This window comes from Musa acuminata, chromosome BXJ1-9, assembly GCF_036884655.1.
Source record: "Musa acuminata AAA Group cultivar baxijiao chromosome BXJ1-9, Cavendish_Baxijiao_AAA, whole genome shotgun sequence".
Lineage (NCBI taxonomy): Eukaryota > Viridiplantae > Streptophyta > Magnoliopsida > Zingiberales > Musaceae > Musa > Musa acuminata.
Window position 1 is genome coordinate 13,465,413 of NC_088335.1, and position 69,884 is coordinate 13,535,296.

The 69,884-nt window shown below is 39.8% G+C and overlaps 8 protein-coding genes across 16 annotated transcripts in view; 6 read left to right on the forward strand and 2 right to left on the reverse strand.

Moving 5' to 3' along the window:
- The first annotated feature begins 11,693 nt into the window (after positions 1-11,693).
- LOC103998324 (uncharacterized) lies at positions 11,694-13,125 on the forward strand. The gene is made up of 3 exons (XM_009419768.3): positions 11,694-12,244; positions 12,341-12,421; positions 12,510-13,125. Exons 1-3 carry the CDS (start codon positions 11,696-11,698, stop codon positions 12,570-12,572), a joined length of 693 nt encoding a protein of 230 aa, XP_009418043.2. The 5' UTR covers positions 11,694-11,695; the 3' UTR covers positions 12,573-13,125.
- Positions 13,126-13,854: 729 nt separating this feature from the next.
- LOC103998286 (phosphoinositide phosphatase SAC3) lies at positions 13,855-29,577 on the reverse strand. Of its 2 annotated transcripts, XM_065083296.1 has the most exons (16): positions 28,985-29,577; positions 23,186-23,384; positions 22,928-23,093; positions 22,092-22,314; positions 20,895-20,971; positions 20,521-20,708; positions 20,358-20,452; positions 20,092-20,225; positions 19,889-20,017; positions 18,262-18,682; positions 17,727-17,848; positions 17,500-17,598; positions 16,760-16,870; positions 16,209-16,349; positions 15,443-15,548; positions 13,855-14,330 (listed from the first exon to the last, which is right to left on the reverse strand). In XM_065083296.1, the coding sequence occupies exons 1-16, from the start codon at positions 29,177-29,179 to the stop codon at positions 14,214-14,216; spliced, it is 2,523 nt and encodes an 840-aa protein (XP_064939368.1). In that variant the 5' UTR covers positions 29,180-29,577; the 3' UTR covers positions 13,855-14,213. The 2 variants fall into 2 exon arrangements, with proteins under 2 accessions (XP_064939368.1, XP_009417993.2); XM_009419718.3 differs by lacking the exon at positions 16,760-16,870 and having other exon boundaries at positions 28,985-29,573.
- LOC135593335 (uncharacterized) lies at positions 24,290-29,126 on the forward strand. The gene is made up of 3 exons (XM_065083297.1): positions 24,290-26,279; positions 26,359-26,565; positions 26,656-29,126. Exons 1-3 carry the CDS (start codon positions 26,120-26,122, stop codon positions 27,849-27,851), a joined length of 1,563 nt encoding a protein of 520 aa, XP_064939369.1. The 5' UTR covers positions 24,290-26,119; the 3' UTR covers positions 27,852-29,126.
- Positions 29,578-33,350: 3,773 nt separating the features above from the next.
- Positions 33,351-36,775, forward strand: LOC135584071 (uncharacterized). 5 transcript variants are annotated; one of them, XR_010479535.1, is made up of 4 exons: positions 33,351-34,240; positions 34,661-35,146; positions 35,214-35,326; positions 36,439-36,775. XR_010479535.1 is itself a non-coding variant. In XM_065083298.1 (3 exons), the coding sequence occupies exons 1-2, from the start codon at positions 33,411-33,413 to the stop codon at positions 35,103-35,105; spliced, it is 1,275 nt and encodes a 424-aa protein (XP_064939370.1). In that variant the 5' UTR covers positions 33,351-33,410; the 3' UTR covers positions 35,106-35,146; positions 36,439-36,775. The 5 variants fall into 5 exon arrangements, 1 of the variants encoding a protein (XP_064939370.1); XR_010479534.1 differs by having other exon boundaries at positions 35,272-35,326; XR_010479537.1 differs by lacking the exon at positions 36,439-36,775 and adding an exon at positions 36,255-36,426.
- A 1,252-nt stretch (positions 36,776-38,027) lies between these two features.
- Positions 38,028-40,728, forward strand: LOC103998289 (uncharacterized). Its single transcript, XM_009419723.3, has 6 exons — positions 38,028-38,369; positions 38,710-38,803; positions 39,027-39,100; positions 39,170-39,226; positions 39,325-39,579; positions 40,425-40,728. The coding sequence occupies exons 1-6, from the start codon at positions 38,265-38,267 to the stop codon at positions 40,548-40,550; spliced, it is 711 nt and encodes a 236-aa protein (XP_009417998.2). The 5' UTR covers positions 38,028-38,264; the 3' UTR covers positions 40,551-40,728.
- Positions 40,729-44,417: 3,689 nt separating this feature from the next.
- Positions 44,418-52,129, reverse strand: LOC103998290 (KH domain-containing protein At4g18375). The gene is made up of 8 exons (XM_009419726.3): positions 52,012-52,129; positions 50,126-50,757; positions 46,860-47,354; positions 46,535-46,774; positions 46,170-46,451; positions 45,946-46,001; positions 45,687-45,777; positions 44,418-44,868 (listed from the first exon to the last, which is right to left on the reverse strand). Exons 2-8 carry the CDS (start codon positions 50,687-50,689, stop codon positions 44,737-44,739), a joined length of 1,860 nt encoding a protein of 619 aa, XP_009418001.2. The 5' UTR covers positions 50,690-50,757; positions 52,012-52,129; the 3' UTR covers positions 44,418-44,736.
- A 609-nt stretch (positions 52,130-52,738) lies between these two features.
- Positions 52,739-58,335, forward strand: LOC135593336 (uncharacterized). Of its 2 annotated transcripts, none has more exons than XM_065083300.1 (8): positions 52,739-52,890; positions 53,119-53,184; positions 54,712-54,776; positions 56,333-56,400; positions 57,280-57,386; positions 57,685-57,734; positions 57,821-57,903; positions 57,978-58,335. In XM_065083300.1, exons 2-8 carry the CDS (start codon positions 53,127-53,129, stop codon positions 58,090-58,092), a joined length of 546 nt encoding a protein of 181 aa, XP_064939372.1. In that variant the 5' UTR covers positions 52,739-52,890; positions 53,119-53,126; the 3' UTR covers positions 58,093-58,335. The 2 variants fall into 2 exon arrangements, with proteins under 2 accessions (XP_064939372.1, XP_064939371.1); XM_065083299.1 differs by having other exon boundaries at positions 52,752-52,890; positions 57,685-57,746.
- A 3,284-nt stretch (positions 58,336-61,619) lies between these two features.
- LOC135584087 (auxin response factor 16-like) overlaps positions 61,620-69,884 on the forward strand; it is a 9,080-nt gene continuing 815 nt past the window's right edge. Inside the window, exons 1-12 of one of the 3 annotated variants that reach the window (XM_065083301.1) lie at positions 61,620-62,220; positions 62,744-62,859; positions 62,938-63,033; positions 63,118-63,174; positions 63,303-63,458; positions 63,555-63,639; positions 65,225-65,315; positions 65,404-65,568; positions 65,656-65,851; positions 66,022-66,160; positions 67,414-69,026; positions 69,786-69,884. The exon at positions 69,786-69,884 is cut by the window's right edge and continues 92 nt beyond it. In XM_065083301.1, coding sequence (XP_064939373.1) covers positions 62,175-62,220; positions 62,744-62,859; positions 62,938-63,033; positions 63,118-63,174; positions 63,303-63,458; positions 63,555-63,639; positions 65,225-65,315; positions 65,404-65,568; positions 65,656-65,851; positions 66,022-66,160; positions 67,414-69,026; positions 69,786-69,884 — 2,859 coding nt within the window. In that variant the 5' untranslated portion in view covers positions 61,620-62,174. Of the gene's footprint in view, positions 62,221-62,743; positions 62,860-62,937; positions 63,034-63,117; positions 63,175-63,302; positions 63,459-63,538; positions 63,640-65,224; positions 65,316-65,403; positions 65,569-65,655; positions 65,852-66,021; positions 66,161-67,413; positions 69,027-69,785 lie in introns of those variants that run through there. The other 2 variants (XM_065083302.1, XM_065083303.1) reach the window with 2 other exon arrangements.

Sequence of the window (69,884 nt, forward strand, 5' to 3'; positions counted from 1 at the left end):
CATAGTCGAATGGATCTAGATATCCATCATTTAGTAACTTTTGAATCCTTCTTTCATAGATGTGACCTAGCCTACAATGCCACAGGTATGCACTGTTCAACTCATCTTATTTCCTTTTGGACACATTTACATTCATGATATGTGGAGTAGTGTCTAACATAAATAAACCATTATGCAATGTTCCTTTCGTGATGATCTTATCATCTAATAATATCGAACAACCATTGTTCTCAAAAACAAATTTATATCCACTAACTGTTAAACATGAAATGGAGATAATGTTTTTGATAATAGAAGGAACAAAATAACATGCATCTAATGCAATAAAAGCTCCACTAGGCAGATGTAGGGGGACCTCGCCAACAGCTACTACAGCAACTTTTGCTCCATTACCCATCTTGAGGTCCATCTCGCCTCTCTCTGGTCTCCTAGGCCTTGCCAGAACCTGCAACGAATTGCATATATGATAAGCACTACCGGTATCCAATACCCATGTGTTATCATAAGAGTCTGACAAATGGAGACTGATCATGAATGTACTTGAAGCTTCATCAAGCTTTTGTTTCACCCTTTCTGTAAGGTACTCTTTGCAGTTTCTCTTCTAGTACCCATCTTTACCACAATGGAAGCACTGGCCTTTGTCCTTTACTGGGTCTTTCTTAGCAACCTTTGCTTTACCTGGTTTGCCCTTGCCCTTTCCCTTCTTAAGGGACCTTTTTGCTTTCCTTTTCTTTTTGGTCTCACCAATGTAGAAAACTGGCTTCTCTTTCTTAATAGTACTCTTTGCCTCCCTCAACATATTGAGGAGCTCTGGGAGAGTCACCTCAAGCTTGTTCATATTAAAATTCATTATGAACTGTGAAAATGAATCTGGTAGGGACTGAAGCACAATGTCCACATACAAGTTATCCTCTAGGACCATTCCTAGACTTGTGAGTTTCTCTATCCACTCAATCATCTTTAGGACATGGTTCTGAACCGGTGTCCCCTCAGTCATCATAGCGCGGAAGAGGCTCTTGGATATCTCATATCGTTGAGTCATTCCCTATTCCTCAAACAATTTGCGAACATGTAGGAGAATGGATCTGGCATCCATCTTTTCATGTTGTCTCTGTAACTCAGGAGTCATAGAGCCCAACATATAGCACTGAGCAAGAGTGGAGTCATCAATGTACTTCACGTAGTGAGCGATCTCATCCTCGTTTTCCCCTTCTTCGGGCGTAGGCATCATTGTATCAAGGACATACACGATTTTCTCCGCTGTGAGAACAATTCTCAAGTTACGGAGCCAATCCGTATAATTTGGACCAGTGAGGCGGTTGACATCAAGTATGCCACGTAAGGGATTTGAAAGCGACATTTTCTAAAAATAAAGATGCAACATAAATGAATAACATGCAGATTTTGCAAGAAATAAACTATCAAGATATGGACTTCTATCTTAATATGCTCCCACTATTTTACTAACGAGTCACATGACACCCTCAGCACGTGAAACGGAAGTCTCCGACAGACTTCTAGTGGGGATCAGGATCCAATCAGCGTCTTAGTGTAACCTCGAGGGACTCGACCAATCACACTAAGCCTAAAAGGTAGGCAACTCTTGCCGATCACAACTCCTTGTGATTCCTATCCTGTTCGGCCTCCGAATCACCATGGCCTCGAGGGACTCGACCAACCATGATGCTCGGTTAAGTCAACACCTTCGTTACAAGATGAGTCTGATTTGATGATATACCCTCGAGGGACTCGACCAAGCATACCATGCCCTCAGGTCACCGGTGACATCTCTATGTCGTAAGCAAGATAGCGAATCGCGATATAGGTGAGTCTCGAGGGACTCGACCAACTCAACCTACACCGGGAATCGGTTCCTACTTATAACGATGGAAGGCCACATGGGTCAATCTAATTGCCTCACGTTTACCGACTTAATATTATCGAGAGATGTTTCTATGATTTGGTCTCCTAATATGACATGTCACACATATACATATTTAATATATATCTACATTGCATGCAAATATATATACATATCTAGTATGTGTATAAGTAATCACACCAGATGATCATGGACTACAACCTAATATGATTAGGCCCGAGCCAGTAGGCCTAATCACTCATATCAAGATCTATGTGTGCAACGGTGCATCTCCATGCCCTGTGATCGTCCATCTCGTCCTCGTCGGTTCCGTCGACATCTTGATGCATCTTTATGCATCACGATCGTCCGTCTCGTGGGTCCCGCTATCGCATCCACGCTCCCGTTGTGCCTCCTCATGTGATTACAACTTAATCATAGGCACGCAGGCCCGACAATAAACGAGAAATATAATGGAGGCACGCAGACCTCAATAATAATAATCACAAGTACACACATCACACGGTCCATGATCATCCGTCCACACATCATACATCACATGTATAAATAATCATCATCATGTAGGACTACTAGATAATAATAAAAAAATAATCAACTAAACCTTTTAATTAATTAATATTTTCTGAAATCAGGGACATGTAGGGAATTTCTCAATTCCTAAGAGTATTTTCATAATTTGGATAAAAGACAGAAACTGGAATTTCTCAAATTCACAGGGGCAAAACTATCTTTTTGCCCAAAACCCTAATTCCCTCTTACTACTGCCACCGCCACCACCCTGCTGGCGGCGCTGTCGCTACAGGTGGGGGGGGGGGGGGGGGCGGGTGGTGAGGGTTTCACCCGCGGGAGCAGCGGCGGCAGGCGCCGCTGCCCTGCAGCGTCTCACCCTGCGGGCAGAGGCACCCGAAATGCCCACGGGCTTCCAGCCCCGCCGGACGCAAGCCTACTGCAAGCAGGCCGCCGGTCGACTGCTGCAGACGCAGCCCCTGTGCTGTCCGCCTTCGGCTGCGCTGCATGCACGTAGATCGAGGGCAGCAATTGTTGCTGCCCTTCCTTGTTTTTGCGTCAACGATTTTGACGTCAAAATTCTTCCTAAACACAACACACACAGTTCAAAACCAATCATTCGCACTAACAACCTGGCTCTGATACCACTGTTGGGAAATCTTGGGGGCGACATCATATGCGCAGCGGAAGAACAAGAAAACAAAATCCCCGATTCCCAAAAAGAGGTTCGTCGTCGTGCGAAGATTGGTGGGCAAAGTCCGCGAAACTTAAAACTGCGTATAGAGTAGATTGTGTTACCTAGGGAGATCGTATATCCTTGTTTCCTTGCAGATCCTTAGGAGAGGGTGAAGGAGGTCAAGCGTCCTCCTCTCTAGCGGTGATCCACACAGCAGGGTTATGACGACGCTCCTCAAAACTCTAGGCCTGCTCTGAGGTGGAGAGGGAGAGGAGAATAGGAAAAGCAAGCAAAGGCTCTAGCCTATGAGGCTCTGAATCCCTCCTATTTATAGAGGCCCCCTGTTAAACCCTAATGGGTCCTCCCCTAGTGGGTATTGGATCTGCATCCAATAAGACAAGGGTTCCGTCGGATATCTCATATCCGAACCTCTACTCATCGCAATGCCTACCATATATGTGTGACCCTCTAGGCCCAATATCGAGCTGGCTGTGAGTCATACCTGTTAGAACTCCTTCTAACTCAGTGAATTATTATCTCTGTAATAATTCACTCGACTCATCGACTACGGACGTACTAGGCCACTACGCCATAGTCCCCAGACGATACAGAGGAATCCAATCCATTGGACCTGTCTGTCCATAGTTATCGTGTATCTATAGTCCCTCATCCATCTAATATCCCAGAGACCGTATATCGAGCATGGTGCTGTCAGACCCATACGGTTTCTACTCGAGTCTTGCTCTAATCGGATTCTCCTGGAGAACTCTTTCTCTCTCAACCCGAATGACCCTGGCTAGGGATTTGTCTGAGCAAGAACACATGGGATATTCCTCTCATGATGCCGAGAGGGGATGATCCTCTATCAACACTTAATAGCCCTCGTAAGGTCGACTACCACTCCCAATGACCAGCTGTACTAGATCTGGGACAGCCAAACCTATAAGTCTGGTATCAAAGAGTGGAGCACTCATACAGGACATCCTTGGTGTCTCAAGTCTAAGGACCAGATATACCACTAGGACTACGGAATCGCTGTTTGACAATAAGGCATCATCAACCATCCAGCATTCTGTAAGCGGATCAGTCAGTGAACTCATTCTTCAATGAGCACCTATACTGTATCCCTTGTGTCCCTACACGAGCAGCTATGAGACCAACTGTATCCATCATATGGACGGGTATACATCACACCTGTCTGTCCGGTTATCACGATGTCCCTCTCGAGTAACCTATGACCGGGATTATTTAGGATATGTGTTTAAAGGTGAATCGATCTCATTATCGTGATCTCATCACGATCCGATTCCCATTGCACAAATCCAAGGACATCACTATATATATATATATATATATATATATATATATATATATATATATATATATATATATATATATATATATATATATATATATATATATATATATATATATATATATATATATATATATATATATATATATGCATTTATGCAATAGTTATAAAGTGATATACGCCAAAATATAATAAGCAAAAAGATTCTGTATCAAGTCACACGTGCCATCACTCACGTGATTGGCTTGCTGGGCACCTATGACTAGCAACTACAGGATTCAGCTAAGGTTCAGCTCTGTGGCCCATCCCCAGACAAACGGGTTAGCCGAAGTCACTAACCGATCTATTCTAAACGGACTCAAAAGGAGGGTGTCAGCAGCCCAATCAGCTTGGGTGGACGAGCTCCCCAATATTCTGTGGTCCTTGCGGACCACTCCCAAGGCCGCGACCGGAGAATCCCCCTACAGCCTCTCATTTAGGACCGAGGCTGTCTTGCCTCCCGAGATGGTTTTCCCCACCCTGAGGACGGCAAGCTATGACGAACGAGTTTCGACCCAGGGACTGCGAGCCGATCTCGATCTGCTCGAGGAGCGGCGCGCTAACGCGCACCTAAAAGATCTCTCCTATAAGAGGGCCGTCGCTAGAATTTATAACCGCAAGGTGCGGCCTCGGCCAATTAAGTTGGATGACTTGGTCTTACGCAGGGCCAAGGTTAGCGACCCGACCCGAGCACGTTGGAAGTTAGCTCCCAATTGGGAAGGCCCCTATCGGGTGATCGAAGTCATTAGGGTCGGAGCATACCGACTCGCGACGATGCAAGGCCATGCTTTGCCAAGGACTTGGAATTCACAAAACCTCAAAAGGTTTTTTTCGTAATATAATGAGTTGGAACATAACAAAAGCGGAAGTTACGATTAACATAAGTTAGTACAAACATAACGTGTTAGGCAAACCACAAGACAAACAAGCACGATGAGAACAAAAACAGTCATATCATTTTCAGGAAGCACATTACATTTCATACCCAAACAACAAAAAGCAAAAACATGTACAAACGAGCCTACATTTATTCCTCTGGAGCGTCGGGGCTGTCGTTAAAAGGGATTTCGTCCAGCATGTCGACGTCCATATCCTCGGGGAAGGAGTCGAAAGGATCCTCCGTGACCTCCAGGTCGGGGTGGCGTGCCTTAAAACGAGCGAGGGCAATTCGGTACCCATACTCGTACGAAACCCGCCCGGTCTGAACAAGGCCAAGCTGAAAGCCCGAGGATGCTTTATAGTCCTCGATCAATTTCTTGTCCTTTTCCGGCCTCTGGCGAATCTCAACGGATAGAGCCTCGGCAGCCCCCCGCGCTTCGGCACGCAACTCCTCCAACCGACGAATCAGCTCGACCGACTCCCCCCTTGCCGAACGAGCCTCAGCCACCGACGCCTTCAGATGCATATGAAGCTCCTTATTCTTCTCCTCGGATGCCTTGAGCTCGGACCGGAGGCACGTCGCCTCTGCGTCCAAATCCGAGGCCCGCTGCTCGACCGCCGCGACCACCTCAGGAGCCGCCCCGGCTCGGGCCTCCTCCACCTGCTTCCGGAGGTCGGCATTACAGTCGCTCAAGAGGTTGACGATTCGCCTCGCGTCGTGAACGCGGTCCATCAGCGCCGCGGCATAGTGAGTGCCCTGTAGACAAACGGGTCAGAACAAGAGCTATCTAGACACACGCAACCGAACCAGCGGAACAACACTCACCCATAGCAGCGACTTAGCCGACCTGACAAGAAGAACCTCCGAGGGTAGAGTGTACAGATCCCGAGCTATGTCGGGATGGAGCCCTCCGCGGACAAACCCGGTTGCGGAATCCCCGTCGGCCCACACCCGACTGCCCCGGGAAAGGCCTTCCCAACGGGCCGTCAGTGGGTCGGAGGGCTCGCCCGGAGAAAGATCGCCCATCGCACACGCCTTGTAGGGCTCGTCCTCCCCCCGGGCTTGGAGGCGACAAAGCTCGCGGACAAAGGGCTCTCGAGGGGCTTTCCCCGCCACACCCCTACTTGTGCCGGCTTCGCCCCGCCCGAGGCTTTTCCCGACGCGTCCGGTCGGTATAACGATAGCCCCCGCCAGCTGGGCCGATGACCCCCTAGAGGTTTTTGCCGAGGAGGTCTTCGCCTTCTTCTGAGGGCGACCAGCCTCAACATCCACTGGGGCCTCCCTCGAGCCAACCCTCGCCTCGGCCGACAGACGCGTGGACGGGGCCGTCAAGGTCTTTCCCCCATGAAGGTCTCGGAGAAGCACCATCTCTGCGTGAAAACACCAACATTGGTCAGCTGGCAAATTGATCCCTAAAGTAAACCCTAAAGCTACCCCTCAGGGCATACCTCGAGGCATCAGGCTAAGACCCGCCTCGACCAACCATTGCTCGGACATATTCCGGATGGCTCCTGAGGCTGGGAGGATTTCTTTAAGCCTTTGGAGCTCTCGGTGCTCCCCATCATCCAGACTCGGGGCGGTGTTGTCTATCACGTGCGCCGCCCATCGAAGCCCGAACCCCTAGTCCTCCGAGCGGTTGACGAAAAAGAAACGCCCCTTCCATCCCTTATTACTGGAAGGGGCCCCGCTCACTCGAAAGCCCTCCCGGGCGGACAGATAGTAGCCCCCTGACCCTTTGGAAAGCCGGAAACAAGAAAAGAAGAGGGATCGGGTTGAGGTGATGTTGGCATAGTAACACTCCCCTAGGAACGCCACCAGATAGCTCCAAGAGTTGGGCGCCATCTGAGACGGGGAGATACGCCACCATGATATACATGAAGTTATGATGGGGTGCAAGGGGAGACGTAACTCGGCCTTAAAAGCATCAAGGGTAGGGGCGAAGCCCCTAGGAATCGGATCGTACGCCCGTTGGCCGGGCTCGGGGGCATGGAGGGCGAACTCCTCCGGGATGCCATAGAGGTCCTGGAGATGACTGAACGATGACTCGCTCACGATGGAGTCGAGGTCGTGCGGCAACATCAGGGCCTCAAGGGCCCGGGTCGCTTTTTGGTCAGAAGACAAGTCGGGGCTCGACACAACCGCCGTTCGCTCGTCTTTAGCCAGGGAAGAGGGTGAAGGGGTAGGGGAAGAAGACACCATCTTTACCGACCTTTGGGAAAAGAAGAAGAGCGATCGGCGCAAACGAAAACGGTGGAGTACGGAGCGGTAGAATAGAAACAAGTGAGGAGACATTCGAGGGGCTAGCCGCGCACTATTTATAGACAAAATCCCGTCAAAAACAGTGACCCTTTCTCTTCTCAGGCATGTCGCGTCGGGATGACACAAACGTCATTCCGTCATAAATACAGCTTGACAGAGCGACCGACAGGCGCGTTACACGTGGCACCAGCGAGCTTGAGTCGCCGGTCTTCTCGAAAACTGGCGATTCACAAAAAGGTTCGACCCCTGGACTTCCGAATAGACCGAAGGGTACTCGGCCACCAACACCTCCCACAACATAGCGTAACAGCTCCAATCGAAGCAGCTCCTCGGCAGCAGCCACTTGTGTCTTGCTCTTCGGCCTCGCGACGTCTGAAACAATGCCTGCGCGCCCTGTTCGCCCGAGTTCAGCTCATCGGCAGTAGCTACCTGTGTTGTGCTCTTCGGCCTCATGACGTCCGAAACCACGCCTGCGCGGCCTGTTCGCCCGAGTTCAGCTCCTCGGCAGCAGTTGCTTGTGTCGTGCTCTTCGGCCTCACGATGTCCGAAACCACGCCTGCGCGCCCTGTTCGCCCGAGTTCAGCTCCTCGGCAGTGTTGGGAAATCTTGGGGGCGACATCATATGTGTAGCAGAAGAACAAGAAAACAAAATCCCCGATTCCCAAAGAGATGTTCGTCATCGTGCGAAGATTGGTGTGCAAAATCCGCGAAACTTAAAACTGCGTATAGAGTAGATTGTGTTACCTAGGGAGATCGTATATCCTTGTTTCCTTCCAGATCATTAGGAGAGGGTGAAGGAGGTCAAGCGTCCTCCTCTCTAGCGGTGATCCACACAGCAGGGTTGCGACGACGCTCCTCAAAACTCCAGGCCTGCTCTAAGGTGGAGAGGGAGAGGAGAATAGGAAAGGCAAGCAAAGACTCTAGCCTATGAGGCTCTGAATCCCTCCTATTTATAGAGGTTCCCTATCAAACCCTAATGGGTCCTCCCCTAGTGGGTATTGGATCTGCATCCAATAAAACAAGGGCTCCGTCGGATATCTCATATCCGAACCTCTACTCATTGCAATACCTACCATATGTGTGTGACCCTCTAGGCCCAATATCGAGCTGGCCGTGAGTCATACCCGTCAGAACTCCTTCTAACTTAGTGAATTATTATCTCTGTAATAATTCACTTGACTCATCAACTACTAGGCCACTACGCCGTAGTCCCCAGACGATACAGGGGAATCCAATCCATTGGACCTGTCTGTCCTCAGTTACCGTGTACCTATAGTCCCTCATCCATCTAATATCCCAGAGACTGTATATCGAGCATGGTGTTGTCAGACCCATACAGTTTCTATTCGAGTCTCGCTCTAATCGGATTCTCTCGGAGAACTCTTTCTCTCTCAACCCGAATGACCCTGGCCAGAGATTTGTCTGAGCAAGAACATATGGGATATTCCTCTCATGATGCCGAGAGGGGATGGTCCTCTATTGACACTCAATAGCCCTCGTAAGATCGACTACCACTCCTAATGACCAGCTGTACTAGATCTGGGACAGCCAAACCTATAAGTCTGGTATCAAAGAGTGGAGCACTCATACAGGACATCGTTGGTGTCTCAAGTCTAAGGACCAGATACACCACTAGGACTACGGAATCGCTGTCTCACAATAAGGCATCATCAACCATCCAGCATTCCGTAAGCGGATCAATCAGTGAACTCATTCTCCAATGAGCACCTGTACTGTATCCCTAGTGTCCCTACACGAGCAGCTATGAGACCAACTGCATCCATCATATGGATGGGTATACAGCACACCAGTCTATCCGGTTATCACGATGTCCCTCTCGAGTAACCTATGACCGGGATTATTTAGGATATGTGTTTAAAGGTGAATCGATCTCATTATCGTGATCTCATCACGATCCGATTCCCATTGCACAAATCCAAGGACATCACAATATATATATGTGCATTTATGCAATAGTTATAAAGTGATATACGCCAAAATATAATAAGCAAAAAGATTCTGTATCAAGTCACACGTGCCATCACTCACGTGATTGGCTTGCTGGGCACCTATGACTAGTAGGCAGCAGCCGCCTGTGTCGTATTCTTCGGCCTCACGACGTCCGAAACCACGCCTGCGTGGCCTGTTCGCCCGCGTCCAGCTCCTCGGCAGCGGCCACCTGTGTCGTATTCTTCGGCCTCATGACGTTCGAAATCGCGCCCACATAACCTACTAGCCCGAGGGGGCTACCGCCCCAACGGCCGAGCCCAATCCGACTTGTGAGTCGCTCTTTGAGGTTCCTCGGCCATTCACTACCAAGCGCCATGACGGCTCACCCGACCTTCCTTAATTGCCAAGCACTACGAGTTTCATGCACAGGGCGGCGTACCAGCCTTTGGCCGACGAAGAAAGCTCTTTAAAACTGAAGCCATGCCTCAGACCCCCCCCCATTTCGGCAACTGACGCATAGCTTCCTTTGGGGGGGGAGAATGATGAGGGTAATGATTACGATAAGACTTGCGTGACACCCGCTGACGTCCTGCTCCCCTGTTAGTCCGACACCGCGTGACTGACACGGGTCGAAACGCCAACCGAGGCCCATTAACGACCGCTTAGGTTCGATTCCACACGCTACGCCGATAGCAATGTCAGACGTCATCAGAAGGTACGACCCTATCCCCTGCGGGCAGGCACACCAGGTAACACTGAACTCCCCCATAAATACCCTTGCATTCTAAACGAATGGGGGACACAAAAAAAAATAACCCCGTCACGATTATTTACTGACTTGATCGTCGGAGAGGTCGGGTCGAGTTCTCCCGTCCCGACCTGTGTGCACAGGGACGAAGGCGAGGCGTTTCTCTCCGGGCGCGTTGGCTAGGAATCTCCTCCCAAAGGAATCAACGACCCGTCATCCGGACCCAAACCAAGCCGCGTCGGCCCGTTATCACGGCTAAAAAATTGTTTACACTAACTAACAAGTACTTCTGCATCAATAAGTATTATTAAATAAATGTGGTGGAGTGGACAAAAGCACTAATGCTGCATGTTCAGAAACTTCATTGAATTTCTAAATTTAAACAATCATTACGTGGATCAAAGGATTCAACAAAGAAAAGAGAACTCACCAAAGAAGAAATAGTTTGGTGTTTTATGTTCATGTATACTAAGGCATTGCAATGATCTGCTATGCTTGGTCATTAAGCAGCTTTTGGATTTGCCGAAGGTGAAAACAAGGATGGGATGGGATGGGCTTTTTGGGTAATGAAGTCTTATAGAACAAAACATGCTGCAGTACTTTCATATCCACATCAAAGCTTTCAGACAAAGGTGAGAGTTTATGGACCTTGTTTCATCTTAGAGATGAAACATCTTAGTGTCTTATATTAAATTAAATATGGAATTTGGTTAATTCTTTTTTAAAAGATTATTATATTTTGAGAATCGACTCTTCAAAGATTATCATTTTGAAAACTACATCTCTGCCTTCAAGCTGAATTTATACAAAACTAGTAGCAGAGAGATATGTCTTATGTCTCGAATCACTACAGAGAGATCTAAAATGAGTGTGAGAAAGAAATGTTTCCGATATGGAATTATATCTTAGAGAGAGAGCTAAGGCTTGTATTTATAGAATAATGAGAAGATTATATTTTAATATAAAAAAATATTATGTAGAATATTTTTCTTTCCTCTTATGTAGGTTGATTGAATTCTGTGTTTCTTAGGTAGATAACATACATTTTACACTCAAAGAATAGTTTTGAGCAGCTATCATGGAAACTTTTATGAGGTCTGACCATTCACATTCCACACCTATGACAGCTCCAGAAATATTGCTAAATGTGATGGAGATAACTATGGTTAGTCTATGATGATGCACTTGCTTGATCACAAACACAAGCAGAAAGGTGAAGCAGAAATCTTTGGAAGGAAGTTGTCCACAGCCCAAGCTAACAAGTTCTGAAGAGTTGTAACCGAGGAAGAGTTCCTGAGGCAACTTTGAAGAAAAGAATAAAGGTATTTGCACATGGCTTATCACCAAAGGAAAACACAGTTCCTTCCCCGTCTGAGATGAATCTGGCTATATAAACTGCAGATGTCAAGTGACATTACTGCACTGCTGCTGGAGAAGAGATGTTGAGGTTGGACAAGCAAGGTGGACAACCATTTGAGATCACCGAGGCAGAGTCACCAGCTTCTTCCTCTGGAAGGAGCTACTGCTTCCCTCTTCTGTTCCTGAGCTTAGCACTCGTAGCTGCTGCAGTTTTGATCATTATATTTGTCCTCAAGCCAAAGAAGCCAAGCTTCCAACTCCATGCAATTCAACTTGATTCTTCTGATGCAGCTTTCAGCAAGGGAGCCAATCAGTCTTCGGCCATTGCTTCGTTACTTGTGGTTGCTCACAACCCCAATAAGCTTGGCATCAGATACAGCTCCACTGAGCTCGGCCTGGTTTATGACAGCAGCAACATGGGGTTGATCACGGTTCCTGGTTTCTTTCAACCACCTCACAGCACGAATGTCACAATCTTAGTTCATGTTTTCTTCAAGACGATAAACCTTGGAGAATTGCTTACTGAAAAATCCATGCAAGGCTCATCGATCGGCGATCTGGAGATGAGAATATTCGGAGGAATTCAGGCTCAGCTTCATGCCTTCAACTTCCGATTTCCAAGGATTAAGGTTAATTACTGATTCCGATCTTGTTCTGCATGCAAAAGTCGTTGGCAATGACTAATTTCTTCTGGTCGACTCTTACCTTGAATATTTATTCTGTAGGTTTTCCTTGATTGCAGGATCAGTGCAAAGCTCAGTGCCATGGAACTGAGCAGAGTGCTAAGTACAGCTGACACACACAGGGTATGGCATAATGGATCAATTTATAGATTCCAATTTGAATGATGAAAGACTATGACAAGAATGACTCGCCTTACTCCATGTCATGCAGGCTTTTCTACTTCCCAACTTTCTTCACCTCACACAAAAGTGTTCATTGGATCTCTGCGTATGAACTAACAGCCCCTCCTCAAGTTCCAAGCAAGCATATTTTGGATTCCTTCAAATCTTTATTCTTACTCCCTATTTTGGAGTGTATACTTGCACATCAGCACCCTGAGGAACACAACTGACATGTTAGCTCAGAACAGCAACAAGCAATGCTGAGATACAATAATTATACTGTACAACTAACATACAAGCAATAACAATCAGACTTACTAGCATCTGGATATTTTGGTTAGATGTCATGCTGACATGATATATCCATTTGGTACGTCAGCATTTTCAGCTGATAATTGTCACATCAACAGCGATAGAAGGCAGTGAAGTGTCTCAGTTGTGATTTTTATGGTTGAAGCCTTTGATTTGTGTTTCTTTGATCTTCCAAAGCAGTCATCAGTTGTTCCATTCAATCTGAGGTCCCAGAATCCATGCCTTCCGGACCACAATGTGTAAGCACAACAGGGCAATGCATAATTTTGCCTATAGAATGATCTCTTCAACATTCTTTTGTACATGGAACTTGATATGATCCAAGTTTTCATTTGCTAGCAATCATGTATGCATTGCAACCTATATCTTTGTAACCGATCACGTATACATTGCTAAAAAGACTTTTGCATCTCTCTCTACCCTTTAAAATCTATGATGTCATCCTTTGCAGAACACATTTTTTGAAGATTAACTCTGCTCTCTGCAGGTGCATTTTAAGCTTATGGTAATGTCATGGGTTTGATTTCATTATTCTTGTGATCAGTCCAGCTTGATTCCTCAGATGCCTGCTCCTTGTTTCAGACAATATTAATAATAAGAACTGAGAAATTATCACTTGTCGAATAAAAAAGTCTTCTTTTTCTTTTTTGTATCGGCAAATTAGACCAATACCAAGTGTATCATGTGTTGGTATGTATTTAATCTAAAAAAAAGACCTAAAAAGGACAAAAATAGAAGAAAGTTATTTTCTAACACAAGCCCTGTACCGGTGGGAGTACAAGTTCATGCTAAATGGTATGCCTACACTACGCTTGAACAGCCTAGTTTACGTCGATCGATCCACATGCCGATAATCTGACTGATAAATACCACCTATACCGAACCACACAGCAAGTGCTGTATTCACATATTATACAGCTTCCACAACAAATGAGGATCATTCAAACATGTTGTTGATTAGTTTCCTAGACATTTTGGCAATCAATATATAACAACTGACAGGCGAACATGAAACAATATTAGCAGATGCTTCAACTTTTTCCATGCTCAAGCAGTTCAATTCAGTATGAACCTCCAAAATCTAGTCAAAAGAAAAACAACATGACTGTTCCTTTTTATTTCCGGTTTATACAAGTATTTACAGACATAAACAAAGGACCAAACTGGAAGTAGAAAAAGAATCGCGGCTACAATTGTCCAAGCTCATGAGGACACAAGTAGCTATCCTAATATTTACATTGATGAGATTTCATCTATTATAAACTGGCCAACCTCTATAAAAATCATATACTTCCTTCAAACTAGCAGGACAGCAGCACTGCATCAATCAAATCAACTTTTACATTCTCCTGTTCTCGCTTAAGCTGGCATCTTTAAGTCCTTGTCAATGAAGACGAGTATCAGATGGGAGCGTAAAAGAATATGATAAAAATAGTCGAAATCAACGGTATAAAGCCTCTCCATGGTGAACCCAATGTGCGAAGCTGTCAGGAAATTTGTTCCGTTTGTTAGCTGTTCGGACAGTGTCATGAGGCTGTTCTTCAATTACCTGGTCTCCCTGCAACAAAAACAATCACAATATTAACTGTTTGGGCAGCATCATAAGGAAGTTGTATTTCCATTATGATTTCTCCATGAACATAAATAATCAAGAAGCAATTGAAACAGAACTAAATTTCTTTTTTTTTTTTAATCTCAATTTCTCGTACCATTACTGCATAGTCATGTTACAGAATGATGCAGCTTTATCTTAAGACTATTCAAATCCAAAATAGCATGTGATTACAATTGGAAATTGTCATATACACAAATCTAACTGAGAACCGATTTGTTGCATGCATATGTCCTGACACCAAATGTACAATCGAACAATGATATTAATAATGATAAGGTTTCAAACCTCCAACTGGTCTGGGACACCACCATACCAATATTTAAATGTAAAAAAATGTCAAGTTCCGAACCCTCAACCTCCAATAAATGGGTTTGATATACTATGAAATTATTCAATGATACATATAGAAGAGAGTTCTAGCCACCATACTTCTAAGAGTTTATGCTTACATTATAATCCAAAAACAATGATGGAATGAAAGAATTGTGTATGATTGTTGACTACGACATGAAATGGGTTTCAAAATGGAGAATATTACAGCATGATGCAAGTTCCAGATCTGTCATTTGGAAAATGAGATATGGCACCAAAATCAATTAAATAAATGTTGCTTAAGAAATTACTTGTCAAGATCAAGATCATCTTTAGTATTCTCAACAAATATGTGTGTGGCGCACATGCCATTCCAAGTATGCATGTTTTTTATGGCAGAAAGAGTCATTTTTTATGTGCAATACTGTGTTCTCTAACAATAAATCTGCCTCAACTCCATTGCCACTAGGCCACTACTACAACTTATTTTTATTCCTTCTATTTTCACACTGCTACAATTTATTATTTTTCCTTCTATTTTCATGTTGTTGAGCCTGGTTAGAGTTTGTGTTTTCACACAGCTCAACTAGTCAAGTTTAGTCTCATAGTTAATGAGTGCAACATGATGAGTTAAAAGTAGAAAAATAATCTCATTGGACAGATTAATCAAATCTGAATTTGAAAAGGTCTCCTTGTTATACTGGAAAAAACTGATTTCACAACTAAAGGACAGAAGTGTTTACCTCTGTAAGTGACCCGTTTTCTACAAGATCTGAGGATGCCTCATTACTTCTGCCATCAGCAATATTTTGAGTAGAAAGGCTTTCAATTGGAGAATTCAATGTGGATCTGAAAACACATGACAAGCTTTTCATGATGATAAGTTTTTTATACCCTCAAGCATAAATACGCTATGCAGGGACTACGCTCAGAAATATTATATTTTCTGGATGAATTGCATTGCATAGAACACCAACACATGCATGAATATATTAGAAAGTTCGAATTATGGTGTTAACCAGCTTCTCAGGTTGTGGATAAACAAGCTAAAATTGTAGGAACTTTATCCCATTGCAGGAGAATATTATAGTTGCCCAAGGCACCACTTTTGGAGAAGGATTTTAAGCTGAAAGGAGCTTACAGAAGTATTACAGATAAACTCTGAATTCATTATAATTGGCTGGCATAAGATTCCTATATCATATGAGCATAAAAGGATACTGAAATCCATACTTATGGATATCAAAATCAATGTAGTTAAAAGTGGCTGCCAAGGCTCTTAATTGCACTTGATGCCTAGACTTTTCCAATCTAACTTTTCTTTCATTTTTATAAGGTGTTTTGATATGTTTGAGGCACAGCATTCAGCTTTAAGTTGAAAGTAGACTAAGAGACAACATTCGAGTAGTCGCGAGCTTGTGAAGTACACTCAGGCTTGTCAATGTACTTAAGAAGTCAAGAGAATGACCACCTTAACTTGAATACGGAAGATTAGGAGACAGGGGTTACCTGTCATTCATTTCTCCCTCAAGAAAACTTCGAGAAGATAAAATTGATTCAAAATCCAGAAAATTCGAGTACCAGTCTTTATACAAAGAACTATCTGCACTTTCTGCAAAATGCTGCCCATGAGGCACCACGGCAGTGTATCTATAAGGCAAGGCAAAAGGAAAAGTTAGTGTTGTTGACACAATTAAGCAAAATATTAATAATTCTCTTCCCTCATGCATCTGTAAAGACTAATGCAAGGAAAGCTTAAAGATAGAATAATAGAAATGACCATAAACTGCTTTTTATAACCAGGTCATAGATGATGAGCCCTTTAAAACCTCACATCTTTAGATGTGAAAAGAGACGTCTAATACATCCAGCGAGTAGTTACTAAAATATCTTTTAAATATTTAATGTACTAAGTTTGGAACACTTTGTAGTTAAGTATATAAAATGGGGAATAACTGTTTAACAGGGAATTACAGTGGTTTGGTGACTATGCTTACAAAAGTAGCAACAAATTTGAAGCTAGACCTGTAGATTGGATACGGCAAAATTGAGTAGCCAACCTGTGATGATTTTGAGGATGAGGGAGCATTCTGACTAAACTACAGCTGGATAGAAGAGTATAACTTTCATGGAGTATATTTCCATCAGATAAGGATCTTTTGATAAATGACCTGTATAAATTCACTACATCAAAAGATTGCTGCAGCATTTAGCAGATACAAAAGACCAGGAAAACCATATATGTCACTGGCATATCAACCCATGAAACCATTAGTTTAAACAAACTTGGCTGGGCTTCTTAGATCCTTCTGTTAGTCATGAACAATTCAACTTAGAAATCATGGAGCATCTAGGAACAGAGTATGAAGAGAGACAGATCAAACAATCTTTGACGGTACCCAAAGTGAACTAGCATAAAATGTCATCAGTTATGATGCCAAGTGGCAGTTTGATTGTCACAGACTTGCAAAATACATTTGTTGGGAAAGGAGGATGCTTATGAATAAGTAGCCTGCTTCACTTCGTTTTCATGTATGCATAGCAAAGCACTAATCTTTCTAGCGTGCCATACAAAATAACCATTTATTCTGAAAAAAAAAATAAAACATGACAACAAAGGCAAGTGAAAAACCTAATAACCAGGTATTTTTAAATAATATGGCATAAATAATGAAGATAACCATTAGTGTAATAAATCTTCCCACTGCAATAATAAAAATAAATAAGCAAAAAAGCAGTATCATAACTCAGTGAAGGCAAAAACACATCCCAGTATCATGCAAAAAACGTCCAACAATACCTTGAAATTTCATTGGTAAAACCATGACCACTCATCCCAACACCACAATGCTCCCAGATTGCTGGTTTGTCCAGTTGAGGTTGAAATCGTCCCAGAAATCTGTATGTAATAAGTGCAAAAAGTGGGCATCTCTATGCAGAATATTATGCAATTGTATTTTCCAAAGAACTGGAGTTTTCTTTCAGTATGAGATATAACAAATTCACAGAAAAAAAAATTATACATACAGATCTATTGCAGCCTGTTTGTCAACATCTGTAAAGGCATTACTATAATATCTTTGAAATGTTCTGAGTAACTCTTGATATCGGATTGTTGCTTTGCATTGACCTCTTCTTTCAGAAAAAATCTACCAAGTAACCAATAAATGTTGTTAAACTGAAAATAGGCACTGGTCTTATGATCATTTCAGTGCGAGTATTAAGATAGTAAACATGTCATATGAATAAGAGATAATATTTTTACAAAAGAAGGAAAATAAATAAATTATCATGAATTGTGCTTTTCGCTATTATGATGGGAGCACCCACAATTACATAGAAGCCCTAGTTTATATTATCTAAAGCTCAGACCCTTTTCGATCCAAAAACAGTAAACAGCATGAAGCTAAATCTACATGCATGCAGCGATTTCAAATAACATTAAAAGAAAATAAAATTGCAAGAAAAAAAACATATCCTGAGAAACACTTGGAATAAACATGATTCTTCAATTCTCAAGGAACATGGAATGATAATGAGAAGTTTCATTTAGGATAAATACCTTATTATGAGCAGTAGAACCACCATACTGCAGAGAAAGTGTGTCACCCATTTTCTCATAATATGTCATGAAATGATCAGCCAAGGTGGCATCTAGAGGAATGCTTGGGCAAGGAGATAATTTCAATGCATGAAGTTGATGCCCTAGTGCAACTAAACCATAGGCATACTGGGCAATATTTGTGCGATCTAAACAATCTATGCAATTTGTTCGTAGAACACCTTTCTGACACCTAAGTGATTTAACTGAACAAAGTCCACCATTGCTAACTGCAATTGTTTTTGTTTCTGATCCAGATATATCAGAATCCATGTTTTCTTGAGATCCATTTTCTAGCATATCAACATCATCTTTGTCAGTGGTGCTGCAGCTGCTACTGCTGCAAATATTATTCGATGATTGGTCACCAGCATCATCCATCCTGAACATTAAAGCAAGTATGTTTAAAAATAACAAACTATGATAAAAAAAACAAGACAACTTAAAAAATGAACTCATTCTTTTAAAAACCATAGAAATAATGACCCAATGCTGTAGAAACAAATACTTTTTAGTCAGAGTCTCTGTATTTTTCTTGTGGCTGATTTGATTAATAAAAAATCAAATGTTTCAAAAATGAATAAGCAATCAGCAATCAAAAGAGTTGCTAAAGTTTCATATTTTAGGAGAATTAGATTCATCCCTTTGGAAAGATGAAGTGGAACACATATAATCTTACAAGTAAGTATAATCTAAGATTCTAATCAAAATTCAGGTGGTTTTAAGATATTATTCATCATTTATAAATGAAGTTCGAAATTCTGAAACATGATCCATAATGTGCTATATGATCAATTGCCAATGCAGAACAACCACCCATTCAATGCCTAGATTTGGGACTAGTTGTGTTGCAAAGAGGGCTTGCAATAAACGGTCTACATATGCTAGAAGAACTTCAGAAATGCCCTTAGCTAAATCATGGTCTTAAAACTTCAGGTACATTTATTTATATGCAAAGTAATATATCGAAAATATTTTGTGTATGTTTAAAACAGAACTAAGAAAAAAAAACTACAATATACAAAACTTCGAAGAATAAGCACCAAATATGATACAACAGAACCTAAAGACATTGGTGTGGTGAAAGCTCAAAAGGTTAGCATAACATTTAAGCCATAATGTGTGATAATACTTGGAGGTGCAAACATATTAAACAACCACAACCTGAATACATTGATGGTATCTTTCTCAAGTAAGCAGATTTCTTGCTTTGATACCACCATGTTGGTTGTTCAAAGGCTTGACAAATTTGTTGTTGTTGTATAAGTACAATTTGTTGAAAATAATACTATAAACAAGACAGGAACAAAAAGATTTTGGTGGAATAAGATGAAAGCTAGAAGGTTCAACGAGTAATAGAAATACAAAGGTATACGACAAGGAAGTAGGATTTAAGAAAAGCAAAATATCACAAACCAAGTTTCTAGGATAAAATAAACAAGTATATTTGTGTTCTTTTAACATATTATTAATATAGAAAAGTTTCTAAGAATTTACAGAATAGTATATAGTTAACACTATGCTTCCTATACAAACATATTGGATGAAAATAATGGAATTACGTGAACATACAACATAAGATACTTACACAGAAGTGGGCCATCTTAAGTCACTTTCATATCTTAATGCAGGTGCCATTTCACAGTAAAAGAAGTCAGTTAGCTTTAAGGTACATGCCGCCACTTCTACCAGCATTGTAAGCACATTTTTAGCTTTGCTGTAACAAATATCTTATCATAATTATATTGCAATTGCAGATCAGACCAATAAATATCAGAAGAAGCCAAGTACCTTCGATAATGCTTATGAAGGTCCCAATGTAAGAACTTTAAATGACTATCTTCTGATAGGTTCTTATCCACATACTTAACTGCACTGGCAAACTCTGAACGTAGAATAGATTCCCGAGGTTTTTTTTCTTCTGACTGTTAACAAAACAATAACTATGAAAAAAGGGTGACAAGAGTGCACTGGTCATCAGTCAGATATGACGATGTGGAAGCAGTAAGAGAAATTGGCCTATCTGTGCTTTATGCATAAACTACAAAAAGACATACCTTAATCAAGTTCAAAATAACAATAGGCTTTCCATATCTTTCTGCAAGATTATCAAAATGAAGCTTAGTAGCTTCATAACCTTTATCTTTATTCACTGTGAAAGGGGAAGAAATAGTAAGATAACTGCTTTCCAAAAACATGTTGCCAAACTTCAGAACTTACAGATAATATCAGGCTTCAGATTAAGTTTTGAGGTTTCTTGAGACCAAAAAAGAGGTATAGAACCCCTATTCTGGACTATAGAACTAAAACATGTTGGAATTTCTCCAGGAATGTCTTCAAAGATAATTTGTTCAGTCTCAACATCATTTGCCACATTACCATCTTCATCAACACCACGCTTGAGATACCTTATCCACAAAAGCAACAGGGTTATAAAAATGGACAAAGCAAGAAGAAAACACAGTCACAAGTAATATATCAATTTGCTTCAATTAAGATATAATGAGATTTAGATACTCTTCACCATAAGAGTTACTACATCCCATGTGTTGGAAGACATGGAACACAGATTTAAAATATAATAATATAACAACCTGGTCCCAGCACAGTGTTGTGAGCGCCTAGCAATTAGAGTCAACCAAAAATTTTTTCCATGAGTTGAAAGTTTCACCTGAATCAGAGAAACTAAAGTAATTAGTTCTTAACTCCATAATGAAACCTAAGAACAACATAAGGTAATTTCCAAATGTAATAAGGAGGCAGAAGGCAGTAAAACCTTATGCACCAGTATGATGTTCACATACCATATTCTTGTAATTGACATTTATAGGCATTTTACTTCCACAAGATAGGATAACAATCTGTATAAAGAAATGCCAAAACTTGAAAGCTCTATCTTTGATGCAACAGGTACTCCTTAGAACCTTAATGAAGTCTTTCTACTTGTTTTTATATCAACTTAATTTGTCTTTGTTTCTATTCCTCCAACTCCTGGCTTTACAAAGCTTTCTGAAAAAGCTTGACTTTCCAATCTTATTGCTGACCATAATAAAGACAAGCTTCAAGGTCGTTTTATATACTCTACGTTTCTATATAGAACTTCCACTTCTGTAATTGATCTGGTTCTTTTTAGGTGAAATCATACGCTTGATAGGCCAACATCTAGTCAAGCAATTTCTTCTCCTGCATCAGTTGAAACAAGCAACCTGGTAATCAGCATAATGCAATACATACCATGCCTGAAAGGCATTGACAATTTGGCACACCCCATGGAATGATCCTCCAAGATATGCATGTTAAACGATCATTTTATCCTTCAAATAGCATCTTGATTTGTTGCTCATCTAATAACTAAAAAAAAAATTGTCAACGAAATTGTTTTTCTTTACATGATTTTAAAAAGTTAAATAAAATTAATTTTCTAATTATGTAACTTTTTACAGTATTAGAGAATAGAGATATGATAGTGTTGGTGTACAAAACCCTTGATGCGGTCAGTTATTCTAGATTTCTAAGGGATCATGATGTATTGATAAGTTACTATAAGTCTAGTCATCAATTCCATTGACATAAAACAGAAGAATGAAGCCTAAGTCCTCTAGAGTCTTGCTTTATCAAAATCTTTAATCATTCAAATAAAGCATATAAGTAATGAGTTCAGCAAAACCTATTGATTAAACAAGATTAGTAATATCAATTTTTTTTCCTTTTTGTTGATAGGAAAACATAAAATCGAAAGAAAGGTTAAATTTTTTTTAATAAAAAGCAAAACTAACATAATTAAATTTTACCTGCTTAAAGAAACCATATACTAAATATACTGTCCATAAAGTACTTTTCAGATGGCTATGAATTTCACGGGTCAAGAATTCATTCCATATAAACATGGATTCATACAACAACTGCCCTGTTTTTCCCTCGCACATATTCTTCTGTAAGCTTTGCATGATGCTATATGAGTAGCTAAAAAAGAAACCTTGCGTGATGTCCACTGTACAAAAGAGCTTCTTGTATCTGTCGCATCATTAAGACCAAATGTACTATTAGTTCTGATGACATTCCATAAATAATCAAGAATGCACAGTACAGTGCAAAATATGATAGCCTAAAAAAAATAATACAACTATATATTAACATTACAAACCAAATCAGGAACAATGATATGATACATGAAATAGCCATCTAACTACCATCTGATAATATAATCCCGAATAAGGAACAATGACGTGAAAATACGAAGAAAATATTTTTTTTACTAGAATAAACTAGCAAATTTTATTTTGATAACTAAAAGTAACTAATTCTGAATTCTTTCAAGAATGTCGATAAAAGCATGGTTTATAAAAGTAAATAACAAATGGGAAAAAGCTATATATGGTAAAATTGTAGAATTTGGAATGAAAATATCCACTGTGAATGTCATAAGGTGCATATGATTGCAAATCAAAAGGCAAAATTTCCAAAATATCATTTTAGATAGCAAACACATCTAATATGTCAAAACATCACAAGTATTTTTCCACATACACGAAGTCAACAATCTTTAGAAATAATAAAAGTTAGAGTCACCTACAAAAGTACCATATATATTGTACATTTGTACTACATGCAGTGAAAAGAGAAAAACCTGCGCTCTTCTCTAGAATTGGCCATATTAGATTGGACACTTGAATTTGGTAGTGCGATGATTTTGCTCTTGGTGATAGCATAGATCGTGTGACCAAGTATAGCTCCAATTTCCTCCCTTTCAGTTATAAGGAGCATGTAGTAAGGCCCCAGAAACTTTACAAATCCTGATAGAAAAAACATTCTTCATCACAATCTTGTTCAGAATGAAAAATACTAACTACCACATGGAATGATAATGAATTGGGGTTGCACTAACCAACAATGCCATAGCAGTCAGTGACAAACTTTAGTCCGCCAGTCGACTTGTTTTCTTCATGTATTCGATTTAGCAACTCTTTACATTCACTTTCAGTGTATGTGGTGGACTCCTGACAGATATTAAGTTCTGAAGCTCTCAACCTGCCAATCTTTAACAGTCTCCATGATGTTCTGTTCTTTCTGATCATATAAAAGTTCTGCAATGTTAAGCATCAAACTACGTGTAAATATTTTGGTAGGAAGAATCCTAAAACCAAGGTTCGCCATACCGATGTGTACCGCCCGGTACGGGCGGTACGTACCGGTCCGAGAGGCGACCGGTACGCGGACCGCCCTCTACCGGGCGGTACACCAAAAAAAGTATATATCGGGCGGTAACGATCGAAATTTCGACCGTTACCGCCCGGTACCATTCGGTAACGGTCGATTTCGATCGTTACCGCCCGATACCACTCGGTAACGGTCGAAATCGACCGGTACCACTCGGTAACGGTCGAAATCGACCGGTACCACTCGGTAACGGTCGAAATCGACCGTTACCACACTGTAGCAGTGCTACAGTGCTCCAACGGTCAAATTGACCGTTGGAGCCCTTTCTCCTCCTATTTAAACTAATCTTCTCTCCCCTATTTCATTATACTCTCTTAAACTCTCTCTCAAACATTTCTTTTCTCTCATAAACTCTATAAAACAACGATTTGTGAATTCAATCGAGGTAAATTTGGGAAGATTAAGAGGAAGAACTTTCTAATCAAGAGGTATGTATTCGTTTTCTTTAATTAGAGAGTAATTAAGTTATTTAATGCTGCGATTAGTTATTTTAATGATGATTTAATCGAAATTTGTTTGATTTTATATCAATTTAATGTCTTTAATACCTATTAGGGTATTTGTCATGTTTATAGTAGTGAAAGAGAAGTAAATGATTAGTGTAGATAAATGATAAGTTTATCATAATTTGAATTTTGAATCATATTGGATTAAAATTACATATTTAATTTTTTTTTTATGTGTTTAACATATATATGATGGTAAAATAAGTTTAATTATGTTTTATTAAAGTTATTTAATACTGTAATTAGTTATTTTTACGATGATTTAATCAAAATTTATTCGATTTTATGTGAATCCAATATCTTTAATATCTATTAAAGTATTTGCCATGTTTATAATGTTGAAAGAGAAATAATTAGTGAAAAATTAACTATATTAATCACATAATTAGTGTATCTAATGATTTTAATACTTCTTTTATGCACGTAACATATTTATGATAATAAAATATGATTAGTTATGTTTTAATAAAATTACTTAATATTGTGATTAGTGATTTATGATCGATATTTGGTCAATTTAATATGTTTATACTTTATAGTTTATTTGATTTAAATTTGATAGGATCATGGCATCAAAGGAACAGTCACACGATGATGCATGGGTTCATGCCCGAAAGCTAGATGGAAACCGTCATCATTGGCAATGTATTTATTGTGACTACATTGGTAAAGGTGGAGGAATAACTCGAGTAAAAATGCATTTGGCTGGTGGGTATCCTGACGTTGCAAAATGCAAGAAGGTTCCAACGGAGATCCGTAAATTATTTCAAAGCAAGATGAAACAAGCAAAGGAAGATGCATTAAAAAAGAAGGCAAGAGTTGAGGAAGAATATCATAGGGCTACACAGGAACCAGTTTATGATCAGTATGAGGGTTGCGGCGATGAAGTCGACCCGGATCTCACAGCTGGGATTCGTGCATCATTGGAGCATCAGCATACGGTCGATGAAGCAATGAGGCATCGACGACCTGACTCACAATTAGAGCATGGTAGTGGTAGTGGAATCCAGAGGTCAACCAGCATGAGGCAACCAACTGCTCCTTCTCAGTTAGGCCGAACTAGTAGCATGAGGTATGGTGGACTCCGTGGTTTTATGAGAGGTCTTGGCAGGAGGTCCGCACCAGATATTGTTGATATTGATCCGCAAGCCTATCCTCCACAAACAGCGAAACAGACACGGATTGACGATGCATATACAAAAGAAAAAAAACGGGATATTGGGAAGGCAATCTCAAAATGGTTCAACTTTCATAGGATTCCAGCCAACACAGCCCAAGGTCCATATTATCAGAGCATGATCTCCTCTATTCAAAAGTCTGGCACGGGGATCCAACCTCCAACACCGAAGGAGATTCACGGCGTGTACTTAGATGAGGAGGTGGCAGAACTAAAGGATTGGATCAAATCCTTCAAGAGGCAATGGGATGAATATGGGGTGACATTGATGTGTGACAGTTGGACAGGACCAACAAGAATGAGTATCATCAACTTTCTTGTTTATTGCAATAGAAGAGTGGTGTTTCATAAGTCCGTTAATGTTTCTGAAAAGATCCAAGATGCAAACTACATTGAGAGCTTGATGGATACTATGGTAGAGGAGATTGGACCACAGTATGTTGTCCAAATAATAACCGACAATGGAGCGAATTTCAAAAAAGCCGGTTTGCAATTGATGGAAAAAAGAAAAACTTTGTTTTGGACTCCATGTGCAGCTCATTGCATAGATCTAATGCTAAAGGATATTGGTGAGTTGGATACGGTCAAGAAATATGTAGCTCGAGCACAATCAATTACAAAGTTTATATATAATCATCATTGGGTCCACGCATTAATGCAAAAGTATGTAAATGGTGAGATACTTCGACCTGGAATTACTCGGTTTGCTACAAATTTTATTGCATTAAAATCATTATAGCAAAAAAGACATGGCTTGAAGGCAATGGCTAGCTCACAAGAGTAGTCTGAATCCAGATATTCGAAATTGAGTGATGGAAAGAAGATAGAAAAGGCCATTCTTTCATCTAGATTTTGGGAGACTATAGCAGAAATCATAAAAGGTGTGGAACCACTTTATATTGTCCTCCGTAAGGTCGATATGGACAAGCGTCCACAAATGCCGTATCTTAAATATATGCTGATTTCAGCAAGAGAGGAGGTCAGGAAAGCATTCAAAGATGATTTTAAGGCCGACCAATACGTACGAATCATTGATCGTCGGACCGAAGTTCATATGGATCAAGATATCCATAATGCAGGTAAATTCATATTCAAAAATACTTAATTTATTATTATTTAGATAATAAATTATCATACTAACAAAATTATGTTTTGCAGCGTATTATCTAAACCCGGCAATTCAATATCGATATGCTCTCGGAACGCAAAATAATTTCCTAACGACACTACGAAATGTTATATATCGACTCTTGCCAAACACTACCGAGGCAGCCGATGCTCTTATGGAGGGTCGATTATTTCGAGAAACAGTTGGTTCATTCTCCGACGTTGTAGCTATATCATGCCGTTACACTATGGATCCTGGTGAGGAAAAGTTATGCATATTGATTATCAATTATATTTAATGTTAATTATTTGTTATGCTAATAAAATCTTATTTATATCTTTTTGCAGTCGAGTGGTGGTTACAATTTGGAGGCGATGCACCACATTTAAGGAAGGTTGCCGTTCGTGTACTTTCACAGACAACAACATCTAGTGGTTGCGAACGTAATTGGTCAACGTTTGCGTTGATTCATACGAAAGTCCGCAACAGACTCTCCTACAGACGGTTAGAGAAACTAGTATATGTCCATTATAATATACGGCTAAAATTGCGATGTGCTGAGTTGGATAAGGAGCCAGAGGAACCAGATATTGATCCCATTGACCTCCAATTCTACAACGAAGATTCAGAGCCAATGTTAGATTGGGTTGAAGCAGCAGAGAACCAAGAGGATCCTCTACTTGATGAGGCGGGAGATCCTCAGCGTCCTTCACGTTTTATCACCGAGGCAATAGAAGAAGAAGAAGCACAACCCCAACGGGTAGAAAATCCCCCTCGATTACAACATGGTATGAGTCAAACTGCTCGAGGAACTACCGATACCCAACGGTCACACTCATCCGCCCAACGTGCAAAGGCAAAGGGGAAGGCAATAGCATCAGTTGCATCGTTGGAAAGAATCGAGTCGGGCGACGAGACACCTTCACAATCACATTCTCTTTCTCGTTCGGTCCAGAGACATGACAGCAACACGGACAGCAGTGCCTCAACAGATGATGGCGGTGATACCGGGCAGTCGTTGGTCTCGTCTGCACAACTTGAGGGTGGTGAATGGACTGAGGAGCAATATTTTACACATGCCACTCAAGATTCAGATCATGGAACTCGACAAGGTACTGGTCAAGTTTATGCGCGGAAGGGAAAGGAGAAGGGGAAGGGGAAGGCAGTGGATGAATATGAACAAATGCGACAGAGCATACATGATATAGACACAGAAAGAGACTCATCGTATTCACAGCCATCGTATTATGAAGAATCATATGGGCAACAACAGTATGGTGATAGTTGGTCATCCTTCTCTGAGCAACAGCATGATACAGAACAACACCAATATATGCCTCAAGAGCTGCCTCGGACAAATATGATTTATGACGATCAATCTACGATCAGTACCACATTGATGCATCAATGGCATACGGTGTATCAATACACTATGTCATGGGATCAATTTCATGATTGGGTCCAACAAACGTATCATATTGATATGTATCGGATCGAGGACCCCGATCCACCACCCGTGGAGGCTCGTCGTTCGTTTTGGTGATAGAATTAACAATCAGGTATATCTAGATATATGATTATTTAATTCATTTGAATTTTAGAGTTTATATTGTAACAAAATAGTCTAACAATTCAACTGATTTTTCTATAGATATTTCAATCTATAACGAGCTGAAATACGAACCTCGAACAAGACTACCTCAAAGCCCGAAAAAGATATGTGATGCTATTTTTATCTAATTTACATTGATTTTGCTAAACTTATACTATTACTATATTTATTTGTAACTTGAAAACTCTATCCTAACTTTTTTTTTAATTTTCAGGTATTTTCGGAGGGATAAATCGGTGAAATTAAGTGTACCGAGCGGTACACCTCGGTATACCGCTCGGTACGCCGTACCGTACCGTACCGAGCCGGCGTCGAAACGCCGGTACGGTACGGTTCGGCGAACCTTGCCTAAAACAATGAACAAGCAGAAAATTTGAGCAGGGTGCATCTACATCTTGGAACTCATAATCGTCGGTTCAAATGTTTGTAAATGAGAATTGCTTAAGAATCTCATAGAGGATGATTTGATCTTAATCATGACAATTTCTGATCAATCCCTCTAAAACTAATACTAGAAAATTAACATGATAAATAATTTATAATTTGCACAGAAAGAGATATAGAACCTCAAAACTAACTATAGTACAAAATAAGTCTTCCAGTGGAGTCTATTATGGGTAAAAAAGTCAGCGACATGGTGACTATTAACACTAACTATTGCGAAAAACCAAGAGAAACATAGATTAAATATCGAAAAGCGAGACACGGAATCCAAGACAACTAAACTCCATATAACTCGAGTCTAAAAGAAGCACCTATAATCATCACCAAATAAAGAAACCGATGAATGAGCTAGTAGCAAAATTTTCCTACATGACAGTTGACTTTGCTTGGATTTGGATGCAATCAAAGAAATCAAGAATTGAAATGGCTTCAGACATGTCGAGAAAAATGTCACAGTTTGATCGAGCACCATCAAAGAAACCAAAAGAAACACAAAACTGAATCTTTAGATAACGAGCAATGGGACTGACTAAGCAGCGAGGAAGCGACCACGAATCAAGAACCAAGAAAGACTGGAAGAAGGGGGGTAAAAAAACCGATTCTTTGGTCAACTTTCTTACAGATTGAGTCTCGTATAGCTCGAAGACGTGCAGGTAGAAGCTGGCGTCGTTGGGCTCGTCGTCGTTCCGAGCCACCGCTCCTCCCTCTGCTGCCATTCCGTCCGGAGCCCGCGCCCCGGGATCGGACGACATCACTTGGACATCCGAAGCCCCTGAGGTCAGGACGTCCGCCGCCGCAGCTCCAGGTTCCTCCATGGCTGCTTCAAATACAGCATCCTCTTCCTCTCGCTTTCCCTCTTGGCCGCCACTCACGGCTCCCGGAAACCGGTCTCTTTTCTTTACGAAACCAGAGGAAGAAAACACAAAGAGAAGGGCAGGAAAAACAACAGAACACGATAAGATCACCAACAAAGATCGATCTTCGAGGGTGTACGCGGCAACAGATGGGGCGGAGAACCAAATCACGAGAAATTCTACAGGTTTCTCCTGCGTTTGCTGATTGGAAGAAAAGAAAGAAGAAGAGCCAAACGGCAAAGAACACAACGATGAGGCGGCGAAAGAATCTAATCAGCAAACACGAACACATCGACGCCTTTATAGATTTCATTTAAGATTTCGAGCCAAATATGGAAGGTCGTGTTTTGTCGTGTCGATGGACGAGTCAAGTACAACTCGGAGCCGAGCCAGTCGTGTTTGTGAGATTGCCTTGTGCTTATTTACGTGACGTCTAATGCGATGGTGGCGGTAAGAACAAATGTTTGACGTCTCTCAAAATTCGGATCGGTTAATGCATTGCTGTTGTAGTACAAGTAATAGATCTCATAGTTAATCTAATCATAAGCATAATGTAATACATTTTTTTATTTTTTTGAAAAGAAAAATGAATATTTTATCTCTTACTATTTTTCCATATGTTTTTTTTTTTGTCGTCGTCGAGATTAGATGTAAAAGTTAGATTAGATGTACGACTTTAATTTACTTACTAAATATTTTGAGCAAATTTTAATTGAATCCATAAATTTCATTATTTAGTTCCCTCGTTGGAGACTATGATGCTTCATTTCCACCACCGAGTCGACTCAGTGGGATTCCGAGTTCCGAGTCGAAGCCTGCAGGATTCGGCGTGTTAAGAGTGGCAAGTAATTATGTGCTCATTATTCTTTCTTGGAAACTCTCCTTAACATACCATCAATTGCTTCTCCCTAATATACTATACTTGGATCAACGTTTATCTATCTATTTATCAATTTTATATATTAAAATTAGTATATTGATATACCAAATTTTTTATTATTGAAAAGAAAAGCTTTAGGAAAGAAAAATACCCAATAAAGAAGACCGACCATGTATCATCATCCATCACCTTGTATTTATCTGGTCATCTCGGTGTTGCACTGTATCGATCCCCCCGAGCGTATCTAACCCAATATAGGGTATGTATCAAGCCATACAAATCATGTACCATGATCTCATACGATGCGTATCATTCAATTTACCTTGGTCTGTATATCGATACCTACCTACCTTATTATGATATGGCTCGCCTGATGACTTATTATGATGCTTATTTCTCATTAAACAAAACTAATTAAGATTAGGATGGATGATGGTGGATAAGAGAGAGAGAGAGAAGCACGGCATAGATTGGTTAGCAAAGTTAATTAAAGTGGCACCAACTTCAACGTCAACTCGGTCAAACAGGTAGGCCTCGACTTGTAATCTGCTGCAAATTGTCGTGGGGAACAACACATGGCAATGAGTCGGCAAACGGGAGAGAGATGGTCAACTCAGAGATCGATCGATCGAACGAACGAACACGCGTCATCTTTTCTTGGGAACCATCTGATTTGGAGCCACGTTGGAGAAGGACATGCTCTTTCTTCCTCCTCCTCCATATTCCATGTGAAAAGACGCGATGATCTGGTCAACGCGTCTGGGAGCAGCTAAGCAAACCCTTTCGATGAAGGCTCGTCTTTTTGACTGTCGTAAGGATGTCGAATGGGAGAATGTTTATAAGATAGGGTGGGAGGGTGTGTGTGGGAACCACTCGCACCATTTGGTCGGCTTAATGACAAAGAAGAAGAAGAAGAAGAAGAAGAAGAAGAAGAAGAAGAAGCATCACAATGATGCATGAAGTGATCATTAAAGTCCACTCCTACCTTTGTTTCCTGCAACACCAATTGACCAATGAAGCTTTCATAACCCATCATGCGATATAACCACAGATTGTTTGGATTAAACAATAAGAATGATGACAGGAGCAAGGTAAAAAAAAAAAGTCTTTGTTATTTTTATTTTCTTTTATTTTATGAACTTGATGCACCATGTCAATTGGTCACCATCATCCTATCACTTGCAAGAAAACAATTCTTTATATGATGAAGATTAGGGGACCAATCAATTATAACTATAACTCTTCACGGCAAGAATTGAAGGGTTTATAGTCATATCCAACTTTCAAGTCTACAATCCAATGTTGATGTGACCAGCTAGCTCGCTCTATGTTGACTAAAGAAAAAAAAAATCATGAAGATAAGTTTAGATATTTCCTAAATATCTCATGTATCTTTTAATAGTAAAAGATAAAAGACCTTTTTTTAGAGAGAGAGAGAGAGAGAGAGAAAATTGTTCTAATGATGGAACAAATTATTGCTGTTTGACTAATTAAACAATGCAATGACGACGAAAGCGTTTGTTTATGTGTTGTATTTATTATATATATGAACTTGATGGATGGATGGATGGACCATGTCCATGGTCACCACCCTATCACTTGCGATAAAATAAGCTTCCAAAGCTCAAGTTTAGGAACTCAATTAATTATATGATTGAATCAAAAAGTGATGTCCACGTGCCATATTTTTCTTGTTTATTCTATTAACATCCAACGCTCGAAAAGTCTTTAAGCCAATTCTGATGTAATCATCTTAGCTGATTGCACTGCTGTCTCAATTCATCATAAATCTTTATTTTATTTCCACTCCAAAGAGAGAGATTTATCTTTTGGAACAATGTGTGTATCGGTTAGATTTAACATCCAATCCAAACTGGACACATCGGAATTCAGTCGAAATATAAGTTGCCTAACACTTGTAGCCTAAATGACCGCAAGAATTTGATTGGTCAGACAATAAATAATTCGGTTCCATCTAAACGTATGTAGTTTATGATGTAACACCATTTAAAGATACTTAATCAACATGATATATATATATATATATATATATATCAAGAAGAGAATATTTATTTACATCCCAAGAGATTAAAAGGAAGAAGAATCTTTCCAAGTATATGTTGTATATGCACCACAAACTTTCATCATGTAGAATTTATAAAGGAAGGGATGATCTCTTCGGGTTTCTAGACATTAGATTTATAACCATTAGAATACGTGCACTTGACTGACTACAATACTATTACTGTTCCGTGGTTTCGAGTACGTACACAACAGAAGACGTCAGCCAATAAGAAGGCCTGCAAGTGAAATGAAGCTGCTGCAGTCTATGGAACTACAGTAATGATCGAGGCAGTCTGTGCCCATTTGGGTTTGGCTGCTAAAGCTAGCTTTGAAGCATGCAAAATGTGCCCGTCAATGAGAGGAGGCTTCATCATACCATCTGTTGTTGTGTCGCCAAGCTTTCGACCACAGATGTCGTTGGATCAATGGCATTAATGAACCAGCAGGAAGAGCAGCCAAAGCACTCTGTACCTTCTTACCATGATCAACAACTGCACTGTGAAGCTATGAACCCATCCATCCCCCATCTCACCACTGAAACATTATGGATTCAAAGGTACACATCTGCTATTCTACTTCTTGACTAGGCCTCATATGGCTGGCTACTTGCAATGTGTCATAGAGGCCATTAAACTTCACCCCATGGGTTTGTTGAGTAAATATAAATATATATTTAACTATATATATATACTTAAATAATCTGCAAGTTCTTTATCTCTCTCTCTCTCTCTCTCTCTCTCTCTCTCTCTCTCTCTCTCTATATATATATATATATATATATATATATATATGTATATATATGTTGACCATCAGCATTTCTCAATAAAAAAACTAAGCATTTGTGATATTAAACAATAGTCATTGTACTGCTTCAGCTCAGATCACTCCATTTGAAAATGAAGCAGAAATATTGATTCTGTAATTAGATAATTTTATCATGCTGAACTATAATAACACTGGAAAAATGCATCATAGAATCAAAACAATATTAAGGTTTAAGTCAAGGAAATAGTATTTATGGCTAGCATGAATGAGAATGTATGGAGGTTTATTCTTGTTCATGGGCCTAAGCACGACTCTTTAAATATATCCATCGAGCCTTTGCGCACGGTAACAGTGTGATTCTGATACTTCGGGGTCTTCGGCACGAATGCTAAAGCATCAATCGAGTTTGTGAGCGCATCTCAAAGCGTGACGCCGCAGCTCTTAAACGACCTTCGACGCACCAAATGACACCCCATCGACAACATGTGGCCGGCCGCATCGCTCCTCCCCAACCCCCCGACTCCGCAACCCCGTCCCCGACTCTCCGGCGGGTCCCGACACCGCACCAGCGAACGCCGTCGATGCCCTACGCTTACCGTGCTTTCCTCCTCCTCTTCCTCTTCCTCTAGCGACGCAAAGGAGGACCTGGTCACTGCCGCCGGGCGTCTCCTTTGGGGCCGCGGCCTCCCCCCTCAGGCCCTCGTCTCTGCCGTCCGATCCGGATGGTCTGCCGCGTGGCACCTAATGATGCGCCAACTCGCTCCCTCCTCCTCCTCCGCCGCCTCCCCACCTGGCTCCTACGCCCGTCCCACTTCCTCCTTTCCCTCGGTCCCCGCCTCGTACTGCCGGAACCCCATGAACCTCCACCTCTACGTCGCCCTCCCTTGCCCCTGGGCGCACCGCGTCCTCGTCGTCCGCGCGCTTAAGGGCCTCCGCTCCGCGCTCCCCGTTTCCATCGCGGCCCCCGGCCTCGATGGCTCCTGGCTGTTCCGCCCCCGTGGACCCTCCGCCGTCGGCGAAGATCTGAGACCCGGGCCCGACCGCGCCAATGCGCGGAGTACGCTGAGGGAGGTGTACGGGCTCCGGAGGGGCGGCTACGACGGGAGGTCGACGGTGCCAATGCTTTGGGACGCGGAGAGGAAGGAAGTGGTGTGCAACGAGAGCTACGCGATCATCGAGTTCTTGAACTCCGCTGACTTCGGTGGTGAGGTTCATGGTGGCTCAGGGTTGGACCTCTGCCCGTCGGAGCTCAAAAACGAGATCGACGACTGGAATCGGGTGATCTATCCCAACGTTAACAATGGGGTTTATAGGTAATGAGCTCTCTCTGTCCTTATCTTGTTGTTACTCCAATTGCTCTGTTCTGCGTTTGATATTTATCCTGCGCAAGAAACTCTCTTTTATGTGTTCTTCCAAGTTGGAGCTCTGTGGGATTTTCATGCAACTTTGTTGAGCTAAACAATTCCAACAATATCTATTAGAGAATGTTAGCATATCTCGCAATGAAGTCTGTAATGGACAAGTTGTGCATGATCTTTGTCAGCCCAAGCAGGCATTTTTCTCTCTGGATTGCCAAGAATTCTTAATGAAAAGAGGGGAAAATTTTTGCCAACTACCTTGTTTTGATGGAAAACAATTAGATCGATGGGCGACCAATTTTGGGTCATTTGTGAAATTGTGTTATTGGATGTATATAAAATCTCTCGCTGACAACAGTTAGCTTCGTTTTGCAGATGCGGGTTTGCGCAGAGCCAAGAAGCATATGACACTGCAGTCAATGGATTGTTCAACACATTGGATATGATAGAATCTCATCTGTCTACCTCTCGCTACTTGTGTGGGGATGCATTGACTTTAGCTGATGTCTGCCTATTTACTACTTTGATCCGTTTCGACCTTGTGTACAACGTCCTCTTCAAGTGCACAAAGAAGAAGCTACTTGAGTACCCCAATCTTTATGGCTATACATGTGATATGTATCAGATTCCAGAGGTTGTGAGTACTTGCAATTTTGAGGCTATCATGGATGGTTACTACTGTACTCTATTTCCTCTGAATCCTGGTGGGATCCTGCCAGTCATGCCTTCAGCTTGCAATCATGATTTGCTTTCTAAACCGCATAATAGAGAAGCATTATCTTCGAGTGGCAAACAAAGCATACATGCTTCAGAAACCTAACAGTCAACTGCTTGTCTCAGAAAAACAAATCATTCAAAATGGTAAGTGCAAATAGCTCCAGTTTGCTTAATGTGCCACTACTAATCCGTACAGCTTTTCTTTTACTAGTTCCAGCTGCTTTCCCAGCATAGCAAGTACTGACATATTAAAGAAAACTATGACGCAGTGGCACTACTAATGCAGGAAAATCATACAAATGTGCATTGTGTGGAAAGAGTAAGGTAAGTTGTTTCAGAACTTGGTAATTGCTTTGCTAAATCTCAGGTGTGAAGTGCCATTAACTCCGTATGTTGTTTTTTCTACTATGTGCTACATAAAAAAATAAAGACAAAAACATCAAAAATTTTTGCAGCTGAACCAAAAACTGACATCCTTCATAAATTTTTCTTTTATGATGAACCAAAGACACCATAATTTTCTTGCTTTGCCATAGTGACTTCGATAGCATAATCCAACTGGTAGACTCAGTGAAAATGACATGCACTATCATTAGATGAGAGGCACAAAACAGTAACATGTAGCATGGGATTTAAATCTAAGAAAACTCCTCTAGTCTCGGTATCTGCTTGAAATGTTTAAAATCCATGCCAAAGCATTTATTCTTGTGTAGTATCTTGGTCTGTCACACTGATGTCAGAACTACTCTAATTTCCTGCTTTGTTTTACATGCTCACCTTGAGGTTGTCTTGGAGTTACCTATGAATAAGATATGAATTATTGTATTATTTAACTATGATCAGAATGGCCTTGCAATATACTTATTAAAAGTTAGTTCTATATGTTCTTCTGCCTGGTGCTCCAACACCAGTCCTTCTTCAGATGTTCTTCAAATCGTTTGGATCTCAAGTCCCCATTCACATGGTTGGACATGGTTGTACCTTTCTTCAATATTGGTTTTATTTTAGAAGCAAAATACAGTAGTTGGTCAGGGGGGCAAGATTATGATATTTTTGTGTCTGCAGATTTGTCATGACGTGGCTTGTTCCTCCCCTCTCAAAGGGCCATAGCTTGTTCTACTATGCCCTTAGCAACTAAACATAATTAAGCTCTCCTTTCATGCATTAACAATTATCAAATACATAGTTTTTACTGTTGATTCTCCTTTTCAATTTTTAGTAACTAATGCCACTGCCATTCTTGCCACACTAGAATTGGGGAGCTATCTAAGAGCATTAAGCTATCTACTTAAATGAGCAGCTATGTATTGCAATCCCAAGGGTTATTTACTACCTTGCAAGCATTTTAACCTAAATCAAAAGCGAGCAAAAAGTGCAGCCGTCTCTGTCTATTATGGCCATGTTTGCAACTGAATATTTGAAGGTGTGCCTTTCAGATTCGGAAGCAAGCTTATGAATGCTGATCGAGGAATTATCTACGGCAAAAGGCTTTTAGTGGTTCTGAGAGGCATAATTTGTCAATCGTGTGATAAATGGTGATAGCAAAATGCCCCTCTAAACACAGTTCTCAGCATAAGGAGATCCAAATTAACTTACATTCAGATTCAAAGTTGGCTAGCTACAAGGTACCGCAGGAAGAACGATACTGGAAGAAGATCTTGTTGGTTATTGTTGTAAAATAAAATGTAACCATGATGATGGTGTTCTCAAAACATTTCTGTTGATTTTGAGAAATTCTAGATAGTGATTGTTAATTTATCTATATCTTCGTTCCCTCTTTTGTTGATTTCTAGAAATTCTAGATAATGATTGTTAATTTCTCTCTATATATCTTCGTTCTGCTACTTTTTCGTACCAATAACTTGCAATGGTGGTATGGTAGCAAGAACAACGGTGCTGGAAGAAGATGTTGATTGTCTATTGTTGTAGAAGAATCGAAACGAAACACATGCTGTTGATTTCAGTATAATTTCTAGATAGTGATTCTTAATTCCTCTTTACAACTGACCCCTAACTTGTGGACCACTCTACTGCATGCGAGTAAATCTCGTGTTAATTGCCTCATGCGTAGTGGTTTAACAGGCTTGTGATGGCTTGTTCATGCTTTAATCCCCTCCGTGAAACAAATGTAGGAGGCAATTGAGAAGTTGGAACGAAGCCATGGATGATGAAGATTTGACATCCGGTAAACATTTTCGTCGGACCAAATCATGACTTGTAAGTTTGAAGACCTTTAATCATCTCATGACATGAAACGAGTCTAAAGTCAAACAACGGCAACAATGTATCGTCACGTGCACCATAATAAATCAGAGGCGACGCGCCACGATCGATCGATTTGACGACGGAAGGGGTTGTTTCAAGCCCACCCAAACCTGCTCATGACCACGACTCGGATCACGAGTTCGAGTCAACCTGTACGTACACAGATAACGCGGTGAGAACAAGAAAGATTCGCTACGACCAAAACTACGAGGCACGAAATGTTATCTCATCGGGCCCACCGTCTCTGAGAGTGAAATTGTCGCAGGAGAGCGGGTCCCGCGTGGGCCTCGTCTCTGCTTCCAGTAAGGGAGCGGATACGTGAGACGGGGCCCAACATGGGTAGGCGAGCGGAGCATTCGGGAGCCTCCTTTTATATATATTTATACATATCTAGTAGTGGGACCCACAGTATCTGATGCGACAGACGCGGTTCCCGCGTGGCCGCCATCGCTGCATCCAACAAGGAAGCGGATACGTGAGACGGGCGACGCCGGAAGCGGGTAGGCGAGCGAAGCGTTCGCGCGGCACCCTTTTTTTATATCTGGTGGTGGGACGCACCGTCGGTCCGGCCGCAACTCCGTCAGCGTTGACCAAAAGAGAACTTTCGGGATAGATGCCAAAAATATCTCCGCTCCGTCCAATCTAGGCCGTCCATGTCCGTTCCCGGCCCCATCCCACCGTTCGATTTCAGCGAGACAGCCGGTGGTCAGGATAAGGATCCCGGTGGGTTTACCTCCTGGACTACTATGCGGTAAAAAGGGTAGGAGGTGACTGTTTCTGGAGGATTCTCTCGGAGTCGGAGGCAGAGGAGGAGCCGTGAGGCTCTTCCCCAGGTCTTCTTACGTTTGATCCTCGCCCCTCTCTCTCTTCTCTCTCTCTCTCTCGCGGTTGCGTCAGGGACTCGTGTCAACTCGGTCCGTGGAGGAGCTTTGGTCCGTCCCTACGTTACCGGCGGCGGAGGAGGCGTTTATGGTATCCTGGCGGAAGCGGGGTTCCAATGGCCGCCGGGGAGGAAAAGATCGGCGATTTCTACACGGTGCTGGGGCTCAGGAAGGAGTGCTCGGAGGCGGAGCTGAGGATCGCGTACAAGAAGCTGGCTATGGTATGCTTGCAGACTCAAAAGTATTTGCTTTCTCCTCAATTTGGACGGTTGGTTTCGGAGTCTCTGTTGTTAGAGAGACCGGAAAGATGATGTCTTTGGAGGAACTAGAGCGATTTGATTGACTTACCATCTCAAAGTTTCGATTTTTTATCTTTTTTTTTTGTAGTCTTTTGGTTCATGTTTTCTTCGGATGATTCTGGTTGGCCGCTTTTGGAATTGACCGGAATTCCTGATTTCTTCGATTGGTTCCTACTCGTTTTCGATCGACAAAGCCGAAAATTTCCACCTGGATCTGTCTTTGACGGAAGTTTTGTCCATTTCGTCAAAAAATGGGCGACAGAGATGGCATCCGGATAAGTGCTCGGCTTCGGGAAACCATCGAAGGATGGAGGAAGCGAAGGAGAAGTTCCAGGAAATCCAAAAAGCCTACTCTGGTCTGTTCTTCCTCTCCTTTCCACACCATCTCCCCTTTTCTATGTTGCTCGATCTTTCGTTTGCAGGAAGAATTTGCATTGTAAGGAACGTTATATACATTGATCTCTAATATGCATCAATTCTTTCTTTATTGAACTTAGAGAAACTTCTCGTGGTTTCACTTAATAGACAAAAAAAAAAAAAAAGCCGTTGTTATGGGTCTCTGTCTTCGATTTTCCACAGTTCTCTCGGACTCCAGCAAGAGATTTCTGTATGATGTGGGAATCTACGATAACGAGGATGATAATGACGAAAAAGTATGCATTTGTTCTCTATTTTACTTGCCTTAATCAATATTCTCTTACAATTAGTAGTTTTTACTGCAGGGAATGGGGGATTTTATTGGGGAGATAGCTCAGATGATGAGCCAAACGAAATCTGGGGTAAGACTTCCTTTTTAGTGGTTTCTTGGTCTAAAACTGCATGCCATTTTGATGTTGGTAGATCAATTTGATGGAATTTGAGCTGTTAAACTGTGCAGGAGAATGGTCATGATAGCTTTGAGGAGCTGCAGCGGATGTTCCTGGATATGTTCCAGGACGACCTGGACGCCGGATTCGGTGATTCTTCCATCCACAGTGGCCCCCAAGCTCGGCCAACCGACGGTCTCAATTGCTCGATGCCATCAGGACTGCAGTTTGCTGATGGAGGGAGCAATGGCAGCAACAAGAGAGGCAACTCGGAGAAGGCAAAGCTGGATGGGTTGGAAAACAGTTCCACTGGCTTCTGCTTCGGGGTGAGTGACTGAGTTGTTGGGGTCTGATCATACATACACTTGGGTGTTCCTCATCAGCTGTGATTTGATCATTTAGTATTATACTAAACTAGGTGAAGTTCCAATCAGGTATCAAGTATTAAGGCTTCAACCATTGTGTGTTCCAAAGTAATTAGTGATCTATATGCCATCTCATGGTCACCATCCAGTTGACCTGGAGATATTAGTGGTTGTAGGTTGATTGAATATGAACGACACACCAAATTAGCTGGAAAAAGTCATGTTTCCTTATAAATGCAAAACAGGAACAATATTATCACACATTTCTCAAGATTTCAAGTAGATTATAGATGTGTGGGGTGCTGTTTAATGATTTTCTGGTGTAATTAGACCTTAATTTAGACAATTGAAGGTTTACTTGCATGATCAAACCTGCTCGTGCCGGGTCTAGTAGGTTGACACAGGATGAACTTTGATTACGCTACATCGATGTTAATCATTTCAAAATAGTTAGGTTGGAGTGGCTTCCTTTAAAGAGGTCTATTGGTGAGTGGTGGACCTGATCTCAGCAAATTCTAAATAGGAAATTAAGCATTTAACTTTTGGTTTTGATCACATTGAATCCATATTCAGTCTGTGTTAAATACTACCATAACAAAGTGACATGTGAGGATCAAATTAGTTTTAGAAAGATGATCCTCTCCAGATGATAGGGGATATTTTTGTCTTCTTTGACTGTCAGGTTGACAGTCATCTATTTGAGCCTGTCCATCCTCATGTGGCATTTTTTTTTTATAAAAATGATGCTCAAATTATTACTTTTAACAACAGAAGGTGGGCTGATTGCTCTTGTTTTGCGTTCGTAGTTGAATGATGCAGGGCAGTCATCAAAAGGAAAAGGAAGCGCTAATAGCAAGAGAAGGAATGGAAGAAAGCAGAAGGTCTCATCCAAACATGATGTCTCATCCAGTGATGCTGAGGTCTCATTTTAGAAGTTTGAGTTTAACCTCATGTTTCCTTTTCTCTTATTCTTTGGTGAATTTGCCCATGTTTTCAATCCTCGATATGGAAAGGAAAACATTTTGCCTGGGACCTGTCGCCATATGGTGCAACCCTAGTTTCTCAACATTGTGGACTCTCTGATTTAATTCATCGTTTAGATTGGATAAATGTGTTGTTAGTTTCGTTTGCTTGATTATTGGAGCTTCGTGCGAATGCCTGCTTTGATTCGACACATGTTTCCCAGGATGTATGTGCTCCTGCCTTAATGTTTTCTTGTGATTAATCTGTACATGTATCTCACACAATAAACATGCTCAACATCAGTGTTTATGGGTTCAGAAAAGAAGTATAGTATCCTGGATAGAGTTGTGTAGCTTAGCTTTGATGCCTGGGAAGGCAAAATAAGTTGCTTGGCTTCAGGTATATGTCAGCCAAGAAGAAGAGTAAGATTGCACCTGAAGGAAGAGCATTGACTTATTTGCTGCAGTAGGTGGGGCAGATAAATTTTGAGTCATGTCTCTTACACGAGATTTTGATTGGATTATTTTGATTTTCGTGATATTTAGGCACAAATCTTGATTTTCAAACTAAAATGTTGGATGTGAATGTGCCTGATAGCAGGTCATGAGAAATTGTAGGAGACAGGGTTAAGATTTAGAAGATTATTTAAATACCCCAATCTGACTTTAAATATATGATTTCGCTCACAAAAAATAATAATAATAATATAATAATATGATTTCATTGCCCTTAATAAGAATACTTGAGATATATAACACTGAGGAATCATTGGATTCCTTCATGAACACAACCTAGGGAAGAAGAGACATGATAAGCTACATACCAAATGCACCGTCCTGATCCAGGGCGTGCCCACAGCTTGTGGGAGTTTCCAGTAAAGGTGCTTTTAAGGCTCGGCTCATATGTGCTCGCTCACATAGGACCATCACGATTCCTGTTGGTCCACACAATAGGTGGTAGTACGTCTCTCAAGGGAGGGTGCGATGGAGATAGGGGCCTTTGATGTAAACTGAAAGACAACTTGGGAATAAAAGAGGTCCACAAGATCTATCATCTGAAAGGCTGCAAGACTTTGTGTCTGTCCTCCATAATTGTAACTACACAACTCTCTCTCTCTCTCTCTCTCTCTCTCTCTCATATTTTGGGTGCATTATTTCTTGAAGAGTTGCCCTTTTCTATTCTTCTTTGTTCATGAACAACCTTTGAAATGATAGAATGGATGAAATTTTATGTAATTTAATCCTCTCACATCAGGTGGTGGAATCGGATAATTCTAATTCCCTTGTGAATTGATTTATGACTGTTATGTTTTAAATGAAGACCATCTTTCATGCTCCCTCCCCCCTAGTGCTGCACATTTAGATCAACATCAATCATGCACAATACACAAGTGAGCCAGGAGAGATGGTGAACGACAAGGGACGATTTGTGAAGTGCACGTTGTGTGAGCTGCACTGCTGTAGTTGTTAGTTTAGCTCAATGTCACCATGATCTTTCTTTGACAGGCCAACCCTGTTTGTTCCTCCTTATCAACGTTGACCTTTTAAAAGGCTGTGTGTGAGACTCCACTTAGCTATTGTTCTAATATAATGCCAACAACACTTAACATGCAACTAAAGAATGGTTCTCACCTCCAATTCCACACAACCTTTATGGACCTCAGTTGGTGTTGATAATATATAGCAGCAGCACCAACATGGCAACTCTGGATGGATATCTTGGATCTCCCTACATCTTCACAAGTCGGCAACATGTTAGTGCCATGTCAGCAGGCAACAATGAATGATTTCTCATCAACTTTTTCTGCATGCATGAGACCTTGTGATTAAGTAAATACATGAACAAACAATCAAGTATTGTGTACTAGAAGACTTCTGAGGAAGAGGAGGAAAAGATGAACCACTTGTGTATAGATAGAGAGGAAAAGGATCCAAACTAGGTTCTGGCCATCAACAAGGAGAATTGCTTTTCGAACCAAACTCCACCTTCTTCCTGGTAGCAGCTACCTCCAGTGGCCAACTTGCCCACCCCTGTGGATGGTGACCCAAGAAAAGGAGCTGCCTTCTTCATTCTCTGAAAGATGAAGACCAAGAGAGAAGGTTGGAAGATTCTGATGTCATATTGGGTGCCCACCTGTAGACACTTCCATGGTTTATTTTTAGTCTATAACTCTCTACTTCTTTAACTATTACAGGGGTTCATGCTGTCAAAATTTCTTAAGGTGACCTAAAACTTCTCTCTTGAAGAAATATGATCAAAATGGTATGGTGTTTAATTACCAAAAATTGTTGCGATGCTTTAACTGTTTAAATCTCACATATGTTGTCTAACTTGAATTTTGATAAATAATAAAAAAATCTAAATATCTAAAACATTCCTATTATTCATGTTAGTAATCTTAATTTTCCTTCTTTCCCAACTTTTTCCAACATCATATTAAGTTTCTGTTTCACCTCACACTTTTATCTTAAAGCAAAATAAAATTATCAGAAATTGTATCAAACAAGGATTAAATCACAAAAAGTATTCAAACCCCAAATGATGGGAATTAGTATTATTCAAGTTTCAAATTCATTATTCTAACAATCAACTATAGCAACTAAGAATGAATCTAAAATATTGAGTTTTACAAGGATATATTGTGTATGTTAAACACAAGTTTAACGGGCGTCAAATACAAAAGTATAACCTACTACACTCCCCCATTTTGTGAAGATCAAACCTAAGCAGATGCATTAATCCATAATTTTGTCCATGGCTCAACATAACATTCACAATTTAAAATACGATTGATAACAGTACCAAGAAAACATGAAAGCATTGAGATAATAAGCCATAAAGTTTTAATATAACATTATGCTCAATGGATATGCATGCAGTTTAGAGATGAAAAATTTTCAGATATCATTGGCTTCTTTTAGTTCTAAAGAAAAGGCTCTGATAAGACAACTATATACCAGGATTATAAAGAAGAAAAGAGGCACCAGGATCACTCCAACAGCTACATCAAGGCTAATACATTTATAATTTACATGATTTGTCAGTAATGGAATTCTTCATGGTTAACTAGAGCAGTCCAGTCAACCATTTGAGTTAACCCTCTTGTCAATGAAGCTACAAAACAACCCTCCAAACAAAGTGCTCCCATGAAATCATGGGGAAAATGAATGGGCACCAGAAACATCTCAATTCCTTGTCTTGATGAGTCCAAAACGACGGCATCAATATTAAATAAACCCTTTAGTTTATACCAGATTAGCAAAAATGGGATAAGACAGGATGTCAGATCAAGAAAGAGAGCAATTTGTCAAAGTGAACCAAGATACAATAGCTAAAAGTCAAAACATCGTTAAGACTGGGTCAATTAAGAAAAAATGCTGGGGAAAATGAAACGAAGACTGAAGAACAGCTAGAAAGAAAGAATAAAATGAAGAAAAGGAGAACAGGGGGATAACATAAGAGGCTATCAGATTAAAGTCAAAACTGATGCTACAAGAGGGTACTGAAGAGTCAAAAAGAATCTTATATGTCGCAACAAGTATGAGAAATAAAACTATACAACACCATGAATAAGCTTAAAGCTCTGATGTAGTCAATAAAACAGAACTTGCATCAGACTCATGGATCATGGAAAAAGAACAAAGAGTTGCTGAGAGAAATGATTAAGGTGTCATCAATTAGTTCTTCTGTTTCAATTATGACCATTGGCAAAGTTCAATTTTGTCATGAATAACATATCAAACTTGATCATCCTGTTGATAGATAGACCCTGCCTGATGAAAGGATGAAGCACAAATTTGATAGTGAAACATAGCAGTTCTGAGCATGAAAAGTCATTGAAGACTTAAGCAAGGGTATATTCATGACACTAAAGTTTCACAAGAAAGTAACATCAAACTGAGGAAATCAAGGACCTGAGAAATTCACGATAATAGATAAGACAGGTTTATAGAATCACGATAGGGAATAGTTTTTCTGAAGGACAAGCGGGCAGTAGATTTTGAAGAACAAACAGACTATGTTTGGTACAGAAGGACAGAAGTAAGAGGGATCTTGCCCATGTTTCTCCAGAATAGTCCCAAGGGATTAGGAAACCTGAAGAGCACTGCAAATGAGAGAGCATAAGGTCACCTACTCTGGTACTCGACCATCATCTTAAGTAGACATTATGAAGGCCTGAATTAGGTTCTCTGCTGAACGCTTCTGCTCAAGGGTACCAGATATCCGGGCGATGCGTTCAAAATGGGATGCTGTCGAGTCAACAATTTCTATATGAGCTCCTGATATCTGCAACAAAAGAAAAACTAACCATATAATCCTAAAATGTCAACTTACAAAAATAACTAGGCACTACGAAGAAAACTGAAAACAGCATGGTGTCATACTCGAGCCTCAAAGAATTGCAGTTACTCTTATAAACCCTTAATTCTAGATGTGGTTGGCTAACCAAAAAGAAGTTCAAGACAATCAATAGCAAACTTTTCCATTGTATGGATATGATTCTCACAAAGTTCTTGAGCTAAATCATTGATTTTTATGCCAAAATAGATCCAACCTTTACAGCACACAAGATTTCATTATCATCTGATATTCGGTATCCAATGTGGTACAATCCTCTTGGCCATACATACTCCGGCATGATACAATGTACAAATATATTTCAGATTTTCTGATTTGTAATGATATTAATAGCTTTCCAATCCCTGAATAAAGAGATTTTGATTAAAAAACTAATTACACTTAAAAAAATACTACTAAGTCAGTCTGTCTGTTCCACATTTTTGCTGAAAAAAGCAGCACTCTTCTGTGTATAACCAACAACAGAATATACATATATTCATGAATCAATTCAGCTAGCTCTTTTATCTTATTATGTACCTAGTGGTTGCTAAATTCATTTATATGGTAAGTCAAACTTGGCTTCAATTTAGCATAGATATGCAAGCATAAATTTAAGCAAACAACAATGAAATTCAGGGTTCACAGGAACCCAACAAAGGAACACCTAAACCATTGTGGCCTGTAAGATGATGACAAGCTTTAAAACAATCTTCATGATAGCAATAGAGTGCTATAATTATTGTGATAGCAACTCCCAAACCCACCTTTCTGATATTGTCAACATTTGTGCCTCCTTTACCCATAACTTTAGGCAATGCATTTGCAGGAATCACCATCTCAATGTATGCAGGCAATCTATAACAAAAGCAAAAAATAAATTATATATCCATATATGTAACCTGAAAAGGCATCATATTCATCAAAACAAATCCTTATACTACAAGATCTTATAAGACATGCTATTTTAATTGATAGTAATACCAAAGCCAAAGTTGCAACTAGTAGTGGATACAAAAAGCATACCCTCCATATGCTCTTGATGGATATGAAGAAAGAGATCCAAAACCATTCTCTCCAGCCTTTGCCAAGAAATACGATGCCATCAGTATATTTGTCTAATAAAATCATTAAAAGCTATGAAAGTTTTTTACTATCATGGATAAGGGCAAGAGAAGTACATATAACTTTAATCATGCAGAAGGAAATATGGTTAGTAGTATAATAGCTACATCAAAGACAATTTATACCTGCAACGAGTTGTAACCAAATAAATTACTGCCAGGGAATATTCCTAAGCCCCTCTCAGTTTCAGCTCTCTGATCATAGCTCAAAGGTGCAAGAGGTGGAATCGTAGGCAATACTGGAGGCACAGAAAGACTGCCAGAATGAAGAGGATCAGTAGCAGGAACATTCTGACTACTGTCCTTGTGAGCATTTTGGTTGCCTTCCTTGTCTTTTAGAGCATCTTCTCTGAGCCTTAAAATAATCTGAACAAGCGCATCACGCAATTTACCTACCTCTCCAGACACCTGGAGACCAGTTAAAAGGGAACAGAGGAATGAAAATCGAAGACTTAATAATAGATAAATGGAGTTAAAGCAGACAAACAGACCTCCACAAGCTCATTATCGGGAGCAGCCTGTTTGGGTTTTTCACCCTTTGAGATATAAATAATTGCCTTAGTCTTCTTGCGCATATCAGTGATAATTGAACCACCTTTGCCAATAAGACAGCCAATAACTTTTGAAGGAACAAGAAGGCGAATATTAACACAGTCACTATCTTGATCATTAATCTTTTCTTGAAGCAGCAAAACAGATTCAACTGCAGCAGACTTCACATCATTTGTAGACTGCCGCAATCAAATTTTATGCATCACTTCCAGTAGATAATAATGATAACTAGGAAAACCATATAAATAAAAGATCAGTTCTAACCTCCGTTGATGTGACAGTGATAACGCACTCATCAGTATCATCTTTTGTATCATCAACACTGATTTTTGCACCACTGGACTGTCGTATGCTCTTTATAGTACTTCCTCCCTTGCCAATAACACGTCCAATCTTGTCAGATGGGCACAGAATTCGTAAGATGAGGTCCTCCGACCGTGTTGGACCACCATATCCAGGAACAATAGGAAGGGAAGATGGATACAGTGGCCACATATTAGAAGTGTCTGTAAATCCAGAAATCTCAGATGCAAGATGAGTTGCAGCTATAGGTGGTGGCACAGATCCAGGAGGCAAAAGAGAATCTGCAGTGGGATAGAGACTACCAGCCGGTATAATGGGAATATCTGATGGAATAATTATGGGTGGAAGATCAGGAACCGAGGTATCAAGAGAGATCTCTTCCTTTGGTGAAAATTTATACATGACAGCAGAAACTGCAGTTAATGCATTTTTAACTGCTTCAGCATCACCAGTAATCTGCTCAGATGTGTAGAGGAGAAGATTGACAGTGAGCATACTTATGCTTAAAACAAATAGAATAGTGGAAATAACATGAAAAATATCCTTGTTTGTAAGCGTCCAGCCCTTTTTCCATCAATTAATCAGTTAAGTTTGAACCAAGGATTGAGATCTTGTCTAGACCCAGTATGTACTGGCCACTAATTACAGGTCCAGAAGTGAACTGGGATGCAGACCGCCACTTTCCGGATGAAGTCTGGTTCATTTTTTACCAAGTGAAAAAGATGCACCTCTCTCACTGCCCACCATCCGCCTACATGTCCATCGCTGTAGGCTTCGGTGCTACTCCTACTCTCCTTATCCTTCCCTCTCTGCTCCTCATCCTCCTTGGTACCACAGTAATACTAGTGTACATATGTCGATATGCAGATATGGACCAGACATGTGCTGATCGAGCTAAGGGCTGATATTGCTCTGGTACTCAAGATGTAGTACCTTGGTTAGAACATTACTTAATGTTAAGCTACACAAACTTTGACTCTTGGGAATAGGCAATGACCTGTCACAAACACATTACTTAAAGTTGATGTAGTATTGTATGCAAGGCACATTCAAGAACAATAAATATAATTTTGTGAACCCTAAAAGAGTAGCAGACAAGTCAGTTTGTATTCCAGGCTTGTGCAACTAGGAACCAGCCTTCTAGATAGTCTTTTATGGACATGGACACAGACTTGGATTTGGAAGTGTACCACAGTCTTCAACTTGAAGTTGAAGATAAAAGAAAAAGAGGGGTCCTACATGGTAAAAGACTGTTTAGATTGGAAAAAGGTAGAAGTTGGATATAGACTTGTATCCATTTTCAACTTAAAAGTCAAATTGAATAAAATGGAGGGGATTACATAGAGAAATACTATTATAAATTATAAAAAAAGTTACATCTTTATATTAGAGATTGTGAACCATTAAGAAATTAACTTGTAAGAAGTCTGAAAACCCAAAATCGTCCAGTTTTAAATGACATTATGGTAAAATTGGACGCTGTTGCAGCATCTCCTATGTGACACTAGAACTCTACAATCAGAGTTCTACTTGTGAAAGCCTGTCCAGCATAAATCATGGGGAAGATGCAGCAATGCAGGTAATATCACATAATACTGATCCTAAATTCCATCAAATGTGAGAACTACAGGAACAACATGAAATCACAAAAGCAGAATTCTTCATTTTAGAAATATAAATATGCCATGAGAATTGGATGCAACATTCAAATAACAAAAACAAGAAAAAAATCTAAAGAAACCAAATATCCTCCAACAAAACTACCTACAAAATCATGAACATGATTTTGATAAAACTCAGGCATATGAGTTTGTCACTAATAAATGCACTAAGTTTATACTTCAATCTGCTTGTATAAGAAGCCCGGAAGAACCTCAAATTTTCACAACATCAAAAGTATTATTAATCCAGTGACTGACCATCTCGAATATAAAGCCAATTAAGCTGTTCCCTGTAGCTATGGCTTTTCATATCATAGTCCACTAATTCATGCTTAACAGAAGGACAACATACTCATTTAAGAGTTGTCAGATCTCTCTACCCCCTTGGAACACAGTGATATGAGGTGGCCATCCAAAACATCACAATGATTTTGCAGTCATACATGATCCCGATCATTGAAACTAAAACAATAAATTCCATAGTTATTGTTCATTTTGCAGTTACAAACTAGCACTTTCCTACTCTAAAGCAGTTCAAGAATAGCTTAATACAACAAGGCACAAAATTGAAGGTGTTATTAAGTTGAAAGCTTGAAGTTATCCACCCACACTTCTTTTGACGTAATCAAACAAGAAAAGACATTGACTAGCAAGACCAAGATAACTAACACACTCTACTGAATAACCTAAGATGTCCAACACACACCACGCCCAAAAAATGAACCAACAAATACGAACTCATACCATCAACCAAGGAAAAATGAAGTATTTCACCCGTGTACATAATCCTTAATTTGGGATGTTCCACATGCTAGAGGATTGTGAAAAAAAGGTTACAAACAACATGCAATAAAACCATAATTTACAAAAGGATTCTCAGTGGAAGGAATTGACATACTATAGGCATCTAACGTAGAATAAGGCAATTGTAATAGAAAACAACATAACAAAACCTACAACTTTATTATATTACAAAAACAGAAGAAAAACAAATCCCTTCCAGAGAGAATTTGGCTACAATATTAAGGAATAAAATGTGGAGGAAAAAGGAGTAACAGCCACGTTTTTCAACAGGCACCTTAGTGCAACCCCTTTGACACTGAATCAACAGATTTCATGTTGACTGCAAGAAAGAGGAGGATACACACTGGAATAAAGGCAGACCAACAAATTAACAGTTGAAACTTATAAAGAACATAGTTCGATAGAAGGCTAACAGAACACTTCTACAACCAACTTGTATAACTACTTCTAAGTCATGAGTATCACATAAATTTGACCAAAAAACTGGCTAACCTTCTGGTGCAAGTTTATGTTAGATACAGCACAAATCAAAATTGACGACAAAAGAATTACTATAATATTGAACATTCACTTACGTAGTTGTATAAAAAAGTGGACGATACTGCAGAAGCAAACCAATGTCACACATTTAATACATTATATGAACAAAATAAATGCATTTAAACAATAATTCTGACTGCTAACTACATTGTAGTATTGTACTACCTCAAAGGACAAACCACTAACATATATTATGAGATAACCATCTCCTGTATTGATTACCTGAAGAAAGTTGTCAAAGCTCATTGCACAAGAATGTGTTGCATCAGAGGGATCCTTTGGAGTAATTTTAATGTTTGCTCCAGTCTTGGATCTCAGTTTCTTGATGGTAGCCCCAAACTTACCTATAATATTTGCAGTTTGGCTTGCTGGCACAAGGATATGAGCCCCTTCCTGTTTCTTTTCAATCTCACTAGAATTAGCCAGAGCATTTACTATAGCATCATGAACTTTAAGCAAGGCATCCTGGGCAGGGCAGAGAGGCTGCAAGACATCTTCATCAACATCCACAGGACTCTTGTCCTTAACATAGCAATAGATAGTGATAACCCTTTTATCCACACCAGGAAAAGGATTGACAACTTTGATTTTAGCATTTGTCTGTTGCCTGATGGAATTTATCACTTTACCACTCTTGCCAATCACACTCCCAATAACACCAGCTGGACAAAGAACACGATATACAACCAATTCATCACTGATGATATCCTTGTTACCCAATCTTTTCTTCTGCTGTGCACCTTCATTGTCAGGATCCCTCTGCTGACGCTTTCCCAGTTCAAACATGATCCGGAGAAAGAAATGAATATAGTACACACAAGAAAATATCACCAGCAAACTTTGAATAATTAATCCTGAGATTGCATTATAAGCATAAATCATGAGACTATGATCTCTATAGTTGAAATAGAGAATAAAGATGGAGTGACTAAAAAGAGAAAAAAACACCAGTAGGTAATATTAGATATCAGATAGAGAATAATCAACTGTGAAGGAGCATAAGAATTATAAAATAAACAGGAGGAAGTTTCGGAAAAGCAAGTTCCAAAAAATTATATAATTTGATAAAACACAGTCCAGTTACAGACTAGTTTTACCTTGTATGACACTATGACAATTATATCACCTCATCAAAAGCTGCTTTTGACGATTAAAAAATAGTGACGAATCATCAAAAACAAAGTCGAAGCCTTTCAGTTTCAGGGATTTGCAATTTGCAAAAACAGATTACTGAACCTAGAAACTAAAGTTGTCAGCATGTCATCACCAGTCCTATAATGTAGAATCTGCCAACTATGTGTTATCCAACCTGATGAAACAAATTCCATTAAATGAAAATGTCCAATTGACAATAAATGGATAGGTGTGTCCATCCATATTCGGACCACTAAAATTTCGTGCATGTGTCCATTGATATAGAATTGAAAGAGGATAAGACAGGATAAAATTAGATCAAAGTGTTATTGAGAAGTGCTATTAAATAGTGGAAAAATCAGTAAAGAGGGATGATATTATATGAAGTCAAATAAAATACAATATCCACAATACATTTCACCAGTATTAGGCGGATAACTGATGTTTAAAAAACAAGAACCAATTAATTTTACTAGCGCTCTAGTAATACGACAAACTAGCAAAAACCTACGAACTCGAATTAGAGCACTAAAATGAAGCACCCCTGAAACAGAGGAGTCCTTAATCGAACAATAAAGGCCGATGAACTTTGCGAAAATAAGCAATAATGAAACAATAAATAAACAACATTTAAATCACAACAATAAAGATTGATGAGCTTCAAGAAAAAGGCAATAACGAGGAAAACACAATTCATTAGAACGATAAAGACCGACGAGTTTCAAGAAAATAGGCAGCGAGAACAAGATTCATTAGATCGACAAAGACGATGAGCTTCAACGAAAAGGGGAATAATGTGGGCAAAAATATTTTGGATCCGCTCCACAGATCAAAAGCACGCATAGACCAACGAAATCTCGAATCGAAGTACGATTGAAACCCTACATGCGGACATCTACGAATCAACAGAAGGACAGACTCCATAACCCTAACCCTGCAGAAGGATGGATTCATGCCAAAGGGTTTGGGCGTACCTGCGAGGGAAAGAAGAAACCCTATGCGTAGGCAGCGTTGGGAGACAGAATCGCGCGAGATTAACTGCGCTTGGGGGTTTGGATTCTCTCAATCTTAGAGTTACCGATGACCTTAAACCGGCACACGTTATAAAAGTTGTGCCGGTATGTTTCCTGTACGATGGCGTTATAATATGCATAGCAGATGTCACAATTTGTTACGTTTCGTTACAATATGTATGATAAGGTGGAACATGTGTATAACACTTTTCGCATCGATCATCTTCTATGTGATAAAAATAAATTATATTCAACAAATTATATATATAATATTAGTTTAGTTGTGATGTATGTGACCCACTTAAGTTCGAATCACTTGAAATTTTATAGAATCTTAGTCAAGTCCTCTTAATCACACACAAAAAAATGCTTTAAGAATATATAGAATAAACCCCTCAATATTCATCTATCATATGATTACCCCCAAAACAGTAAAATAATATGCATATATTAAGTCTAAATCGATTATATATATACATATATATATATATATATACATACATATATATATATACATACATATATATATATATAGTCGGTTCACCAGAACATCCTTCGTGTGCCGACTTGCGCTACAACTCTCCTAAATGTGCACCACCTCACCAAGTCGTGAATTAATTCGTTGCAACGTGGATGACCGTCACCACAAAAAGAGAGAGAAGTCGATGTGTGTCCAATCTCGTGCTACAAAAGCCTTTACAGTGACGGCGCCTCGATGCGCGTTGATCCGTCGACCAACACCCGCTCCTGCCGATCTCCACTGCCGCCGCCGTCCCCTCCCTCCGACCACCTCTTCGTCCTCGTCCACCGCCGGCCCTTGGGGAACCGACCCCTAAAGAGGTTTGCGACCTGTCTATTGCTTTAGATGTTATCTTGACTCCGTTATAACGCTAAAGGCATCTGAGATATATCATTGTAAGATTCAAACCGATTAAGTGAGATTTAGGCATAAGGTTAGATTGTTCAATCCCCATCTAGGGTTTAATTTTTAGCTCGTCATGAGAAACTCTTGGAATTTTTTTTTCCCTTATTTGGAAGTTGATGTTGATTTATGAATATTTTTTTCAGGTTCGATCATGGTTCTCTCTAGGCTTTCGCTGCTCGGTGCCAGGATATTAAGGGAGTCAAGATTAGGTAACGTTTTAAGTTTTCTTGTTTCGTTTCTGAAAGTTTTACTGTACAGACAAGGTTGCTACTTTTATGCCTAAATCAGTTCTCTACTTTCAAGTGTTTGAGGCTTGGTTGGAATCGAACATGCGTACGTGTTTATAGTGATGGTGTTGTTATTTGTGTATCGCCCAGAGCAGGTGTTGGAACTGTAGATTTGTAACTTGTCAATTTTGGCAGTGATCTAGCTTTGATATGTTTGTGGAGGTTGTTTGATGATTTACTTGAGGGTATATTTAGCACTTATTTTATGTAAATTTGGGAATACACACGCTGAACATATGACTGATCTGAGTCTTGACATGAAGCTTGAACTATCATATATTTGAGCCAGACATTTATAAACGTCTTAATTTGGAATATGAAAATAATGCAAAAGTGCAAGAGTGCAAGCTGATACTGACACAAATAGGCTTATCATCAACTGGCTTTTAAGTAATCGTGTATAATTATTTTTTAGTTTGTTGTAGTCTAACTGTATCTAGTTAGAATATAATGCAAAATGCAAAAAGCAAATAATTTGGAATATGAAAATAATGCAAAATGCAAGAGTGCAAGCGGATACTAACACAAATAGGCTTCTCATCAACTGGCTTTTAAGTAATCGTGTATAATTATTTTTTAGTTTGAAGTAGTCTAACTCTATCTAGTTAGAATATAATGATAATATTGGTAGTTTTTATGTTTGAATTGGAGTAAAGGCATGATATTGTATGATGAAGCATGCCATTTCATATCTTGTTCTTTAGATAAAACTAGATGGTACTTATGTTACTGATGATTATTTTCCTACCTTCTCATCACAAAACAATGAGGCAGATGTAATCAGTTTACACCTGCTGTTTGCATTAACCTTGAAAATTCATATGAGCTTTATTGTTAGGTGAACTTCAATTACATCCTTACACATTGTTCAATTGGCATATTTCCTTTTTTTTTTTGTTTTTTACTAATCTTGTTGAGTTTCCTTCTTTTTTGATTGACATTGTCATAGACTAATTCAAACATTGTAACTTTGAGTAGCTTGTCTGTTTTCTGAGGTCAGCCTCTTCTTTTGATTTATCAAATTGTATAGCATTGTTCAGTTGTTCCACTTCTCATTTCATCATTTGGCAATTGTAAGAGGATGTCGATTGAGTTATATTGAATGATCTGAGTCGTAGCAGTTGGAAGATGTGTTTCTATCTTGTGTTTACTCTAAGCTTAGCTTATGATACTATCTAGAAGTGGCCAAAATTTTTATTAGTACAACCTCGTGTTATATATAGTTATGTGTATATATATGTATGTATATGTATATGTGTGTGTGTATATATATATACATATGTATATATGTATATACACACATATATATACATGTATATATATGATTGTATGTATGCAATAATTCCTGGAACTATTCATCTTAGAAATCAATTCAGCTTTTCTCAAAACTAAATATATTTGTTTCTAGTTTATCTCTTTTCTCATGACTAAGTTATCTTCTCTTTGCAGGTCAAATTTCTACAATTCAAAGAGACTTGAAAACAGGGCCTTTTAGCCCTTTCCTATATCCCATGGTACGCTCTATTTTCCAAGAAAGTCAACTTACTATATGGTACAAATTTATCTTGAAGTGGTCAATTTTTTTCAGGCAATGTGTAATCTAGATATGGAACCCTCACAGTGTTCTTATTGGTGGCTGCTTAGGTGACTAGGCTGCTGCTGAGGTGATAGATGAGTCTTGAGCCACATAGGCTTTACTAGCAAGGACAACCATGTATACACACATTAGATAGTAACATATAATAGCATTATAGATATTGTGCAAACAAAGTTTAGAGAGTTGTAGGTTGCTTTAGGTAGGATAATTTTATTATTCTCATATTCATACATAGTATGATACTTATCATCTTGTAGTTCACAAACTACAAGATATCTTTTGAGTATTCCTCAGTATTAAATGGAAGTTGAGGTGCATCAAAATGCTTCTGTTCTAAAGATAGCAAGATTTTTACAGCATTATATATATATATATATATATATATATATATATATATATATATATATATATATATATATATATATATATATATATATACATTTGTGCAGATAAGTGATATCTTCATCATCCAAAAACTGGAAGCGACTTTGTATTAAATTCTTAGACTGGGTTAGCACCTAGTGGTCCAAGATACTGTTGGTGCATAGGATTAGGTCTATGGTGTGGATCCACCAAACTGTTGAACATCTGTGATTCTAATCTTGGTTTTTTTGGAGTATTTCATTTTAAAAATATACAGATTGGTGTGTAATATTTTGAAGCAAAGATTGGTATGTAGTATGTACTATTAGGATTTTTTTTTTTTTTTGAGATGCCAGACTTTTGCTGCATACTGGTGTTTGTTATTCGTAAATAACATTTGCAATATCTTGAATGCTTCGCGGATATGCCTATTCTTTAGAAGCTACCTTTTTGCACTGTATATTCTTGTCCATGACTCTTGTCAACCTTTGTATCATAGTAATCTGCCTGATATTGTTGCAAGCAAATGAAATATTTTCTTATTCAATTTTTTGTGTTGATTTTGTTATCTAGTCATTGTGGGTCCATGTTACTTAATATGCACAATCTTTTTTTATCTTTTCTACAACAAAGTGCAAAAGCTTGAGTCTCAATTGCACCCTCACTGATACATTAATTATCTGCATGAATCTCTTTTTTTTTTTTGCGTGTAAACATCTTCTGTTTTCTTTTACGGTCTCAAAGAATTTGAGAGAAAAAACAAAACTACGTATTCTAGATCTTTGATCAATCTTACATGAAGAATACTCGAGGCACATTCCATAGACAATTTCATTAATCACAAAATACGCTTCGTTCAGACCAAAGTTTCTTATCTAATTGATCAACCATAGCTGTGTCTCAAACAATCCATACATCAGTCGCACAATATTGCATACAACTCTATTATACATCTGGTTATCCATAGTTTTTAATCCAAGGGCCCTTTCATGTGTATCAAACCATATTTGGATTGAGTTTCTATATTTAGAAAGCTGACTGACTGTTCTTCAAGCTCCTTATTTAAGATAATAGTTGAAAATTGATGACCTTTATGATGTTGATTTTCAGGGAAAATTTTGTTTTTCTAACGCAGCCAATGGTCAAACTACTGAGGGGGATGGAAAAGATAAAGAAACGTATGCTCTTAATGCTTTAGTTGCATTCTGAATCTTTTGATTCTTGTGAAATGCGCATGGTTTGGTCACTAGTAATGAATATGTTTTGTGCACTTCAAACTGCTCAAATGCACTTTACCGTTGAGAGTTGTTATGATTGCTTTTGGAGGTTCAGTTATTTTATTATGTTTTTATAATCATTTTCATTTCCCGGTAGGTTTTTTTTAAATATTGTTGATACTGAATATTTAGGTCAAACTGTTATTGACACTACCGATGTCTTTTAGGCTCATATGTCACGCATCCTATCTTAAGACTTGTCACAGATTTGATATATGTTATCTGACTGCATAATATTGAAGCAAAGAACTGATTTTTCAAATAAGTAGTTGTTTTCTTTTTTTTTCCATAAAGTTTCTAAAATGGCAACATTTTGTTTTGCATTGACGGAAACTTTGAGTTAATTTGATTATTATCTGTCTAATTGTACATTCACATTCTTTACTTAACCAAACACCTCTCACTTTACTATTTTTAGGTGGAAAATTTTCTTGTATCCATGAATTAGGTTACCATCATCTTATGCTTTTTTGTTTGTTAGTCATATTATGATGAATCGCTCTTTTTGAGCATTCTGCACTATTGACGGATGGTCATAAACATTCTTTAGCAATACAATCCATTTGAGCTCCCGAATATTGAGAAATAGTTGTTGATTTTTTTTATCTCAATATCTTGGATAGCTCTTGCTGTATCCTGTTTTTACCCCTTAATCTTCATTCCGAAAGTAGAAAAAAGAACTGTGATATTTTTTCCTTTATGCTTTTATAATATTTGTGTGATTGGTTACAATGCCATTGAAGTGGTGCTTTCTTCATTATGCTTTTGGTAACTGCCCAGGATATCTGTGACTTTCCTTGATAAGGATGGTGAGGAAAAGGTTATCAAGGTTCCTGTTGGAATGTCAATGCTTGAAGCCGCTCACGAGAATGACATCGAACTTGAAGGTTAGCATTCTCAGACGATAGTATTATCTCCACATAGTTTCCTCATTGAGCACCGTCTTAAAATGTGGTTCATGTGGCTGACGTGCAAGGTCAATCTTGTCACCATCTTGCATGAGGCCCATCCATAAATTCTTTATATCCCTCTTTTAATGGATAATGAGAAGCTCTTCTGCTTCACCTGTTGATGTCAGATGCAAATGCTTACAAGTTTGGTTAAGCTGTCTTTCTATTTAGTGTTGTATTATACAGAGTTCATGCAGAGTTAACTTTGGCTGTTGATTTATGCTTATGATGCTAGGGGCATGTGAGGGTTCTCTTGCGTGTTCCACATGTCATGTGATTGTGATGGTATGCCATGAGGTCCTCTGTCTAATACATTTCAATTAGAAGCTCTTAAGTCCTTGTGGCACTTCCTGACTATGACTTATTGGCAGGATGTCAACTACTACAACAAATTAGAAGATCCGACGGATGAAGAAAATGATATGCTGGACCTTGCTTTTGGCCTAACTGAGACGTGTGTACATGTCTTTAAATATTTAAGAGCCTTTACCGTTGGATCACGACTAATTTGCTGAGCATCATATGCAGGTCTCGCCTTGGTTGCCAAATAGTTGCAAAGCCTGAACTTGATGGAATTCGATTGGCACTACCAGCAGCCACCCGAAACTTTGCCGTTGATGGATTTGTACCAAAACCACACTAAACTATTACACGTTCAATTGAAAGACTGGATCCTGACCTCAATTTTGTAGCTTTATGCCATGTAAAGTGTTATTCACGTTTATCACCATAATCATTCAAACTATGTGAGTAACTGGCGCAATAATTTTGATTTGATCTTGTTATCATTAACTCTTTATCTAAAAGGAGAGATTGTCAGTTTAAAGATCTACAATGATGTAACTTGTTATCTTTCTAGTACCCGGAGGTTAAGCATTTAAATCAACTTGAACTTGTTTTTTTGTTATGTTAAGGTGGTTTTTGATTGTTCCAATCGGAAGTTGATTTGGAGTCACTCTGGTTCTCTTTTTGAGTTGATCTCAAGATATGTTCAATGAGTTGAGATCTCAAGTTGATTTGAAGTTGATTGTTCCAATCTTTTTGATTGTTCGAATTTTTTTAATGGTGGGCGTTAGGAGCCGTTACATTCATTTATTATATAATTTGTGTAATAATGAGAAAGTAAGTAGGATTCATTTGTGACTATCATTAGCCTAAGTCAAAACTCAAGAGTGCATAATTTTTCCTCCACGTGTCATCTATCGGGCACAACTAGCTTCACTTGGTGTACCCGTGCGATGTTAAGGTGGTAACGAGTCATCGGATATATGGCTCCATTGTGTCGATCACATTGATCGTTCGTGTGAAGCTAGAGCTCCACCGTGTTGGCCATCGACACCAACACGTCACCCAGGTCAAATTCCTCGTAACAACTTTAGCAATGTGTACAGGTCAAAGTCACACCGATTCCGATACGACACGGATGGACGGTGGCAGCAAGTCGGAGACCGAGAAATGGATGTGAAGCTGACGTGGAACAAGAATCCAGACTTAGCTGGCAAAAGCTGCAATGAAGTGACCGACCCACCATCACAAAGGCAGAAATGAAGTGACCAACCGAGCGAAAGCCATAATGCCAACGCCAATGCCAATGCCAAACTTAAAAAGAGTTTTGCTGCAAATAAGCATAGAGAATATAGTGGCAGATTGAGCAGACAGCAAGTAACACAGTTTCTTTTGCAACCGGACACGACTTGTAGGACAGCCCAATGATTAATTGCTCGTTATTAAGAGAACTTTCTGTTGCTGATATCCCAATGCTTGCGACACACTTTAAGGTGATTCATTTTTTGTCATATCAACATAAATGTAAATGTTTTTGACACATGATGCAGTTAACTTTAGATGGTTAAACGGGCCACCTCCTTCCCGGAAAGAGAAGGGCAAAAGCAAAAGTTTCAGGCCCCATTTGCTCCTCCTTCACATCATTCTAAAATGCCAGAGTAAATTTATTCATTCCTTTGACTAGTTTCTTTTTTTTTTATTTCCATGTCTTCTAATAGCTTGGTAGATCCAGAATTTGTAATTCCATCCTATGTTGTTCGGTATGGGTCATCGATGATCCATAGATCGAAGTCGATCGAACGGTACATCGATTAATTCATTAATTAATTAGTTCATGAAGAAACTTGGATAGAGCTGAATAACTCCATATTTAAGATGTCAATATTAGTGAATTAGTATTATCGTTGTACATAATTCATTTTGTAAGACCCCTCGGAGCAGTTCCCAAGTCCCTATCGATTGTTAAGTGGAAAACACGATTCAGTGACGAGAGACGGATGCAATCAGTGGCAAACAGTAGACACGGTTGCGGATACATTAATTATAATTATTCAAATAGCTGCTCGAATCGGATCGAAATCAATCCGGGAAAAAGAAGAAATACAAAGAGATTGTTTTTTTGTGGTTCGAACCATATATCTATCTATCTGCGCGGCTTGGTGGGGCCCGTTCTGGTTCCCCCGTCCTTTCTGTACCACATGTGGGAGCGGGTCCCGCAAGAGGGACGTGGGCCTGGCAAGGTGGGACCCTCGGCCCCCACACCCGGGCCCCAATGATCTGTGCCCGCCCCTCGTGACATCCCATTCCCACAGTCGCATGAAGATTACGCTACAATAATTGCCGACAAGGCGATGATGATGCCATGATGAACACCGCGGCTTGGATCTTATCACGAACGTTGCGGCTTGGATCCCCCGATCCCAGTCCTTTTCTCACCCAAAAATAATAATAATAATAATAACATCATCCTGGGAAGCTGTAGGAATCATTGGTGGTGGATTGTGATTTTTTGCATTTCTTCGAGCCTCATCATTCCCATTCGTTTTTCTTTTGATGGAATTTTATCTCCATACTTTATTCTTCTTATTTAAATTAACTGGCATCTTTAAAATTAATTTTAAATCTTTAATCCTTAATGAATGAATATAATGTACTAACGAAATTAATTAAAGAGATGATGGAAGCGATGCATCTTGTAGTTGTAACGTAAGACAAAGCTGTACAACGCACTCAATACAATCCTACACATGCATAGTTGAGTAGGCAACAAGTGATAGCATATCGATCTATGGGGAACACTAATGAACCTCCCCCATCCCTAATCTCTGATGTTCTTAATTGATTACTCTTCGAGCATCTCCGTACAAAGCATATGCATAAACAATCAAAGTGATCAATCTCAATCTCCCACACAACGTTGCCTGCCCACCTACGTCTTCTTCATAGGCACTATTAGGAGCAAGAGCATGGATTAAACAACTAATCGGTGCATCCAATCGGTACAAGCCGTCCTCTGCGTCGCTGTTTCCCTGCCGTATCACTCCATCCGCGCCCTTCGTGTTGACCGCTACCGACGTCGCATCCGTTCCCAGGTGAGGACGGACGGAGGAGGAAGAGAGATGAGAAGCGCGCGCGGGTTCCGAGGGCGACGGCCGCGCGCCGCAACGCCCCACCCCTCCCCCGCGCGTGGCCGCACGGGGAACCGAGCTCTTAAACCTACGGCCGTAGGGACGAAACTACCCCCCCTTCTGTCCCGCAGGGGTAGTGGGAGGTGGGCCCTGGCTCTCATTAAAAGCCGGGGGTGGAGGAGTACGCCTCCGCGTCGGCGTCCGACAAAAGCTGCGCCCTCCTCCCACGCCACTCCCACGTCGGTCGGACCACCCGACGCCCGCTTCGCCCGGCCTTCGTTTCCCCCGTTTCCCCGCCCACCATAATGTATAATAAAGAGGAAACCCAATGTGCTTCTAAATTAAATACTTACACTTAAACTAACTGAGACGAGTATTTCTTTTTTAACAAGAGTTAGTTAGTAATGATTTTTTTAAAACGTAATATTAATATATTAAATGTATATGACATATTTTTAATATTTGAAGGGTTATATCAAAATTTGGTCGGGCTGTGGTGGCATACTTGTAAAAGCAGTATTCTTGTAGGGACATCAAAGTCAATTTGCTCCTCCGGTTTCCACGCACCGTTTTACGGGAAGCCAAATAAAATAAACAAAAAAATCACATTTATATACTCACATATCTATTTTAAAATAAATATAGTAAGTCTAAAATAATTTATAAATATTTTTTTTATAAAAAATTAGTGTTTAATGTTAATTATTAATTATTATTTTTATTCCATTAAAAAGATGGAGAAGACGGCGATGCTTCCATCGTACCTTCTCTCGCTCTCTCTCTCTTTCTCTCTCCCCATCCCTTTCGTGTCGCCCCCAACCCGAACCAGCAGCGCACGGAACCCCAGCGAAACCCACCGCTTCCTCGTTTACCGGCGCCTCTCCGGTCTCCCCTTCCCTCGTCGCCGCGACCCAAGCAGCAGCAGCAGACGCGACCCCTCTTCCCTCCCCTGTCCTCCGAAGCCTACTCGCTGCCTGAACTAGCTGGACCGGGACCGGCAGGTGGGGTTTGGTACCAAAGGAAGAGGGGAGGGGAGGACTGTGTAGTTTCGGGGTGCTCGTGCAGGTGGAGCTTCTCGGTACGGCGACGAGAAAAAGGTTGCTTTTTTGATGGATCTTATGCGGCGCAATCGCACTGCGGGGAGTTTTCTATGGAGCGGAGGTCGCCTTTAAGCTATAAAGGGAGGGTGGCGGAAAGGTGGAAGCTTTCTTGCCCATAAAGGGAGAGAGCGGCTGGGGACGGAGCGAGAAAGGAGCTTTCCTGCTCGAGCATCTCAGATCGGAAGAGTGGCTCTTGGAACAGACCGCCCCAGATGAAGGTTCCCACGGCCTGCGGATTCGCGGGGACTCCAGTGGAAGGTGCACTTGTCGTTTGCTAATGATTCTGCCTCTACCAGTTTTGGCTTGTAGCACCGCAGGCTTTAGATGTCTCTGTTCGGTGATTTGGAGTTGTCGTCTCAGTTTGAATTCCATTTACTATTTTCGCTGCCACTTGTTTTCGTTTCTCTCAAAATCTGGTGCTGCTAAGTTTTCTGTCTTCCTCTTCTTCGTCTTCTTCTTCGTTATCTGCGTCGTCTCATGTCGATCTTTTGATGCCTCGCTGTTCATCTTCTTCACTCTCTGGCTCAAATTGGTTGTTGGATTTGATGATAGCATTGTGAAGCACTCATTGGTCACCCAGAGCGGTTGAGATCCAGGCATTTAAGAAGCTCAAGCGAGGCCGGAAGGCTGCAGAACTGCCTTTTTAAATATATTATTGCAGAATATATGCACATCTATGCTTATTAGAGTATCCACTCATCAGTGTAGAAGTTGCGACTTGTTGTGCTCACGTATTTTACCTTTCGGTATCCGATGATTGTTTGCGCTACCGTGTGTGAAGCAGGAGAAAAGAAAAGAATTGATTCTGAGCTATGGCATGCTTGTGCTGGACCACTGGTATCTTTGCCACCAGTCGGCAGCCTAGTGGTCTACTTTCCTCAGGGCCACAGTGAACAGGTCCGTCCTCTCGTGGTCTGGATCTGAATCTATCTAATTGTGTCTGTGAATGACATCATGGTATCATGGCAATATCAGGTCGCAGCCACGATGCAGAAGGAGATTGATGGCATTCCAAATTATCCCTCACTGCCATCCAAGCTGATTTGTGTGCTTCTTGATGTCACCATGCATGTATGTTTTGCAGAGAGATTCTCTTGCCTTCCTTATTGTGCTTTATATTTTGTCAAAGTTTTATGCTAGTGCATCTTTTTTCAGGCTGATGCTGAAACAGATGAGGTTTATGCTCAAATGACTCTTCAACCTGTCAACAAAGTAGGTTTGGAGGCAGCACAATTTCTTGATGATAGTAGCTTGCAGTATCAGCCTTTTTTATCTTTGCTATTATGGTTTTATTTTGTTTTGCATGTTGATATGTATAAAATGACACAACTTTGAAATAGTATGATAGAGAAGCAATGCTGGCATCTGAAATAGGCCTCAAACAGAACAAGCAACCAGCTGAGTTCTTTTGCAAAACACTTACAGCGAGTGATACAAGTACCCATGGTGGATTTTCAGTACCCCGCCGTGCTGCTGAAAAGATATTTCCAGCTCTAGTACGTTGACTTTATCTGTGGTTGTCAAGCTTCCTTCTTAGTGTTTAAAATTCAGATGTAGACTTTGCTTGTCTTACAAGGATAACATTTGGGTAGGATTTCACAATGCAACCGCCAGCTCAAGAATTGGTGGCCAAGGATTTGCATGACGTCTCATGGACATTTCGACACATATATCGTGGTATGAACCTCTACCTTCCTTGTCTTTTTGTTGGTTCATTTTTGCAATCAGTGCTCACTATGTAAGTACAGTGAAATATATATTAGATACGGAAGATGATTATCTAAGTTATGTAGTCATTATTGAACTTATCTACCCTAAAATACCCACTAACAGATTCTGCCTACAGTTATTCTGACTCCACATATTGGCTTGTCATTGTCCATGATTATCAATCTTTATCATTACAAGTGATTTATTGTTGCTTTGGATCACCCCAAGAGGGAGAGTCTCATCTTATCCAGAATTTCCTAGTAAAGGTATAGGGCTTCTCTTAAGATTTTTATTCACATGATAGACCGGGTACGAGGTAATGCTATGATGTAAGTTTTGTTCACTCTCCCCCATCATTCAAAGATCTGCATTTGCTCCAGAGTCGAAGACCTGCTTTGTTGGGATTTCTTAAGTTATTGGTCTATATAGTGGTTGGTGATCTTCATCTTGGTGCCTGCCTCCACTGCAATTCTGTGTTACTATAGACCAAAGATCAGAGGTTGTGTGACATCATCAATTACCAACATTTATGAATGCTTCCATAAACCTTTTACCAAATTATAACACATGGTCAAACATCTCCCCTTCCCCCAGGGATACTCAGTTTTTTAGTTGAGCATGTTCTTTGTGAATGTGAAGCTTAAAATTTGACAACACATTTTAGTTGGTGAGCAATAGCATGTTTAACCTTTCAGGATTTTTTTTTAAAAAAATTCTTTTCAAATGATTCTTGTGTTCCGTATCATACCTGGAGTTTCATTTAATATTGAGCTTAATAATTCCATGCTTATGAGGCTAAATTCCAATGGTTTACAACCACCATTCTCTGCAAAGTTTCATCACTTCTTGTTTTTGTTGTCATGAGATGTCTGTTGCTTGAGCTCCTTTGTTGTGTATCACCAGTCAATTTCTTTGCAATTATGAGATGCAAATGTGAAGTTCATTAAAACAACTGCATGTTTATTTGGTCATTTTTGTTTGCTCCCCTGATCGTTTCCCTCCCTCCTTGCTGCCCCCATCTTTCTTTCTCACATACAGATCTATCTGTTATTAAACATGTACCAAGGTTTGTTATTTGTTACAAGTTTAATAACAGATGTCTATGTCATCTTAACTGCCTTAAGTTTGTTAATTGCTGAAAAATTGGACACTTGCAAGTTTTAGACATCAAAAGAAGTTTGTAGGCTGTAGCATTGTGTGTTGCTAATCTTTGCTAGATTATAATTGCAGATATATGCTTCTTGTAATGTATTTGATAGAATTTGATATTTCTCGCATCACTGGTAGAACGCAGCATGATGTGTTATGTTAATCCCATCATTTTGAGTAAAAAAAAAAAGAAGAAGAAGAAGAAGTCGGTTCTTGCAAGAGTATAGGTTGGGCACTCACTGAGATTGCTTTTAAAGAGTGTCTATATTCAATAAGTTGTCTGCCCAGGCAGGTGCATCTCAGTGCATATGAAAGCTTTATGGTGATGTTTTTAACTCTGATAGTTGTTTAGTCCTTTTTAGTTGTCTGCTTGGTTTGATTTCCAGCACTGACAAAATTGCAGGTCAACCGAAAAGGCATTTACTGACAACAGGATGGAGTGTGTTTGTTAGCACAAAAAGACTTTCTGCTGGTGACTCCGTTCTCTTTATACGGTAGAAAGATAAATTTGATAGGAAATGTTTATGTTCAATGTATATATTGAATCATGAACAAGATGGGAAAAATTGTCTTGCTTTTCAGAGATGAGAAGTCACAGCTTTTATTGGGTATAAGGCGTGCAAATAGACAACAGCATGCTCTATCATCTTCTGTCTTATCTAGTGACAGCATGCACATTGGAATCCTAGCTGCTGCTGCTCATGCTGCTACCAATAATAGCCCATTTACTATTTTTTACAACCCAAGGTATTTCAGGTTTCCTGGTGTCTATGAAACACATTTTATCATCTCCTTGCAGTTTGGCATATTAATGGAATTCCCATTGTAAAATAGGGCGAGCCGCTCAGAATTTGTTATCCCGTTGGCTAAGTACAACAAGGCAATATATACCCAGGTGTCTCTTGGCATGCGATTCAGGATGATGTTTGAGACTGAGGACTCTGGAGTCCGGAGATATATGGGCACTATTACAGGCATCAGTGATTTAGATCCTGTGCGGTGGAAAAACTCACAGTGGCGCAATCTCCAGGTCAATACATATCTCATGATCAATTCTTTTGATCTGCGACAGGACACACTTAAAAGAAAAGAAACTTTATCGACAATATCCATGTGTTCATACAAGTCCTTCTGGAGAATATATATATTTTTGCTCTAGCAATGTTATAAATGATATCTCAGTAAGCTTTTAATTGACAGGTTGGATGGGATGAATCAACAGCGACTGAGAGACGGACCCGAGTGTCAATATGGGAAATTGAACCTGTGGTGACTCCTTTCTATATGTGTCCACCCCCATACTTGAGGCCCAATTTTGCAACATCGCCAGGAGTCCCAGGTAGGCAAGTTACATAGAAATGTAATCATGAATTTTAGCTACCATCTTGTCCAATATCATTTATGAAGTCATGACCATGATGTCTTTTAGGCATTTTAGGCACTTGACAGTATGCTTGGCTAATCTGACTCTTCTGTTGGTTTGTTGTATTATAATATTGTCATGATTATGACATAACCCACTAATTCACTATGATTTATGTCTCTGCTGATATCTTGAGATATTGATCAAACGATGCTGAATTGAATAGTAAAAGTACTATATTATTTTCATATATTGTTTAGCAAGAGTATATCTTAGAACAATTTTTTTGGTCAGTAATGCTAATTAGTGTTGAATCTAAGGATTGAAGAATATCTTGATGCCCATTTGTTTTTTGAAATTATTTCTAAGGGAGAATGTTGGGTAGTTGCCACAGTTAAATGTCTTAGATTGATACTTTTGAAGAAACTTAAATGTTCAATTTTGAACCTTGGTCATGCAGCTAACATTTTGTTTGGTTCTTTCGCTGGTAGGCAGGGCCCATAATTGTCATAATTCACCTCCCCCTTCCCCCTCAATTTAGCCAAACTATGCTTGAAACTTCCCCAATTTTGCTCATGTTTAGTGCAATTAAGATTGAAATATATTTCCTTACCTGGTGAAGAAAAAGTAGCTATATTTGCATCATTGAAAAAGAATTCTTCAATTGGCTATAGAAGTCCTTTAATCTCCTAGAAAGAACAATTGTCATTGTAAAATGAAGATTAGTGACCAGTATAATCCAGGTTATTAATCAAGGCCGTGTTATCATGAGCCCTATACCTCATGTATCTTATCGAGGCCAGGAGCTCTTCTCACTCTTTTATTTATTGAACCACATTTTCTGCAAAAGAAAAAGTTTTCTGAATGACACATTTTACATAGAACATTTTGTAAATTTTAACGTTTTAGAAAGATCAATAGATAACACATCAATTTATTGGAAGAGTAAAGAAGAAGAACAAAGGACTAGCATAGGATTTTTTGAGTTCCAGTTTTAGTGAGAACTTTACAATTTTGAACATGCATGTCTGCTTGACCAGGTCACTTAGGTATAGATGTTACTTCTGACAAAACATGACAACAAAACCATTCTAGTTAGATGCATTAGGGCTAAGCATTGCTGGTGTAACATGGAAAATCTTAGGATTATGTCGTGCTATTCTATAAGACACATCAAATATCATCCTTTTGTTCCTTGGCTTATATGCTAAACGTTGTTTACTTTGCAGATGAGTATGAAGTTGGAAATGGTTTGCATAGGGTGATGCCATGGCTGAATGATGACTTTAGCATAAAAGACAGTCAGAGTGCAATCTTTCCAGGATTAAGCCTGGTTCAGTGGATGGCTGTGCAACAAAATCGTCATTTAATGGCATCAGCTACCCAACCAGCGTGCTTTTCTCCAATGGTTGCATCAGCTACACAGGATGGTGTAGTCACAGAAGATCCAACTAAAATGCTAAGTTTTCAAACACCTGCTGCATCTGGGCCAAGTTTTAATTCCAAGTCAAGTCCTCAAGCACAACAACTGAATCAAACTTTGCAACTGCCTCATCAACTGCAGCAGCAACCACACTTGCTGACACAATCTTCCGTTTCTATGCAACATCAGCTGCAATCATCACCACTGCAACAAAAATCTATCAATCTGCAGCAGCAACAATTTCAACAACCAGGGCAGCTACAACAGTCTCAACCTCAGCAACTTAGACCTGTTGCTAATCAAGAAGCCACAGACCAGCAGCTTATGCAACAACAGACATGCAATGGACAGATTGGACTTCAAACTCATTCATCAAGTCAATATTTGCAGCCATCTCATCTACAACAGCAAGGATTGCAGGGCTCTTGTCTCTCAAGTATGGGCTCTCTCAGTCAGTCTCCGTTGCCTCAGATATTGCCAGTTCAACAACCATTAGAATGCCAACGTTCTCTCTTGCAGAAGCAGCAAGACCAATTGCAGCATATAATGCAGCCACAGATTCAGATGCAGATGTTGCAAAAGCTTCAGCAGCAACAGCTACTCTCTCAGCTCAGTCCACCATTGCAATCTCAATTATCACAGCAACTGACCCAGCAAAATCAACACTTCCAAGATTTCCAACAGCAGCTCGATGGCTCCAATCTTTTACCGCTTCAATCAGATCAACTGCATCAAGCACACAAAAGCATTGCCCTGGATAGCCAAAAGTCTCCTCTGCTTCTCAGAACTCAGTCTTCGCTCAGTGGGACCAATGTTCCATGTTCATCAAACTTTCCTTCAACTAACAGTAACATTGATTCATTGAGCTTACACAGTAAGGTCCAGCAAGGACAAAAGGTTTTGGTTGAAGAAACAGTTGCACCAGTTTTGGATAATATGCTTCCGGAACTTCAAGGAAAGACACAACTGATGGCCAAGCATGAGCAGTTCAACATAAAAGAATCCATGCAGATGCCCAATCAGCTGGCTGTAACTGATCAGTTAGATGCTTCTTCTACAACTTCTTTTTGTTTAGAAGGTAGTGGGCATGATGGTGTATCATTGCCCTCTCATTGTCTGGATGGTAATGGTCAAGATCACAGGGACAATTTTCTTCTTGGAACAATGCCAGATACCCTGCTCTCAAGAGGCTTGGGCACAAGAAAAGATATACAGAACCTGGTTTCTGGATATGGCCAGCAGAAAGACATTGATACGGAGTTATCCACTGCAGATATAAGTTCCCAATCATTTGGTGTGCCAGACATGTCCTTCAAACCTGGGTGTTCAACTGATGTTGTGGTCACCGAGGGTGTCCTTAATAGGGGAGTGTGGGCTAACCAACCACCACCACCACCACGAATGCGAACATACACTAAGGTTTGCTGGCTCTTCTCAATACTTAATCAATCAACTACATGGGTTATATATGTATATATATATATATATATGTATATATATATATATATATATGTATATATATGTATATATATATATATATGTATATATATATATGTATATATATGTATATATATATATGTGTGTGTATGTATATGTATATATATATATATATATGTGTATGTATATGTATATGTATATATATATATATATGTATATATATGTATATATATATATATGTATATATATATATGTATATATATGTATATATATATATGTATATATATGTATATATATGTATATATGTGTATGTATATGTATATGTATATGTATATGTATATGTATATATATATGTATATGTAAGTATATATTAATGCATAAATCTTAGTATATGAAGAAATTACCTTTTTTTCTAGATATTCCTAGAAATCATCTGAAAACTGATTTATTTTACCACAAATGATTGCTTAAAAGACTGGATCAGTCTAGATAATTAAACTGCCTTCTAACTTGGTTTACTTGGGCTATGATATATTAATTAGGACTTCTAAGGTAGCAAAATATAGCTGGTAACATTTGATGAAGAAATAAAAGGCACATCATTTGAGTTGCAACTCCTACTATGCTGCCTATTTTCCCCGTTGCAATTTCCTTTTCTATGGTGTGAAGTGCAGCTGTATTGTCACAATTGTTTATAATGTTGAATATTCTCATGATACTAGTTATATGTTTTGACTGAAGGTTCAAAAGCGTGGTTCTGTTGGAAGGTGTATTGATGTGACCCGTTACAAGGGTTATGACGACCTTCGACGTGATCTTGCACGTATGTTTGGGATTGAA

Coding starts and splice junctions, on each gene's coding strand:
- LOC103998324 (XM_009419768.3), top strand. CDS start 11,696: ATGTTGAGGTTGGACAAGCAAGGTGGACAACCATTTGAGATCACCGAG. Junction 12,245..12,340: donor TCCGATTTCCAAGGATTAAG/GTTAATTACTGA, acceptor TTTATTCTGTAG/GTTTTCCTTGATTGCAGGAT. Junction 12,422..12,509: donor GTACAGCTGACACACACAGG/GTATGGCATAAT, acceptor CATGTCATGCAG/GCTTTTCTACTTCCCAACTT.
- LOC135593335 (XM_065083297.1), top strand. CDS start 26,120: ATGGACAAGCGTCCACAAATGCCGTATCTTAAATATATGCTGATTTCA. Junction 26,280..26,358: donor TCAAGATATCCATAATGCAG/GTAAATTCATAT, acceptor TATGTTTTGCAG/CGTATTATCTAAACCCGGCA. Junction 26,566..26,655: donor CCGTTACACTATGGATCCTG/GTGAGGAAAAGT, acceptor ATCTTTTTGCAG/TCGAGTGGTGGTTACAATTT.
- LOC103998286 (XM_065083296.1), bottom strand. CDS start 29,179: ATGGAGGAACCTGGAGCTGCGGCGGCGGACGTCCTGACCTCAGGGGCT. Junction 20,453..20,520: donor TCTGAAGCCTGATATTATCT/GTAAGTTCTGAA, acceptor CCCCTTTCACAG/TGAATAAAGATAAAGGTTAT. Junction 18,683..19,888: donor TTAAGATGGCCCACTTCTGT/GTAAGTATCTTA, acceptor TTTAATGTTCAG/GATGGATGATGCTGGTGACC.
- LOC135584071 (XM_065083298.1), top strand. CDS start 33,411: ATGTGGCCGGCCGCATCGCTCCTCCCCAACCCCCCGACTCCGCAACCC. Junction 34,241..34,660: donor GTTAACAATGGGGTTTATAG/GTAATGAGCTCT, acceptor TTCGTTTTGCAG/ATGCGGGTTTGCGCAGAGCC.
- LOC103998289 (XM_009419723.3), top strand. CDS start 38,265: ATGGCCGCCGGGGAGGAAAAGATCGGCGATTTCTACACGGTGCTGGGG. Junction 38,370..38,709: donor CGTACAAGAAGCTGGCTATG/GTATGCTTGCAG, acceptor AATGGGCGACAG/AGATGGCATCCGGATAAGTG. Junction 39,227..39,324: donor TGAGCCAAACGAAATCTGGG/GTAAGACTTCCT, acceptor TAAACTGTGCAG/GAGAATGGTCATGATAGCTT.
- LOC103998290 (XM_009419726.3), bottom strand. CDS start 50,689: ATGTTTGAACTGGGAAAGCGTCAGCAGAGGGATCCTGACAATGAAGGT. Junction 45,778..45,945: donor CCATCAAGAGCATATGGAGG/GTATGCTTTTTG, acceptor CTTTTGTTATAG/ATTGCCTGCATACATTGAGA. Junction 44,869..45,686: donor ATGTTGACAATATCAGAAAG/GTGGGTTTGGGA, acceptor CTTTTGTTGCAG/ATATCAGGAGCTCATATAGA.
- LOC135593336 (XM_065083299.1), top strand. CDS start 53,127: ATGGTTCTCTCTAGGCTTTCGCTGCTCGGTGCCAGGATATTAAGGGAG. Junction 57,387..57,684: donor GAATGACATCGAACTTGAAG/GTTAGCATTCTC, acceptor TTATGATGCTAG/GGGCATGTGAGGGTTCTCTT. Junction 57,904..57,977: donor GCTTTTGGCCTAACTGAGAC/GTGTGTACATGT, acceptor CATCATATGCAG/GTCTCGCCTTGGTTGCCAAA.